The following is a 70,320-nucleotide window of genomic DNA, read 5'->3' on the forward strand; positions in this document are numbered from 1 at the left end:
TTGTCACTTTTCAATTTTTTTTTTGTAGGTTCAACTTTCCTAACCGATGCGAAACAATTCGGATAATTCAATTTGGATAATACAATTCGATTTCGATTTACAAATGCAATTGTAAAATACTACGGTTTAACGGTTCGGATACGGTTGTCTTCAATTATCAACCGAACCGACCCGAACAAATCGAATTTATATGCCACTAATGACTAATATGACTATGACTAATACTCTAATAGTCTAACTATATATATGCTTAATACTTAGTAGTGAAGTAATATTTATTTAACTTCAGAAGTGGAGCAAATGAATGTCTGCATGCACACCTTGCACTGGATATTCATGGCCTTCTTGTTGGCCTCTGCCTGGCTTCCCCTTTTGGTCTTTCATTTTTTTTCGTTCGCTCACCAGCCATCTTTGCCTTTTGGCCATTGCCTCCACCCATGGCTTTGTTTGTTCTTTGATCTTAGCTCGTACAAATTAGAAAGTTTTTTTTTTTTTTTTTTTTGAGGATGCAACCGAGTTATTATGCTTGTCCGTTTGCAAGTTGCAAGATTTGGATTATTAATTTAGTATATGTAATGTGGTGTTGGCGCATTTGTATGCTTGCACAAGTTGTCAAGCTCTTGTTTTGCAATTTATATGCTATTACGCTTGCAAGGTTATGGTTTTTTCTTGGTTAATGTCTTGGTTATAAGGCCGCAAATTTAGGATCTCATTATTTTTTGTTATGTTTACTCTAAAACTGATACGAAAATAGTTGTTTGTTTAAATTTCGAACAAACTGAGCAAATCGATTTATGTAACCGAACCGAAATAATAAAAAACGAATCGAATTGAACCTAGAATGGATCGAGTTTGGTTGAGAATTTTAGAAAGTTGAAATTCGAAATTTCAACTCGATGATGGCCAAAACCGAATCGAACCAATTCGTGCACAGGCCGTTCAAGTGCCTGCAGGGCATATTTACCAAAAAAAATGACGACCTTAATAATATATTGTCCTTTATTCTCCGAGGATTTAAGTCAACCAATCGAATCAAAAGAAAAAAATGTATCTTTGTCACAACACTACACTCCTATCTCATAACCAAATAAGATATCAAAATTCATAACAAAAATCCAAAGAGAGATTATGGATCAAAAACTATAAATTTCTCTATAAGCAACAAGTATTCAAGCATTTTTGTTTTAAGTACACGTGGAAGGTTAAGGCTTATTGGTACTAATAAAAACATATTTTAAGACTGAGTTGTCATTAAAAAAACGGATTTATGATTTTTCATCAGTAGGTTTAGATAGCAAAACGTAACTAGTTTTGAAGGACTAGAATTTTAATTTAAATTAGAAAAAATATAAAGGGTAAATATACAATATATATCCCTCAACTCGCGATATAAGATAATACCTCTCATTAAAAAAAATGGTATATATACTGCTGTTATACAAATGGTGCATATTTATCCTTTTGTTAACAGACTTTTATTTTATGAATTAAAAAAATTATTTGCCTTATTTTTTAATTTAAAAATTGCTAAAAAAAATATTTAAAAAATTGTCCATCATCTTCAATGTTAATCCAATTGTAAATCTCCACCAAAATCACTCAAAATCTTCACCAGATTATCCCAAATTTCAGATATGAACTTCTCAAGACATTCCCTATCTTTTGAAATAACACTCATTCGAAATATAGCCCGCTTGCACAAATCCGAAATTTTGAACTTGAGATGTTAATGCTCGGATAATGATGCGAGTTGTTGCTCTTGTTCTTGGCTATGACCCGTATTTGCAAACATTGCTTTCACACTGAAGTTTGATTTTCTAGGCCTTATTGGTGCTTTTACACACATCAAACGATCACCCAACACATTTCTTCCACTGGGTATGATGAGAAATACAGTAGAATTTGTTGATACATGGACTAAAGTCATTTCCAGCCATCATCTACTTTTCTTCTTTGTTGCCCCATCGTTTCCAAGTTATGCACTTTTCTTATTCCAAGAAATATTTTGGGTTTGCGCAAGCGTACTCCATTTCTAATGGATGTTATTCTAAAAGATTGGGAATGTATTGAAGAGTTCATATTTGAAATTTAGGATAATTTAGTGAAGGTTTTGGGTAATTTTGGTGAAAATTTACAATTGGTTAACATGAAAATGATGGACAATTTTTTGATTTTAGCAATTTTTAAATTAAAAAACAAGGCAAATAAATTTTTAATTCAGAAAATAAAAACCTGATTAATGAAAGGGTAATATGCACCATTTGTGAAAGGATACATATGCTATCACTTTTTTAAAGATATACTATTTGCCCCTTTTCCCTATAAAGTATGTGTCATTATATTGCAGGCTGAAAAATGGTCATAAAGGATATACATGCTATCACCTTTTTAAAGATATATGCTATTTGCCCCTTTTCCCTATAAAGTATGTGTCATTATATTGCAGGCTGAAAAATGGTCATACAAAAGTTACAAATTGGGGCATTCCGAGAATTGAACTCGGGACCTCTCGCACCCTAAGCGAGAATCATACCACTAGACCAAATGCCCGTGTTGCTTCGTTGATTTTACTTTATGGTATTCTTCGAATTACAATTTCAATAAAACTCCTAAATATTCTTATGTATCTACCCTTTTGGCTATAGATTTTTGCTCAACATTTTGAAATAATATTTGCAATTTATTTTAAATAAGTGTTTGTTTATTGAAATGTCTTAGACTCGATTCCTTATTATGTTCTTTATATCATAGACTGAAGATATATTCTGGTAGAAAAACTAATAACAATAAATGGGCATTCTTTAACTTTAATTAAAGCAAACAACATAACATGTTATGTGCTGGATTTTTTTTTCAATCTTGTGTATCTAAGTGCAAATCCAAAAGTGCAACACATGGTCCATGGAGGTAAAGCATACGCATGTTGGCATGTATTTTGTCTAGTTGTAGTAGTGTCATCATTTAGGTCATTAGTCTGAAACGCAAAATTATTACTCCATCCGACCCAATTTATTTGATACAATTTGGATTTTGAGAGTCAAACTTTTTATTTTGACTGTGAATTTGGACATACAATCTTTAAATTTTTTAAAAATAATTTACATATTTTAAAAATTACATAAAAAGTACTATTAGTCACATAATTAACAATTTAAAATATTTTAAGGGCATACAAATAAACCACGATTTTTCTTGTTTGGCTCGAAATCTCAACCGTATCGCATAAATTGGTACATAAGGAGTATTTGTTTGACGAATAAATCATTAGATACAAATTAAAGTATCAATGGACGCATTACTTATTCAAAAAAATTTGTCGGTCGTCCCATTTTAAGATAATTATTTAGTAAATACTAGTTCTTTTTCTTATTTGTCTTTTAAGGACCTTTAAAATCATGGTCTAATATGCTTTATAAATAAATTGATTTTTTTGAGAAAACATTAGTAGGCTTTTGGCCATAGAAATCAAAAACTTTTTCACTTTTTTTTTGAAATTTTGGAGTTGGAGTTGGAGTTGGAGTTGTGTTTGGCCATAGATTGAAATGTACTTTTTTGGTTGTGAAAAAAGTAAAAAAAATTGAAAAACAAGTTTTTATTGTTTTTCAAATTCCAAATCCAACTTCAAGTTGTATTTGGAATTTTCATCACCAAACACTAATATTTGGAAAAAGTGAAATAAAATTCCGGAAAAAAGTGAATAATTCTTATGGTCAAACGGGTCGACTACATTTTAAAATTTTAGATGGTTATATTACACGACTTTTAAAAATAAGAATAAAATTTAAATAGGGGCTAAAAGGATATTTGCTTAAATTAGTACTACTTCTTTGTGACAACATTATTCAATTTTGCATGCCCATGCAATTGGTCCATTTACATGAAAAAGTTGACTAGCCCACTCAACCCCTCCTTTCCAGCCCTATGTACACATAAATTTTTATATATACTAGTAGTAGTGTGAAAAAAATCACCACATTTCAATTGATTACAACAAATTATTTACTTTATTTTTAGGTTACCAAATTAAATTACTTATTATTGCAAGTCACTGTAACTTAATGGAATAGCGTAAAAAAAAAACTATTAATTATGTAAAAAATAAACTATTTTTTTAGGTGGTTAACTGATTGTAGAAAGATAAAACTGATCATTTCACGTTTGGTCTCTTCTCAACTTTTGCAAGATTTTTCTTGTTTTTTTTGTTTTCACCCAATTCAGGAACCCATTTTGAGATCCGACCAATTCGAATTCGTATTGAGAAGTCGCTTCTTAGTAAAACTATGGTTCCATTTTAAAGGCTTGAAACTTTTGATTGGAAATGATTGGGTATTTTGCCTTCTTCTCACATTTTTGGTGGTTGCAAAATGCATAATGAGTAAGCCATAAGAAAACAAAAATAGCATTTGAAAGCTTTATACGAGCCATTGAAATTGCATGCACCGAAAGACACATCCTTTAGCCATGAGCAATGAGTAAGAAAGAGGAACTTTATAAAGAGGCAAAAGTCATAATTGCCCCCTAAACTTTGACACATTTTCTTTTGGGCTACCTAAATCGAGGGTTGTACCTATTGCACTAAATCAGTCTAAATTGATCATATTGGGTACCTTTTGCTTATGTGGTGCCTACGTGGCGCAACAATTGATTTCACTTTTTGTTGGGCGCGTGTGGAGCCCTTTTCATCCTTAATTTTTTTTTTTTTTGGTTAAAATTTTACCCTCTTTTAAATAAAATTTAATAGATAAATTAATAAAAAACTAACCCACCTCCCCCCCGGCACCGCCCGTCCGTCCTCCCCGACCCCACCCCACCGTACGTTTCTTTTTTTTCCTCTTCTTCTTCACTGTAGTTCTCTTCTCTTCTCCTTCTTCTTCCTTTTTTTTTATCCACTGTACGTTTCTCTTCCTTTCTTCTTCTTCTTCCTTTTTTTTTTTCTCTCTTCTTCTTCTTCATTATAACACTTCATTTCTTTTAATTATTTATATAAAATTAATTTTTGAATTGGATGTTATTTTTTACCACCATTTTTTTTTTGTCCTTTTTAGATCTGAAAAGTAGCATTACCATCTTGTTCACTGGAAAAAATGGGGATTCACCATTACTATGACTCTTTTTTTTATCTCACCTTTCATTAAAGGTTGATAGACCTAAATAAGAGAAGAAAAGGGAAATAAATTATTGGTGGGGTGGGGAGACGGCGGTTGGGGGCGGTGGTGCGGCGGCCAGTTGTGGGGGGGGGGGGGGGGGGGGGGCGAAGGAGATGAAAATTGGGGGGGGGTGTATAATTTATTTTTTAATTATTATGATGGACCCCACCGCCACGTGTCACGTTTTCATTGGACAAAGTTGCCACGTCATGGAGAGTGTAATACACTCTCTTAATTTCTGGCCGATTATTGTGAAAAAGGTACCCAATAGGATCAAATTTAGATCGATTTAGGTACGATAGGTGTACAACTCTCGGTTTAGGTAGCCTAGAAAAAAATGTGGCAAAGTTTAGGGGGCTATCTATGACTTTTGCCTTATAAAGAAGTTATGTTCTTCAACTTCAAATGGGAATCAACATCCTTGCATTTCTCTTTTTATTTTTTCACTTGGTCTTTGGTACTTGCATTGAGGTCCGATTAAATTAGGATTAGTATGGAAAAGTCCCACATTGGAGAAAAAACACTTTCTAACTAAGACGACTCCATCTGGGTGTAGCTAGAAGACCCAATATATGTTCGACCGAACCCAATAACTTTTGCTCGAGTAATGTATTTGGGTTAAGAAATTTATTTTGAATGGATACAAATATAAAATTTGGAATCCAATTATTACCGCTTTGAGTGGTCAATCTAAAATTAAGAACCCATAAAGTTGAAATTTTGGCTCCGCCTTTGAATTCCATACACACATAGGCGGAGCCACATTGGCTCCAGGGGGTTCAATCGGTGAAAAATTACAGTGTATTTTCAAAGTTAAAATTATTTTATTATGTATATATAGTAGATGTTGAACCCCTTGACTTCTTCGTGTATTTACCTTTTAAAATTTTGAACCCCTGAAAGATTTAAAATCCCGCAAAACTCCGCTAATCGCATACGCAAGGCTTGAACCCGAGACCTTCAATTAAAAATGAAAAAAACATTTAACTGTCCCCTCCACCGTAATCCTTGTTGGTTCCACTTTGCACTTAATATCAATATTTTGCCTCATATTACTTCTAATTTCTTTCTTTTAGATCTTTGTGGTGTTCATATTAGAAAAAGTGATAATATTCCTCAAAGTAAAAATTGAAGAAAATAAAATAAAAGAACTATATATGTCAAGTCGAGATCACAAATTCCTCCCTTTTTGACCATAAAAAAATGGAAGACCAGCCATTTGAAAATACTTTTTTTTTTTTTTGGTTCCTTGACGTTTGACTATAAGTTAATATTTCATTATCTTAACTTTTAAGTTATCTTAACTCTTAAGTAATGAAGTTCATTTTTATTATATACTTTTTTTTTTTTTGTGAATATACGTTTGGCCATCATTATTTTGTAAATAATGAACTTTATTAGGAGTATTTAAATGCTGATGAAAGATTGAATTTATTGTTTATCCTTTTTTTTTTATAAATATATATGTGGAAGAGATGATGCCAAGATCTGACAATTAGGCCCGGTTTGTCCATGAATTTATTTTTTCCAAATCACTGTTTGTGTTATACATGGGATTGATTTTTTGGGTAGTTTTTTAAGATGATTTTTTCAAGTGAATATTTTTTCTACTCACAAAATTTCAACCTTTTTCAAGTGAAATACCTATTTAAACATAACTTTAACTTCCAAATAGATCTTTAGTGTTTTTTCTTCTTCCAAATTTCAACCAAATCTATATCAATTGCTTAATTAGTCTCTGACTGTGACCACAGTTTTTCCATACTATTTTCAAGAAGAAAGAAAAAGATGTCGCCATTAACGTACACGGAAAAAAAAATAGGCACGAACATTATAAATAATACCATCGACAATTTGTATCTTTCTACCATCTCACTGGTCACTGAAATGAATCGAAATATTAGGATACCTTTACGTGGACCCTCCTCAAGTTTGAAATAACATTCAATTGCCCAAATGAAAAAAGTGAAAGAAGACCCAAAAAAAAAAAAAAAAACACTCTCAAACAAACCGATCAAAATTCCCAAGCAAATCCAACTAGTAACATTTATCACAAATTCACTATGCTTTCAAGTTCAAAGGAGTCCTAAAACCAAATCTACCTAAGCTAAATTAGAATATTGTTATGTGAAGATTATTAGCAAGTTGATCTTCATTTTCATATAAGGGCGGATCTAAAATTTAAGCTCACTATTAATGTTTTGTAAACTTTTAAATGGAGTTTTATATGTACGAATAGTATTGGGGCCATATGATGAAAACTATCTGCACCAACAAACTCCATCTGGCCCTGTTTTCACATTATAATTAAGGTTAATTTAAGAAAGACTTAGGGCATTGAAATTTGAATTCGTAATACTATAATTCGAATTGTAATATCTTAACTACTGAACTACGGAGTAATTTATTGGGACTGAATAATTGTAGTTACGAATAAGCCACAATCATTATATTATTTATACTAATAATTAGAGTTTATTTTACTGCAATAATATACTATACTTCTCTTTTTTCCGTGAAAGGCAATATGAGGTGAAGGCTTATCACTAAACGGAAGAATTTCACTTCTCGACAAAAAAATAGGCACGAACATTATCCTTAATGGTCAAATATTTTTGTCGAGTGAAAGCTACATATGAAATGATGTGTCAGTGTGGCTAATATCTTGGGTCATCCCTTCCCTACTTTTTCTTTTTGTTTTTGTTGTTGTTGTTGTTGCTGCCTTTTTCTTAATAGTTTGTATTTTCCCTTTTAGGTTGCCTATTTGGTGCATGTTTTGTGTCGGTTTGGAGTTCGGATTAATTCGAATTCGGAATTGCTATCCATTAGAATTTTTTTCATTTTCAGAGCACGGATTCGAGGTTCCTAATTAAGAATGAAGACTCATATTTATCCTACCGTAATTATTGATGATTATTACGAAGACCGTTTGTTAGTTACTATTTTCCTTGTGTTGAAGTACAAGGACTTGTTGAAACCAGAACTGTTTTTAAGTTTAGTTTTGATTTAGCTTTTGAAAATCTTTTTTGAAACATTTCATCCAAACAAGTTTGTATTTGAATTAGATCTCACTTTGGAAATATTTAATTTGTTTTGTTTTTGGTATGAAAATAAGTTTGGGTTAGCTTTAGTTTTTGTAATAGGAAAGCCTAAAATATCCGATGGTTAATGCAATATTAATAAAATAATAAGTAATAGAGTATTATTTTAATTGATCATGATGAATTAAATGATAGAAGTTTATGTACAAGCACATATTATGCATTTATTAATTTAGTGCAAATACTGAGCGTAGCTAAATTTTTGCAGGGAGGCGTGAATTCAAGCAGTTGCGAAACCGGAAATTTTACAAGGAAATTTTAAAATGTAAAGAAGTAAGCACAAGAGAAAACTAAGAGAATCCAATATCTATTATATACAGTGTTTCAAATAACGTTTTTGAGGTGAAACCCGGGGACATGGCATAGTAGAAATGCACCGAGGCAACCTGGAACTGAAAGCATCACGAGGTGTAAATTCCATTGTTTTGAGTTGTACACTTACGCATTGGCCGAGTTTTTATTTAGGGTGTAAGATCAGAAAATCTCACCAAATTAGAATTAAAATTGCTAAACAAGTCCTTAATCTAGTACCAAAAAACACAAAAAATCAACTTGTTATTTTTTTTAATAATTGTGGTTTCGACGCCAGCTTATGCGCATCTCGACTAATTCCATGGGATACCTGTCAACCCCCACCAGCAACAGGTATGAAGTAACTCTATCCGCCAAGGTTAGGACAGATGAGAAGAAATCGCCTAGTATTTTTGTCTCTACTAGAATTTGAACCTGAGACCTTATGTTTCTTAACCTATCTCGTTGACTATTAGGCCACACCCATGAATGCAAAAATCAACTTATTATTATATTCTTAAATTTTAAAACATAAGTTAATTTTTTTTATTCTTAGCCTTAATTTTAATTCTTTCTATTCATATTCTAACGGGTAAAAGAAAAGATGATCAATTCGCAAATACAAAGTGAAAATGCAATGTCCTTCATAATTTGCTCGGATTTGACGCTTTTGAATGGAGGTTCCTATTTTGCTTTTATTCCTTTTCAAGTTATTCTGCTCTTTCAAGTTTAATTATAAATTTCTACCTATTTTTTTCAAAATGTAATTAATTTACGAGATAATTAATTTCAGAATTAATTTTATTCCTTAAAATTAATTTCAAATAGCGAGATAACTAGATATGATAATTCTGAGATATGGGACAAACGCATGAAGACCAACAATAAATGAAGATGTAAAATTCAGTTATGTATTTTTTTAAAACATGTTAAGTGATATTCACCTTCACGGTGTTTTCAAATAGTAACTATGTAATATCACGGCTTGTCATTTGAGTTATCTCAATCTTCTTATTTCTATAGATGAAAAACCTATTAAACATCATCCTTTTATTAAAGAATTATGAGGGTTAACAGTGTTAACAAATGGAATTTGACACATAATTTGTGTAAAAACTATTAAGCGAACCCGTTGGACGTTGGCGTGTTTAAGATGTACGATCAATTTTCTTAAAACGTAAGCCTCACATAAGTAAACCCCACACGTAAGTTTCGAGGCGTTTTACCATTATCTCGTCTAAAATTGTCTTTTAAAACACTATTTTTACCGCCCCTATACTTTGAATCTTTCCACAATCAGGTGTTGTATGACAGTATATCAGTCAGTTTTTAGGCTAAAAAAAGATGGGTCTTTACTCTTTTTTGACCCCCAGTATTTATATATACTGCACCGCCACTGTTTATATAAATTCCAAAACATAACATATAACATCCCTATAAATCTCTCTTTCTTTTCATCTTTTCATCTTTCCATCTCCTTCGTTACCCTAGAACCTTCTTGAGAGACACCCTTTTTATATATATTTTCATCAACTTTCTCTCTCTAGAAGAAAATAGCTCTTTCTCTCTCTGAAGTTGTATGGCTTCAGGTTCACCTTCACAAGCTAGTCTTCTCCTTCAGAAACAACTTAAAGGTACCATTTTTTTGGGGGGGTTATTTTTTGCAACTTTTTGCTGATTGGGGTTGTTTTTTAAATTCTTGATTTTTGGGTTATTTAAAGATCTGTCCTTTTTCTTTGCAGATCTCTGTAAAAACCCAGTTGATGGTTTTTCTGCTGGGTTAGTTGATGAAAGCAATTTGTTTGAATGGAGTGTTACTATTATTGGACCACAAGATACTCTATAGTGAGTCAATTGTATTTTCTTGATTTTGTATTTGGGCTTATGGTTCTTGTTTTCTTGAATTTTTTGTTGTTTGGTGTAAACTTTTTTCTTGAATGGCTATTTATTCAATTCAATTAATTGGGTTCTTAACTGTTGAGCAGTAATTCTATTGATTGGGTTTAGTCTAAGTTTGTAATTACTCCCTCTGTCCCAATTTATGTGATATAGTTCGACTAGGCATGGAATTTAAGAAAGAAATGAAACTTTTGAAACTTAGTGGTCTAAAACAAGCCATAGATTAAATTATGTATAAATATAGAAATGTATCAATTCTTTTTGGGACAGATTAAAAAGGAAAGTGTATCACATAATTTGGAACAGAGGGAGTATGTGTTTGCATTTTGTAGAGGTGGCTATAGTGTTCTGATTTGTCCCAATTGTAAAAGTAGTTTTTTTTTTTTTTTTTTTGTATTGGCTTATAGCTCTTTATTTCTAGAATTTGTTATATCTTGGTGTAAATTTGCCCTTGAATGTCTGTCCGGTCGATTCAAGTAATTGGGTTCTGAACTATTTCAGGATTGTATTGAGTAGTAATTCTATTGATAAGGTTTGGCCTGAGTTTGTAATTACGCGTCTGCATTTCTGATTTGACCCATTTGGGTTCTGGGTTTGGCCTATTTTTGCTGAAGCTTTGAACTAGAATATACTAATTTTATCTTGTAAAGGTTGTATCTTTGTATTGGAATTAAAGGGAATATAACAGAATATATAGCCGATTGCGTTGATTGGTTGAAAAGTAGGATCTTGTGTTCAATTTTTTTCTAAAGGATGAACTCCCTATCGATTGCCCCTTTTCCAACCCATGGAAATTTGAGAACTATAGATTCGTTAGTACCGTTTTTGGGGATACTAAGGGGGTGGGTGGTAGGGTGGGGTGGGGTGTAGTATAATGGGGAAATGAAATACTTAACCACGCAAAAACCACCAAATCCGTTATGGTTATATAACCACGGAATTACAACGGGTTTACAACACCATACAACATAATTTTAAAAACAATGGAAACAAATATGGTTTCATTGAAAACAATACAATAATGAACCACGGGATACAACCATCCAAACAGGGGGTAAGAGGTATGCCAATTCATTGGATAGGTAGGTCTTCTAATTCCAATTGAGTATCTCCACCATCTCAATAGATTCAAGAAATTGCGGTTTAAATATAGGCATCTTGCCCAGGGGAAAGGCTACGCGTACGAACAAATAAAGAATTTGTTTTGACATGAAATTGATAGTTTCTTTTCCGAGACAAAAAAACAAAAAACGCAGCCCGTTGCACAAAGCATCCCGCAGTAGCGGGGTCCAGGGAAGGACCGCACTCCAAGGGGTGTGATGTAGACAGCCCACCCTAATGCAAGTATTAGTGGCTGCTTCCACGGCTCGAATCCAGTATACAATTTATGAAAAAGCAACTGTTTTCAGTCAACTCTGTGCTCTTGCGTTCATGGTTATGAGAACCAATATTGTCATTCTTCATTTTCAAGAGTTCTATTCCTCGTTTATCAATTCTTTTTTATTTGTCATTCTGTTGTTATTAACTCTTCCTCTGCTTTATGGATCCTATGACATTGGTCATGTCCGATGTTAATGTGTACAGATAAGTTTGTATGAGGGATGCCTAACATTGTGTAATTGTTATAATTGCAGTGAAGGGGGTTTCTTTAATGCCATCATGAGCTTTCCTCCAAACTATCCCAACAGTCCTCCAACCGTAAGATTTACCACAGAGATCTGGCATCCTAATGGTTTGTAGCTACATATCTATTTAGAGGCTTAATAAGTCGATTGTTCTTCATTACCTTCATCATCATCATTGATTTTGGTTTTTGCTCGGTATTCTGGTATGCCATACAGTTTACTCTGATGGAAAGGTTTGCATCTCAATCCTTCACCCCCCGGGTGATGATCCAAACGGCTATGAGCTTGCTAGTGAACGTTGGTCTCCTGTCCACACGGTATGACTATCTAAGACCTTTGATGAAATGTGTATGCAGTAACTTCATTCCTTATTATCCTTTTCAATCTGCTTGTTGCAAAAAATCTTCCCTACAGCGGCTAACCTTTTGGTGCAATTATCAGGATGTATATGAAAAATCCTTTCTTTTGTTTTTCTTGCGTTGTGGACCGCTCACTCACCATCTTGTCGTCTGGTTATATTATATCTTGTTTACTGATAAAAAAGTTACCTATGTTGTACTTAAGGGGGTTAATGTCTGTCAAAGATTTGCTTATTTCACATTTTTGTTTCAACTCAAAATCTTCCAACTTGTCAAAGAAATAAAAAGAAAAACCAAAAGAAACTCTGAAGATCTTCTGTTATACTAATCTTAAATGCTGCCAAATATTTTTAACGACCTTTTAATTAATTGCGTTGCACTTCTTTGTAAATGCAATGTAAGGGCAAAATCACCTCAAGAACCTGGGATCGGGAATATATGTTGTAACATCTCATGATTGCTAGCGTTCTTTCGATGATACTTCTTTTAATGCTTGAATTATCCTGGTACTTTGTGATTGAGTAGGTCGGTTCTTGAGCTTCAGCAGACTGATAAACTTGTCTCATAGTTAACTCAGCTGATGAAAATGAAGGGGTTTTCTAACACTACGGGTATTCGTATACAAGCATCTCCAAAGGCAATTCTGCAATGCAAAAAGAAAAGAAATACCTGTTGTGTATGCCCTTTTAGTATAACTGGACAATAATAGTAGTGGTCTGGCCTTTTGTCTCCAAACTGAAGTAACTCTTGGTTATGCTTTGAGTCGCCACAAGTGTCCATCCAGAATTGGAGAAAAAGAGGAGACTGTTATCAGCAGGTTTTACCTGACCTGACTATTCAAACAATTTGAAAAATGTGCTATATAAATTATAAAGTGACGCCGTTGCTATTAATTTGTTGAATTTCTAATTTATTAAGTAGGATTTTTTATATAGGGGGCTAAAAACTGCTTTAAAAAAATTTAAAAAAAAAAACTGCTGACACTAATTGCTCGGTATAAGCATTGGCATTGGATTCTTACATATTCTAATTTCGCTAGAATTCTTTGTTCGAAACTCAAGTTCACCAACTTGAAGATGCATGTCAAATGTGAGAACGCCAGCTGTCCTTCACTGACTTCAGTGCTTCTTTATTGCTTTTTGACTTCTTATGCAATAGTTGAGATCTAGTGTTGCTTAATTCTTTGGGTATGGAAGTGGTTGGTGAGCATTAGCATTACTGATGATTTAAGATAAACCGAATAGTAGTACAAAGCCGGTATTGTTTTTAATAGTTCGTGTACTTATTTATTTATTCATGTTTTTGTTGGGATTAGGTGAGAGATTCTTTCCCCATTGGTACAGGGGCGGAAATCCTTTTTCTGAGAGTAAAGTACCACTTTTTGGCCGGACTAGTTCTAAGACATGTAAAATTTAAAGATATTATGCATAGTGCAATAAAACAAGACGTGTTTACCCCCCTTTGTTATGAATAGTGTATGCTGCTTCTTTCATTGTGAATCAAAGAGGAAATGTGACCAACACAATTGAGAAAACAGTTAACTTGTTACACATCCAGCAAGTGTGCCACTTTAGGTGTTCTTTCTTTTGTGATTGTTACTCCTGATTGTTTGGTTTAAGAGGGTTTTCTGTATGCTGTTTTAACAATAAAGAGTATAACTTCTATCGAACCAAAACTTGATTCAGAGTTTCCTTTGCAGGTGGAGAGTATAGTTCTAAGCATCATATCCATGCTTTCAAGCCCTAATGATGAATCTCCTGCTAATGTGGAAGCTGCTGTAAGTACTTTTTTTAATCCTTCGCTCATGCATTAGGGTTTCTTTTAGCTTTCCGCTTAGTAATATCCCTGCACCTCTCTATATAAACAAAATGTCCGTAGATATCTCGACTTGTGGGAGTTAGCCTTAAATGCAGTTAAGCCTGTGTCATGATAATGATCAATCAGCCATTGAAAGTTATTTTCGTTTGATAGAATGAACCACCTAAAAGTTTTTAGATTTAACATGTGTTTGCTGGATGGAAGGTACTGACAAAATAGAACTCACACAATGTTATGTAAATTACTGTTATTGTACAGTAAGGATGAACTATAGACGCATTTCCGAAATCCTCTTTGTTTCTTTTACACATTTTAACCTTTCCCTTTGTCGTCCCTCTCCTCATTTCTTTGAGACTTCTGACTGTTTCATTTGTTGCACCTTTCAACTCGTGGACAGATGTCTTGTTTCTTCAATAACTTGCTCTTCCCAGTTCCCTGAAGCGCAATATCTCTAATGTCTCCGTTTATTGTCTTTTGCAGAAGGAATGGAGGGAAAAAAGAGATGAGTTCAAGAAAAGGGTCAGTCGTTGTGTAAGACGATCACAGGAAATGGACTAAACACAGAATGCTCCTACCCATTTTATGATAAAGCCGAGGAAGTGGCGTCGTTCTTTTGGCTGGCTGTTCATTGCTACAAAATGTAGAATTTGTTGACCGTTGGACATTATGTATCGTGCCTTTCTGGTCTTGGGGGTTTTGTCATTTTGGCATTCGTGTTATCTTACTTTGAAGGTTAATTGCCTTTTATATTCAGTGGAAGTACTTTATAGGTAGCTGAACTTTGTGATCTTTGGCTTTTGTCTTTTTTTTTGTCCCTTTCATTTTTTTGGTGGGACGTTTGGCGGACTTTAAGCCAACTGCATTGAACATGTACTGGTGTTATATCTACTTTACGTCCATTTCAACCTTGTCCCAACCCAGAAATAGTAAAACCAACAAAGTCTAATTAATGAAAGGGAAAGGAGGATGGTGGGAAGGACTGTTATTTGATGTATATAAAGCTACATTTTTCTCATTATATGACCCACCTTAAACAGACCCTGTAAAGGATATCCTCCCCTTCGTAGATTTCTGTTGTTTGTATAGTGATGGTAGTTGGAACAATTTTCCTATAGGAACTTGGGTACAGAATCATTCTGAAGAAGTGTTTCTAACTTGTTGCCAATCTTTTGTAGCAAGGACTTGAAATGAATTAATTCATCAGGAGCGTAATCTTTCAAACAATAATGATTCATGTTAAGGTGGCATTTGTTTCAAAAACAAATAATTTGTGTACCTGATGGACATAGAACTACAGGGGTATAGAATTATCAGAGTTAACTTTACGTCCCTCGTTGATAGATATTTGGTTATAATAGTTGCTATTGTTGTCAGGAAGCAAAATAATTTGTGGCAATAGTTTTGGCTCAGGATGTTTGCTTTAAAGCGACAGTGCCGTCCAGGTTCATGTGCTTTAAATCTCGTAATTACGAAGGAATGTTGGAGGATAGTCTTTACTATAGTGGTGATGTGTGTGTTTGGGGTGTGGGGGGTTGGTGATTCATGTTAGGGAGTTAGAGGAAAATGAATAAAGAGATGGGAGTTAACTTAGAGGGAACCTAGAGCCTCTCTGTTGGTTTCAACTTTTACCTGCATTATTTAATTTTTTTACAATTAAATAAAAAATGGTGTGTACAAGACATATGTTTAATGTTTTCTTCGAGGCTTATTCAATCGAAGACAAAAAGATGTTCTACAAAGAGCAATATGAGTCCACCAGTTGCGGCTAAGTGATTAAAAGGACAACAGCAAAATTCAAATTCCGATAGTCCGATATAAATACCAAACATCAGGAAAGGAACTTGCAACGACTTCACTATGGACATGCTGATTAACCGCACAACACTATCAAAAGTTGTTATAGGATGGTATCTTTTAATTTATAATAAAATATTTCAAATTCGAGTCCTGAAAATATAATCGCTTTCAGTAGGGAGTGGTTTACACCCACTATATGAATTTTTAACGTGAATCTGAATTAGTTGGATTCAAGCGAATATCACACACTGAGTGAGAAACTCAAAAATAAAAAAGTACTATTGGAAATATTACTCCCTCTTTCTTGCACGAATTTCTTTGATATGCCCCAAAAATGATACATTTTATATTTTTAAAACTAATGTAATTCTTAATTTTTTATTTTAATCTTAGTAAGATAATTTAATTACATGAATATGTATAGTTTGTTCTATGACTATGACTGAAGTTTTCTCTCTCTTAAATTGTGCGCCCAATTAAGTAAAGTCACATAAATGAGACTGAAGGAATAAACAAAAGCTACTTGCTATATAGCACGTGTAGAAAGCAGCGTACGTACTTTGAACACTTTCAAACTAACTGCGTGTGAAAAGTGTAAACGAAGAAACAAAGAAAGTACCACATACAGAAGTACTCTATGAACTATCATTATATTAAATTAATTTATAATTCTAAATATATTTAACAAAAACAGATTAAAATATCTGACTAAATTGAATTTATAGTGTAAAAATTCATTTCACTGATAGTATGTAACTTAAATTTCAATCAGATTTAAGTTATACTACATAAGATCTTTTACATTAAAAGCGTAGTTTAACCCCCGATAATAAGTCGCTTGTCAGTAGTAAGTTCTGCGTACACTCTACCCTCCCCAGATCCCACTTAGTGGGAATATACTGGGTATGTTGTTGTCATTTTTATTAATTATCCGATTAATCTTAACCATAAAATGGGGTTACCGTACTTACAAATACTCTCTAAGTGTTTCCCCCATCAGCTAGGTAAAGGTTAACAAGATTTTGACGTGGTTTCCCCTTCGTTAATCCCGTGGTGCTTGTGTAGCTCGTCTCTTTTGCTTGGTTGCTCGATTAGAGCTTTCTTCAGCATGAAGTTAGGTGTAAAATGGTAGCTCTTGACATCTAAGGTAAGGACTCTTCTCTTTTCTATGTGTACGAGCTCGTGTGAGGAGATCGTGGTATTGCTTTGTTTTTCTCTCCTTTCCTATCAGTAAGTTCCAACCCTTTTGCTCGAAATTTCTTCATTGTACTGAACCGCTTGCAGAATCAAATCATATTCCATTAAATTTCAAGATTAGCAATACTCTAATTGTTTATACCACGATTATGTTATTATTATTATTTTTATACCGCACTCTATGTGGAATAACACTCTTGGATTAGTAATTCCGGAATAAAAATTACGAAATTTACATTTATTCAACGTTTCTCCAAAGTCTTTTAAGAAAAATAAGATTAAAATTATAAACAAAAATTTATCAAAGTTCATCTAATGTAAACCAAATATTTTTTAAAAAAATTATTATAATCTTATCTTGTATAGCTAATTTCAGGTTTATTGAACCAAACAATCGTTTATTTAATCCTTGTATTATAATCCCACGTTTAGTCTAGCTACAAACCAGACCACCAATCCCAAAATTAAGCACGATAATCAAATACTTAATAAAATAATCTACAATTGAAGTCTATTAGAAATAACCTTTCTATCATCACATAATAGAGATAAGGCTGCATAGACATCACTTTTCCTAAAGCTCACTTATCGAATTACATTGGATATGTTGTTGTTAATAAAATAATCCCACATTTTCTGGATTCATCCCAAACGACCCCTTATTGGTGTGACTCTGTGAATACTCCTTTGCTCTGTCAGTTATTCCTTTTGTCACCTTCTTGCCCTTTTCCTCTCTCTTATCTTTATAGACATATTCTCTCTTTTTCTCTCTCTCTCTATCCTTTCTCTCTCTCTCTCTCTCTCTCTCTCTATCCTTTGTAATTGAATTGGTGTAATTACTAGGATAAGTAATTACATAGCTTTAGTAATTCTGTGTATCGTAATTACAACGATTTATTTGTTTTATAACGTAATTAGTGTAATTATAAGCGTGATGTTTGGTTAAAGTGTAATTACAGGTCAGTTTAATTTAAAAATAAAATTTAATTATAAAAAATTTAAAATTAATATTTAAAAAATATTGCCTTTATAAATGATATTAAATTAGTTATTTAATAACACATTGTTTCTTGAAAATATATTAATAAATAATCATATATTTGTAACTAATATTGTAACAAAAATAATTGATATATATTTTTTAAATTAATATTTAATTTTAATTAATTATAAAACTTAAAAAGAAGACTTTTTTTATGAGAACGTCATGGATTGGATGTTTGACAAAAAAATAATATTAATAAATATATCATAACATTATTCAAATGTTTGACACAAAAAATCCATCAAAATGTAAGTGAAAAATAAACAACGTATGCAATGTGAAAGCAAATAACTTAAAATTGAAAATATAACCTAAATTCAAAATCCAAAAGAAAAAGTTCAACATAATACTCTTATGTCAAATTCCAACATTACACAATATAACGTAACTTAAGTAAATAATTCAAAAGAAAGAAAAAATATAAGTCTATAACCCCATTCACTTTTAAATTCTACTTTAATAACGTCACCCGTTATATGTCAAGTTTGTTAATAACTCATTCTTTCCAATATTAAGAAGTGTAGTTTCAAATATTAGAATAATAACACGGTTATGCTAAATGAATAAAATAAAAAAATACGACGATTACGTAATCACAAGTAAAGGTTGGGAATGAAAAAAAGAAAATGAAAACTAAATAATATAAAAAGAAAAATACATTTTAAAAAATAAAAATAATTAAAAAGTAAAAATAAAAAAGAAATTAAAATAATAGAAATAAAAAAATATTAAAAATCAAAAAAATTAAAATAATAGAAATAAAATAAATTAAAAATAAAAATAAATTAAAGTAAAAAAATAAACAAACTAAACATAATCCCGTAATTACGGTGTAATTACACCCATTCTAACATCGGGAGAGTGTAATTTGTATTCCACCTAATCGCGTAATTATTTCGATCAAACAAAAAACACCGCGTAATTACACCCATAATTACCTGTTTCCAAATAGGCTTTAACTTTAAATTCTTAAAGGAAACACAATTCGACTTACATAGCATATATGGTGAGTTTTATTTTTTTAACTCAAGTATGGTCGGCACAAGACCTTACAAATCACAATAACTGAAATTAAAACTAAAAATAACTGAAAATCAAAACATATTTTACAAAGAAAATCAAGAATTCACATATGAATACATCATCTTACAGGCATAGCATTATCTTTATCAACGTAGTCAAATTCCATATATATATTAGCTTATCTTTCAAGGATACATCACGTGAGATCCTGCGTAATTTTTGAAGTTCAAAGCACAATTAATTAGTTTTTCTCCATATATTCTTAGTAGAATTTTGTCAGGTTACACATAAATAGTAGAGTAAACATTTAATGGAGAGAAATTATAACTCAGATATAAATAAGGGTAAAATAGGTCAAATACCCCTCCTAATTAATTTTTCTTAGGGCGTGTAAACCAAAAAAAAAACGATAAATAATTTGAGACGGATTAAGTATTATAATTTCACATTTTCTATATCCTTCCCAAACAACCCCTTATTAGTGTGAATACTCCTTTACTCACTACCCTTTTCCTCTCTCTATCTTTACAGACATATATTCTCTCTCTTTCGCTCTCTATCCTTTCAGGAGACCCAAAAACAGTAACCAAAACATTCTTATCTATCAATGCACAGCTAATTTTCTATAGAGAAAAGAGTCAGAAAGAGATGATGAGATCACCTCAGGTACGAAACGGCGTCGTTGAGACACCTTCACCATCACACTTCCATTCCAGTGTGTCAGTACACAAGCTCAGGCGTTTCAACATTTTGGTTATCGTTTTTCGATTTGCTTGTTTTTGCTTCTCACTTGCTTCAGCTATTTTCATGTTCACTAATTCTCGACGTGGCGATGATTTGCCTCAGTGGCACCACTTCGATGCCTTCAGGTAATAATAATAGCCTTTGATGTTTAACGGCGTCGTTTTAGTACTTCCGAGTTGAAATTTAATGAATTTAATTCGCTCGTAAGCAGCGAAGGAGTCAAATTTGCGCTTAAACGATGCAAATGGTTCAAAATTTACCCTCCATTTTAAAAAAATTAATCTTGAATTGAGTAACACGTGAATCATCGGGTGCTAGCTTTCACAGCTTAAAAAATAACGGCAAATTTCTTTCATTTCACACAGTTGGCAAATTTGACTCTGACTAGTAACAGCGAGTGCATATTTGACCTCAATTATTAACGGATGGTCAATCTGTTTCGTTCCGTATACTTCAGACAAATTTAATCTTTTATCCTATTTTTAATTTAATGAACCAAATATCTATGAATAAGAAATATATTCACTAAAAATAATCCAATCATTATTTTATAATTCCACTTTTTGTATATCCCTGCCAAACGACCCCTTATTAGTGTGACTGAATACTCCTTTGCTCTGTTATTCCTTCTGTCACCTTCTACCCCTTTTCCTCTCTCTATCTTTACATATTCTCTCTTTTTTATCCCTTTATCAGTAAACCTTTGAAACGGCATCGTTACCTTTTAATTGTTACCTATCAAAATGCACCGTTATTAATTTTTGTTAAGAGAAAAAGATGATGAGATCACCTCAGGTTCGAAACGGCGTCGTTGATACACCTTCGCCGTCGCACTTCCATTCAAGCGTGTCTGTACATAAGCTACGGCGTTTCAACATTTTGGTTATCGTTTTTCGATTCGCTTGTTTTTGCTTCTCACTTGCTTCAGCTCTATTCATGTTCACTAATTCTCGACGTGACGATGATTTGGATCAGTGGCATCACTTCGATGCCTTCAGGTAATAGCAGCCTTTTGATGAAACGGTGAAATTTCATGGGTTTTTTGCTCATTAATTGGCAACAAAAAATTGGAATACTGATCAAGTGACATCGTTTTAGTACTCCGGAGTTCAAATTTGCCGAATTTTTTGCTTTTTTTTTTTTTACTGATAAATTGGACGATTTTAAATCTCCGAGTTCAAATTTGATGGATAAAAATTGGAATACTTATAACAAATGACGTCGTTTTAGTACTTTTACTGAGATTTTAATTCTCCAGAGTTGAAATTTGATGGATGTTTTGCTCATTAGCAAAAAAAAAATGGAATACTGATAAAATGACGTCAATTTAGTACTCTGGAGTTCATTGCTCATTAGTAAAACTTGGAATACTGATAAATTGACGTCATTTTAGTACTCTGGAGTTCAAATTTTGCTGAGTTTTTTGCTCATTAGCAAAAACAATTGGAATACTGAAAAAATGTCGTCGTTTCTATACTCTGGAGTTCAAATTTGCTGGGTTTTTTGTTGCTTTAACTGATAAACACGCGATGATTTCTATACTCGACTTGAGATTTAATGGAAAACACGCTTTTATAATGGAGGATGATTTCTATACTCGACTTGACATTTATGTGATGTTGGATAAACCTTAGTTTTTGTTCTCATGTCATAAAGAAAAAATTAATGGAGTTTTTGCTCATTAGCCAAAAAAAAAAAACGGAATACTGTTAAAATGACGCCGTTTTAGTACGCGGAGTTCAAATTTGCTGATTTTTTTTGTTTTTGTTTTTAGTAAAACTTTTTGTTTTTGCTTTGTAGGTTTGTGGCTGTTGCTGGTGCAATTGTTGCATTATATTCACTCTTCGAAGTAGGAGCATCCGTTTGGGAGATTTCTAGAGGCGCCACTGTTTTCCCTGAAGTTGCACAAGTTTGGTTTGATTTCGGCCACGATCAGGTTCGTAAGTACTTTCTTTGTTCATTTTTATTGTTCAGTATATTAAAAATAGATATTCAGTTTTCCCTGTCCAGTTTAGAAATCAAGTAATAATTTACCATTTCGTAACTATTTATTATTATTGAGGTAGAAACTTCAAGAAATTATTAGTAGTTGCACAACTTTTAGTGAGCAATTGGCCATATATAAAATATTTTTCACTTTATTTGGAATTTTTGAAGTTGGAGTTGAAAATGAAGTTGTATTTAGTTATAGTTTTTGCAAAATTGGTTTTTGAATGTACTGAAAGTGAAAAAAGAGAACAATTTTCATATCCAAATGCTAATTTTCAAATTAAAAAAAATTCGGAAAAAATGAATAATTTTCATGCCCACACGGGTATCTGAGTGATTTCAATTATTTAAATGATAATTATGAGTGATATGATAAAATTATCGGTTCATAATTAGTAGTTATATGTAAAATTGTCACTTTATAATTAGGAGTGATATAATAAAAATGAATAATTCTCATAGCCAAACGGGTACTTAAAATATATTTGATAGATTTTAATTATTTAAAATATTAGTAATAATTTTAAGTAATATCGTATTAGGAGTATTTCACTTCATAATGTTCAGTCTCGTTTTTGCGGAAATTTGTGAAACGCGAAGCTAATTTTGCATTATTTTGTGTGTGTAGGTTTTTGCGTACCTGTTATTGTCAGCGGAATCGGCGGGAACGTCGTTAGCTCGGTCGTTGAAGGAGATAGACACGTGTACGGTTAACAATGCGTTCTGTGTACAATCGGATATCTCAATAGCCCTTGGATTTGCCGGGTTCATGTTCCTCGGCTTTTCCTCACTCTTGTCGGGTTTCCGCGTCGTAAGTTTTATTATCAATGGCTCTCGATTTCATGTGTAATTATTTTGATAGGATACAATTTCTCATAAGGGCCTGTTTGTCCATAGATATAAAAAAAAATTACTTTTTTTGGAATTTTGGAGTTGGAGTTGTGTTGGGCCGTAGTTTTTGAAATTGTAATTTTTGTTGAAATGTAATTCTAAAAAAGTGAAATTTTTTGAAAAACAAGTTTTTTTTCGTTTTTGGAATTCCGGAAGTTGTATTCGGAATTTTTATGACTAAATGCTGAAAAGTGAAAAAAGTGAAAAAAAATTTCGGAATAAAGTGAATAATTCTTATGGCCAAGCCTCCAAGTTTTATTGTCAATGGCTCTCGATTTCATTTGTAAAATTAAAATGTAAAATAAATTAATATTTTAAAATTATGTTTTCCCTTCACATCAATTAGAGAAATGTATACTTATTCTTTTTTTATCACCTCATTAGCAACAAGTACTATCTCATTTAATTATTGTGTCAGGATACCATTTTTAAATTTCTGTACACAGTTGATAATAATTCCTAAAAATTGACTAAAGATGCGTAATCAAAAGTCAAATGGTGGGGGTCTAGTATATATTGCTAATATTCTTCTTTCTTTAAGTTCGTTCATGGCAGAAATGCAATTTAATTCATTTCAATCCTCGAGGTCCGATTTTGGGAATTTGAAGCTTGAACTTTGTAATTGCATTTTTCATCTGTGAACTTGAACATATAGTGTATGTACCAAACCCATTATTGGTCACATATTAAGAGTTCAAAACTGGAATCGAATTTCTACCCAATTTTTGTGCCTTCGCCACTTGCTAACATAAGTTCTAGCTCTTGGTTGGTTTTAGGTAAAAATATAGCAGTCTCGACCTCCCTCTTTCACATGCAAAAATGGGCGTAGAAAAAGCTCGATTTGTCCAGCGGATGACTGGAAAACTGAAGTGTAGATTGATGAAACGAAATTGATTTGCTTGTATTATTTTGCAGAGATTTTTGTTCTTCTACAGCAATTTTTTATCTCAAATAGTAACAAAATGTATACGGACGGGAAAAGCTGGTTTAAAGAGCATCCCGTCTCAAAATATTACAAAACCAATGATGGAAGTATTGATATTCAGATATATAAAGGATTGGAAAAGCTGCTCAAAAGATTATGATTTACCTCTCAAGATAGAAATTAAATCTCCAGGAACAAAAATAAAATCTGAGTGTTACCAATGATTTTGCATATTCCAGCGTTAACGCTCTACGTCCAGACACAAATACCAGCACATTTTCCTCAGAATGTTTGCATTAGATTAAGTACTACCAGGTTCACAAATTGGAAGATATCAAGTAATTAAAGCTCGACTCTATGAGACCAGAAAGGAACTGCTTGGCATCAGTTAGTTGCCTGAGTACTTGGGATCAGCCATTACGTAATGATAAGCAATAACAGATACGAAAATAAAGATGCCAAGAAAGTTAGTAAAGAATCCTAGATCTTGGTCATCCATTATCTGCAATTGAAAAATGAAGAGCCAACAGTTAGAACAAAATGAACATAAAAGTAGGTCTACAACAACTTTGCAATGATCTTGGCTTCCAAAAACTAGATCAGAAATAAAACAAGGGACAGATTCATTCCAAAATCACAAGAACAAAAGATACTAATCGTGTAACGGATACTAATTGAATTAAGAAGTCCATATAAGAAAACTAGTACACTAAACACAAAGGTTCACTTCCTGAAATAACCTTTTATTTTTCACCAGTCACTGCTTTCATGGTAACCAGGTAAAGTGACTAAACTATTCATGAAACAAGAGAACGTTCGATTCTTTTTGGAGCCAGAATATTGGTATAGCACAAAAGTAATAAGAATTTGAACATATGCCATTGCACACTAGACTATTTTTTATTTCTCTTTTGAGGACAAGCTCTCAGGGAAGAATATCCTTCTTATTATTTACCACAAAACATAAGAATATGCAAGGATCCTTCCTTTCTTATTCCTACGATATACTCAACATTCTGATGAGAGCACAAGTTACCAGACTATCACAGAGGATACAAAGCCAAATTATTTATAAGCAACAAGTGAATAATTTACACATCAATGAGAATGATGATAACTTTTGAGTTATCCAATTCCAAACGGACCTATCATCCTCCTCTTTACCGAACAGAAAAGCCTCATTGTCCAAGTTAAGTGCCTACTATATGCATAACATTCACTTAAAATCAAGAGCCACTTCAATAGCTTTAAAATTCTTGATGTCAATGTACCTAATGCATCTAGCACGGTCAGCCTAATGCTTAAAGCAAATTCACAAACACAATATCATGGTGAACAACACACATATCTATACTTACTAAAAATGTTAAAGGTGAAGTTGTTCCTAGTCCTTTAATTGCTCAAGTAACACCCTTGAGACTTTCGTGTACTTTCCCTCGATAAGGTAAAGAAAGACTTTTGCAGCACATGACACAAACAAACTCCTAAACTAATAAAACGAAAAAAGGAAAATTTAACCTTTTATTTCACTCCACAAACATATGTCATGCCGAGGCAATGATTATAGGAACAAAAACCCTCAATCAAGTGAAAACCAACCTGCATTTCCAATAGAAATATCTTGGTGGCATAATTTACCCATATCATTTAGTAAAATGCGCAATCAAAATGAAAATTACAAGCAGTCGCACCAAGTTCATAACTATTTTGCACATATGCAGTGGAAGCAGCTAGTAACAGTCTCTCAAATCAATCACCTCAAGCTTATATCCCAGCAGAAAGAAGTAAAATTTCCAAGATAATTTTACATTAGGAAAAAAAAAACATTTCATTAAGCAGCTTCCAAGACCAAACACAAAACATGAAACCAAGGAAAAAAAAAAAAAAGGTGAAAAAAAGGCATGTAGCGATGGCATTTGGATTCGAACCCACAAGCTTAGATCCGGAGTCTAACGTGATATCCACTCCACTATGCTATCACCTCTTACTATCTTCTCCATTCACTTATACATTTCAGTACTACATTTCCACCACCATTGAAAACGAATAACAGAAGAGAAATTGGATTAAAACCTCATTCATGTAAGAAGCAAACAAATCAAAATGAATAGGAAAGCCGACACACAAAAGAACAGACGACAAAAGCAAGGTTTCTGCAAGAATCTAACTATGTCCATGTAAATTCAAATCATTATGCAATTTCCAAACCCAAAGACAAAACATGTAAGTCCACTTAAGAAAACAAAACAGGTGCGAAGAAAAGGCACATAGTGATCACAGTGGGATTCGAACCCACGACCTTTAGATTAGGAATCTAACGCGATATCCACTATGCTATGTGACCACTTCTTACCATCATCTCCATTCCCTTATATATTCAATATGAATTCCCACCAACATCAAAAGGGACAAAAGAACAGAAATTGGTAACGCTTCACCGATCAAAACCCCATTCATGTAAGAACCAAACAAATTCAAAATGATTGATCACGATACACAAAATCAAAAGAACAGACAACAAAAGCAAGGTTTCTGCAAAAGTTTAACTAAGTCCATGTAAATTCAAAATATGAAACAACAACAACATACGCAATGTAATCCCACAGGTGAGATCTAGGGAGGGTAAGATGTACGAGAACCATACACCCGTGTGGAGAGAAAGAAATTTATTTAGATAGGCCTGCAGAAGCTCGATTCAAAATATGAAACCAAGAAAAATAAAACAGGTGCTAAAAAAGGCATGTTAGTGATCACAGTGGGATTCGAACCCACGACCTTTAGATTCGGAATCTAACGCGATATCCACTATGCTATGTGATCACTTTGTTACTATCTTCTCCATTTCTTCATATATATATGACTAAATAATTTTTACACTAACATTGGAAGGGACAAAAGAACATCAGAAATGGGTACCACTTTCACCGATCAAAACCCCATTCATGCACGAAGCAAACAAAAAATCAAAATGAATGGCAAAACGACACACAGAAGAACAGACAAAAAAAACCCAATCTTTTTTCAAGAATCTGAGATACATGTAAATTCAGATCTATATATATATTCACATGAATATACACAACTATCAAACATCAAACATAGATATATGTGTGTATAAATTTAACAGATCGAGATTTGTACCTTTGTTTGAATAAGACGTCGAATGAGATTGAATTTGCTGGAAATTTTAGTAACCTTCTGATCGGTCCCCTGCTCTGTCAAAACTGATTTATGGGACATAGAAAATATATATATATAATATAAGGGCTTGTTTGGTATGAGTGATGAAGGGATAAATAATTTTGAAATTAAATTTGAGATGAGTTTATTTCATGTTTGATTGGAATAAAATTGCAGTATAACTGATTTGGAATTAGCTATCCCTAGATTTTACTGTTATTTTATCTCTATGGGGTGGTGGGATAACAAATTTCGGGACAAGTAATCTTAGGATAAATACTCTGAGATAACTTGTTTGCCAACCAAACAACCCCTAAGTGTTCACTTATTAGGCTTTAGCACATGCTAAATAAAATACTATTTCTATCAACTTGATATATTGAGATTTGAAAAAAAAGGCTAAATAAACACTTATTAAAAGGAGTATTTGTTTTAAACAGCTAAATCAAATCTAATTGAAGGCTTAAGTTAAATACGAAATACAAAACTGAAAGCGACGGCGGCCTAAAAGAACCAAAAAAAGGATGCAAGTGTGGCTGCTGGGATTCGAGCCCAGGTCTCCACGGCCACAACGTGGAATTCTCACCACTAAACTACAGCCACTTGATGCTATGAAATAAACAAACTATAATCCTACAGTAAACGAAAATGAGATAAAAGGCATAGACTTTTTATATATAATAATCTTTAAAATAATCATCTGACATTCAAAATTCTTTAACCTTTAATATTTCGAATTCACCCTACAAAATATAGTAGGGTGGTTTAAGCGTTTTCTATATATAAAAAAAAATTATTTGAGAACTCATATTCAAAAGTTTTTATTACTTTTGAATATCTTAACCTAATGTGAGAAATACGAAGTCGGTCAAAAGAAAGTTGTTGCACACTTTGAAGAATGATTTGCGTATTCGAATTAGAAATAGTGTTTCTTTATTTGCATATGTTAGTTTCTTGCAGATTAGAAGTATGGTCCTATTAGGCTAACTGGAAAGTTGTTACTTTTGAATTAGTGTATACACTCTGAGAGGGGCTGACTAAGTGTTTTCTCCCCTGATTTTGTAATTCTCAGTCGGGTAATTAATAAAGCTCTTTAATTCCAAAAAAAGTAAAAAAGTTTTTACTACTATTACAGATGAAGGAATCTTTGTAAAATGACAAAACATTTTCAACCAGGCTTAAGCAAACACAATTATTAGTGATAATATCCCTTAAAAACAACATAATTGTGTTTGTATGTGAATGAGATGTGTGATGTGCCGCAGTAGAGGGGATCTGCACCAACGTCAAATAACTAGGAAGACGCGTCAACATATATGGACCTAGTGCTCAATTTTAAATACACATAAATAAATTGTTTAGTTCCCCAATTAATTGTGGATAGGGACTTGATTTTCTTTATATGAGTTTGGCAACTCACATTGCATGAACGAATTGATGGGATTGAGTTAAATTTAATATCCAATTTTCTTAACACAAATTTAAAATTTTCTCAAAATAAAGAAAAATATACTCTTTCCGTCCACTTTTATTTGGTATGTATATTAAAAATAGATATTCATTTTCACTTGTCTAATTTGAAAAATTAATAAATAATTTCTCATTTCATACATATTTTACCCTTATCATTGATTATTAATTTGAAGAATTCAAGAAATTCTTACTTGCTGCACAACTTTCAGAATATATTTTATGATCTCAATCATTAAATTATTTAACAATAATTAAGGGTGAAGTAGAAATAGATGGAGGGAGTAGTTTATGTTAAACATCTTTAGGACAGCTTGTCTTGGGTAAAGACAAAAAAGTACTACGTAAACTATGTTGTTTCTTTGTGATTGGAAAGATAACGTGAAAGTTCAGTTCAGTTTAGTTTACGCTTCTGACATGTAACCAACGTGGCAAGATAAATCATAAACTAAATATAGTAATCACAACATTTATTATTATTATTATTTTCCAACCAGAAAACTTACAGATTTTTATTACCAGCAATTATTTACAGCTCCTCCACCATCTACCCAATTTTTTGTGGGTTTATATACCTCTGAATTTTACATTAGCATCATCATTTTCCTCATATTCACCAGGTAATGTATAATTATTATATTTTGTTGGCCAATTTTCTTTTTGATTGTGTTGATTAAATTAGATGCAGATCTGTTGTGGGGTCTTTTTAGAGTTGCTAAAAAGCTTTGAATTTTAACTTTTATGTTCAAAGGTCACTTTTTTATTTCTCCCATCATTGTCTGGCTAGTATGTTTGGTGTGATTTAGGATCTTGATTTACGTGTTTTTCACGTTAATTGCTCTGAATCTATATTGTTTTCATCTATAAATTCATGCATTGAGCCCTGGACTTGTTATTCTTTCTGTTTCCATTAGCTTTTAAAGAAGATCAGGTGATCAGAAATTGTGTTTTTTTTGCTGATATGTAATCAAGTTGTTAGCTTTTTTATCTTCTGTTGATGAAATTTGATTAGTGTGTGTTCATTCCTTGAAAATTTGCTCCTTTTAATTTCTTCTGTTGTTGAAAATTGAAATTTGATTTGTCTTTGTTGTTAATTCTCTTTTTTTTTTGTTTTTTTTTTTTTTTGGGGGGGGTGGGGGGTGGGGGTGGGGTTTGAAAAATACATATTCTTGCTATTATAAATTGTGATTGATTTATAAAGAGGATCCACCTCCTTTGGTGAAGGGTGTGGTGGAATGTTAAAGGTTTATCCTTTTTAACGAGAGATCACGGGTTTTGAGCCTTGAAATGGAGTCGTCTTAGGTAGGGAACCTTAATAACCCTTCTCGGGTTTTTAATGGCACTAATCCGGATTACTCGGACTAGGGGATCTTGAAGAGGGATAAAAAAAGAATAAAGAGGATTCATATAACTGACACCGATTAATTTGTGAAGCGATGCATTGGCGGAGCTAGGGGATGGAAGGGGTTCATCCAAAACCCCCTTTGCCGTAAAATTACAATGTGTAATAAAGTTAACCTTTTTTATGTATACATGTTAGATGTATCAGTGCAAAATAAATGTATACATGCTTTGATTTTTCACTTTTATATTCAAACATCACCTTTTTCATTTCTTCCATCATTGTCTAGCTGGTATGTTTGGTGTGATTAGGGATCTTGATTTACGTGCTTTTCACGTTATTTATATGATTTTCGTTCTATAAATTCATGCATTGAGCCTTGGACTTGTTATTCTTTCTGTTTACATTAGCATTTAGAGGTGATCAGATGATCGAAAATTGTTTTTTTTTTTTTTTTTTTTTTTTTTGGCTGAATACGGAATCAAGTTGTTTGCTTTGTATCTTCTGTTGATGAAATTTGATTTGGGTGTGTTAATTCTCTGGAAAGACAAAGCCTTTTTATCCGCAGTTGTTGATATTTGATTTGGGGTTGTTAATTTTCTGGGATAAAAGACCTCTTGCCTTTGTAGATATTGTGTTGATTTAGGTAGGGCATTATGGCTATTAGCATAAAGAGGATTCATATAGCCGATCCCAATTAATTTTGAAGTGAGGTTTAGCTGATTGATTGATGCATATGTATATGTCGGCTTTTGGGGAAAATGGTGGCTTTTATCTGTTTAATTTATTTCCTATTTTTTTTCTTTATGCATCTGTGTTACTCTGTAAGTAATGGTTATGTAGTAATCATGGTTTCTCTTTCGTAAAATTGGAACATTTTGCAGAGTGTTTATATGGTTTTGAACTTTTGAGATCTTGGGTGCAGAAATCGAAGTGATCTAGAAATGGCTTCCAATGGAGACAACAATGCATCTGCAAAACCACCACCAGAACCATCGCCATTACGAAAAGCAAAATTTTTCCAGGTATAGTAGACATGGCTCCTCATGTAGTATCTCGATGTTGAATCTTTTTTTTTTTTTTTTTTTTTTGGTCATTTTTATCTTGATATATCTTGTGTTTTTATTGTTTGTATCTTCCAAATTTCTAATCACAGGCCAACATGAGAATTTTGGTGACTGGTGGTGCTGGATTCATCGGCTCTCACCTCGTTGACAGACTAATGCAAAATGAAAAGAATGAGGTTTGTACTTTACCACTGGCTTCACATCATATGTTTGCAACCGCTGAATCAGATAAAAGTAGAAATACAATCGCATTTACCTAAACTTGTTGCATCATGCTTAGGTGATTGTTGTGGATAACTACTTCACTGGATCAAAGGATAACCTAAAGCAATGGTTTGGCCATCCAAGATTTGAGTTAATTCGTCACGGTAAAGCACACTTGTTGGTTCTACTTTCTGCACATGTTGAAATTTTGATGTATTACAATTGTCTTGCGAGTATCTCTGAGCAGTTTCTACGATTACTAGCTCCATTCGCTAATTATTTTCTGAGTTTTTCTATGTTTCCTCCTAAAGAGTTTTCTTTAATCATCTGTCTTTATATTCATGTGATATGCAGACGTGACGGAGCCATTATTGATTGAAGTTGACCAAATTTATCATCTTGCTTGCCCTGCTTCCCCAATCTTTTACAAATACAATCCTGTTAAGGTCAGTTATGAAGATCCCTGTATTGCAAAGTTTTCATCAATATTATCACTATGTTCCTTTGGATCTACATAACCTAAAAGATGAAGCCTGGGGTTTTTCTGTTGATTTTTGACTTGCTCTATGGTATTTGCAGACGATTAAGACGAATGTCATTGGCACATTGAATATGTTGGGACTTGCCAAGAGAGTTGGTGCAAGGTATGAATCTGCTTCTATCGTCAATTATTCTTGTGATAATAGATCTTCATCTAACTATCATTATTCAAGCAGGATTTTACTGACATCAACTTCCGAGGTTTACGGAGACCCACTTATTCACCCTCAAGATGAAAGCTATTGGGGAAACGTCAACCCAATTGGTATGCATATTCTGCTTTTTGAAATTGCACTATCTGATTATTTGACATTAAACAAATCGTTGATCATTTGCCCAAGAATGCATCTAATGATAGACTTGTTTATTTCGTTAAAAACTTTTCTGTTGGACTCACTCTAGCATAAGTTTGCTTATAATAATGTTGCTTGTGAATTTCAGGAGTTAGGAGTTGTTACGATGAGGGAAAAAGAGTGGCTGAGACTTTGATGTTTGATTATCACAGGCAGCATGGAATTGGTATATAGCACTTCCTCCATATATATGTTTGAGAATGGTTTTCTTTCAAATCTATTGGATTTCATTTCGTAAAGTTCTACATTCTGAAGCATTGTTTTACATCTTTGAAATGATGGCCTGTATCAGAAATACGAATTGCTAGAATCTTCAACACTTACGGTCCGCGAATGAATATAGATGATGGTCGTGTCGTCAGCAATTTCATTGCCCAGGCAATTCGGTAATATTCTGAACCTCGCCATAACTCTTACCGTTCCATAGTTAATCACATTATGAGAATTAACAATGGCCAACCCTATCTCTTGTGCAATTCTGTAGTGATGAAGCCTTGACTGTTCAGCTTCCTGGAACACAAACCCGCAGCTTTTGTTATGTTTCCGACATGGTATAATGCAGTCTATGAGCCACGTGATTTGAAGTTCATATAATTTCTTTATCTTTTTTCTTACCTTCCTTTCCAAATGATGAAGGTTGATGGTCTTATTCGGCTGATGGAGGGAGATAATACTGGACCAATTAACATCGGGAATCCAGGTTAGCTTCTGTTTATTTGGTGCATATCTGATCATAACCCCTTCTTTTCCAATTTTATCACTTAATTAAAACAACTCATCTTCTTGCAATCAGGTGAATTCACAATGCTTGAACTTGCTGAGAACGTGAAGGAGGTAATCTGCTGAACCTGCACTCGTCTATGTATTTGCATAACACATTTACATTTGTTGCCACAAACTATTGTTAGGGGCAGATCTAGCCCTTCGGTAACTGGTTCATCATAATCCATTATCTTTCAATAAATACGCAGTATATATGAACTCATAAATTTAAATATACAAGAAGTCCACTTCTAAGAACCTTATAAGGTCGAACGTATCAAGTTAAAATCTTGGATATGCCTCTAACTATTGTTGTTGTTGTTTTGCAGCTTATCAATCCAGAAGTGCAAATTATCACAGTGGAAAATACACCGGACGATCCTCGCCAGAGAAAGCCGGACATCACAAAGGCAAAAGAACTACTTGGATGGGAACCAACGATCAAACTACGGGATGGTATTCCCCTTATGGAGGACGATTTCCGTGGCAGGCTTGGTATCTCCAGAAAGAATTGAAGCTATTACTGGTCTTATCGACACAATTGTTAAAAGAGATGCTTTTATGTTTTCATTATATGATAAGGATGTTTACCTGGTCTGAGTTGTCTCTCGCTGTCTTATCGCATGGCCAGTATGTCTTAGTGCTATATACCTGCATGTATGCCAGTTTTAAATCATGAGTATCGAATATCTTCTTGCCTCTTTGAATTTTCATTAAGTTTTTATGCATCTCTTTTTTTATTTATCGGTCGATACATAATAATTTTGGACAACTTCTGATACTAGAGAAACTAATATAATTCTGGATGTAGACGGGCTTAATTAGAGTGACATGGCAACTTAGGACGACAATATATGAAACACAGGTGAAGCAACTATGGCACTAGGCACTATAGCTAGTTTAGCGAACCAATTAATTTTTGTATTGGACTGCATATAGCGATACATAGTGGATGGAAAAGAGCAAGATGACTTTTAAGGTGCCTCGACTAATTCAGTGATTTTGTGAGCTAAAAGAATCAAAGCCCGTCTAGCTCAGTTGGTAGAGCGCAAGGCTCTTAACCTTGTGGTCGTGGGTTCGAGCCCCACGGTGGGCGTCTTTTTATCCTATATTTTCTTTTTTGTCATTATGGACAAGGATATTTCTAAATGGGGCTTTTGTCCAATTCAGGCCCGTCTTTCGGTTGGTAAAGCGCAAGGCTCTTAACTTGTGGTCGTGGGTTCGAGCCCGCGGTGGGCGTCTTTTTATCCTATATTTTCTTTTTTGTCATTATGGACAAGGATATTTCTAAATGGGGCTTTTGTCCAATTCAGGCCCGTCTAGCTCAGTTGGTAAAGCGCAAGGCTCTTAACCTTGTGGTCGTGGGTTCGAGCCCCACGGTGGGCGTCTTTTTATCCTATATTTTCTTTTTTGTAGAGCGCAAGGCTCTTAACCTTGTGGTCGTGGGTTCGAGCCCCACGGTGGGCGTCTTTTTATCCTATATTTTCTTTTTTGTCATTATGGACAAGGATATTTCTAAATGGGGCTTTTGTCCAATTCGAGCCCGTCTAGCTCGGTTGGTGAGCGCGAGGCTCTTAACCTTGTGGTCGTGGGTTCGAGCCCACGGTGGGCGTCTTTTTATCCTATATTTTCTTTTTTTGTCATTATGGACAAGGATATTTCTAAATGGGGCTTTTTGTCCAATTCGGGCCGTCTAGGCTCGGTTGGTAGAGCGCAAGGCTCTTAACCTTGTGGTCGTGGGTTCGAGCCCCACGGTGGGCGTCTTTTTATTCTATATTTTCTTGGGAAAATTTCATAAATGACTACATTTTAAGGGTTAAAAATCTGGCATAGCAACATTTTGCTTATTTACGGCTTGTAGCTACTTTTTTGTTTGCTGTATTCATTTTTTTTTGCTGTATTCAATTTTTATTTTCCTTTGTATTCATGACTAAAATAATTTTTTCTCACCGTATTCATGAAATAATTATCTGTATTCATAAATTGGCTTATTTTATTCATGAATACAACAAGTAAAAAACTGAATACATACACACCAATAATTACACAAAAACATCGTATTTTTCGATATGTATACAACAGATACAGGCGAAAAAAACTGAATACAATATAGATACACCAAAAAATTAATAAATACAAGTGAAAAACATTGTATACACGGTAAATATCGACAAATATGCGAAAAATTAATGAATACAATGAATTGTATGCTAAAAAAATTAATGAATACAGAAAAAGAAACTTGATTTTCGGATCCGGTCTAGAATTTGACCGAAAAGCCACCGTCGGCCAAACTCCGACAAATTACACTTGTCGACGATGAAGATCAACATGTATATGGAGTGCCCCCTAACTTTTTTGCGATAATAATCCGATTTTCAACGACGATGTACACTTTTCGACGACGATGAACACTTTTCAATATTTCTCAACGACTTTTCCGGATCAAATCGATTCAATATTTCTTCGAAATTTAAAGCAACAACCCTTATGGCGGCGTCAATGTTCGGTTGGGAAATTTTGTTTGATTTTGTATGTGGAGTGCCCGTTTGTTGCTTTCTACGAAAACATTCATTACAAAGTACGATAATAAGGGTGCGTTTTTATGAATTATCCCAACTACGGCAAGAGTAATAACTTCCTCAATTTGAATTTATGTGTCTTTGATGTTATTTGAAGAGCTCCCGACAAGATCCTTGTAAAAGTTCGCCGGAGAAGGACGAGAGGCCAATCGGTGAAGATCCGATGTATATCACGGTCGATCCATTAGACAAGATCGGTCCGGATAAATTAATTTATCGTAAAAGTTTGCGGAAAAAGGTCGCCGGCGACGAGCATGGGTGGGGGGAGAGGGGGAGAGAGAGGGGAGGATTTGGTTGGAAGTGAATAATGTGATGATGGGGTATTTTATTTTATATATATATATATAGCTATAAGTTGTATTTATCATATAATTATTAGCTATGGAATGTATTTATTTTTTAAACTATAGCTACTAAATATAAATATGTACTAATGTTAGTTATGCTATGTAGTTATCCCTATTTTCTTTTTTGTCATTATGGCCAATAGATATTTCTAAATGGGGCTTTTGTCCAATTCAGGCCCATCAGTATCTTGTCAAAGGTTTAGCTGCACAGTCGCAACCTACTTAGCTTCTTTGTTCTACTTCAGTAAACAAACCATCGGGGCAACTGGGTTTTGATCATCCGTCCTGGTGCAAACAAAACCTTTAGTTCAGTTAAATGAAATAAAAAAGCTCTAAAAATGTCAAAGGCTATAATTGTAAGCTAAATGTTGCACAATTATATAATTGTAAGCTAAATGTTGCACAATTATAAATCAATCACAAGTTCTACACTGTATATTTAACTTTTAACATTATGAACCAACACACGATGAAAGATAATTTGTAGTCTTTAGATTTTTAGGAGGGGAAAACGTAATCTTTGTTTGATAATCGGGAGAATAGAGCGTCCACCCTAGTTACTCCAATTTATTCTTCGATTGGTTCGGTGCCTAATCGATTGGTCGGCTAATAAGATTGTTTGTAGAAATCCAGCAAATTACATTTATTTTGAAAAGTGTTTATTTTTAGAAGTACTTTTGGCGAAAAGCAATTTGTGTTTGGCTAATTAATTTTAAAAGCACTTTTGAGCAATAATTAGTGTTTGACCAAGCTTTTAAAAAGTGTTTTTAAGTGTATTTTTCTCAAAAGTACTTTCGGGCAAAGGCTATTTTAAACTTGAAAAGTGTCTCTATTTATACTCCTAACAAAATCTTATTTTCTCCCAAAAGTTTGACCAAACAACTCACTTTTTTTTTAAATAAGCACTTATTGAAAAGAAAAAAAAAAGTACTTTTCGGAAAAATAAGGTTGGCCAAACAGGCTATAAGTTGCAATTGAGATTGCCGAAAGGTATATCTTGGTAAGAAATGGGTAGCTAGGCTAAAAGATGCAAAATAGATGCCATAATGGACAGCCAACTTAATTTTCTCTAATTTATACACTATAAACGTTGCATTATTAAGAGAAAAGACATCATTTCCCCCTGGAACTTGGCGAAGAAACTCACTTTAGCAACTAAACAGCTGTAATTATTTACCCCTAAACAACAGCGATAATTATTTACCCCGAATTCAACGGATGGAATTGAGTGTATTACGCTCGCGCCACGTCGTTGCCACGTCATTGCTGGGTCGTTCCGCGTCAAAAATTACCAACTTTCATTTTTATTTTTCTTTTATTATTTTTTTCTCTTTATTCTACTTTCTCCTCATTCTCACCAACACGCCGCCCGAAGTAACCACCGCGCGCCCCGCTTCTTCCGCGCCCTCCACCCCCCCGTATTTGCAATTGTGATTTCTTCGTTATTGAAATTTACACCATACCATACTTATCGAAGTCCTTGTATTTATCAACAACAAATTGTCTCAAACGTTAAATTGATTAGGTTGAAATCATATACATGCCCATTTCATTAGGATATTAGGCAAGTACATTAATCGTTTTCTTTAGCAATGCCATAAATTTTGAAAGATACTTAATACAACTATCCTTGTGGTGAAAGCTACGTTTCATTTTAGACTTCCATTACATTTGTTCTTTAGGAAGTATAGGGAGTGAGTAGATTTTTCTCCTCCACCAATGAGCTAATCTAATAAATAATTAACTTTCGGTAGAAGGAGCCCAAACAATAAGCATTCAAGGATATACGGCTAACTCCTGCATTTTCATATTTTCTTTTGTTATTTCCTCTATCGATTGATGCTTTCCTTTCCAAAATACTCAACTTTCACTCTTGAACATGAAAATCACCACACGTATCAATGTATTAAGTTTTCCTAATACTAATAACATACAAACTTGCAATATAAGAAACGATATGAGAGCATTGCATAACTAAACATAGTCTAAAAAATTTTTGACTTTTAGTTAAACACAACTAAAAGTCACGACCCGCATAATAAACATAACTAAAAAGTGGCCCTCACACTTTTAGTTAAACTAATAAAATCAGTTGATCCGGCATAACTAAATATAACTAAGTCGCCCTGGATATTCAGCACTTGCATTTCTAAGAAAGTATGCCTCGAGATCAGCTTGCATTTTAATCTTCACTCGAGATAATGTTCCAACTCACATGCTTAATCTCAGCTTTTACAAATTAACAACAATTAACATAAGTATGAATTGACTTGAGACAATGCAACCCATAATTCCAAATCCGCGTTTGAATAACAATAACAATTGTCATTGTTATTGTTAACACAAATACGATATTAAAGTGCCCCGTCCTATTGTTTTAAAGGTGGTGCATTCAATTGATAACAATAATATTTTTTTGGAAGACAAGAATTGTAATTTGATTGAAGATTGTTCCTTGAATATGTAATAAGAAATTAAAGTAACTAGAGCTTAATAACAAAACCCGAACAATAGAGAGAAACCAACACAAGACAATAGCAAATGTCAATTTTATGCAAATGTCAACTTTATGCATTTGAATGAATTTCACGGTGGGCTGAATTTTGGTTTGTTAACTCAACAAATTTAATCTCTTTATTTGTGTCAAATCAAACCCATAAATTAAATCTATATACAAAGAAACAAAGCGCGAAGAAAAAATATAATTTAGTAGAAAGAAAAAGAAGGAAAAGAATAAGAAAGAAAAGGAAAAAGTTAATTTAAAATAGAAAATAAAATATTAAGAAAATATTAATATATCATCCAATTAGAAGATGACATAAATACGGTTGGGATCACTTTTAGTGTTTATTTTTTCCTCCCACGCGCTTTTAAGATTGAGTACACTTTCTTGCCACGTCACCGTTAAGGGGGTAAATAATTATAATTAAGTTGTTTAGGGGGGTAAATAATTACCGGTTAAGTTTAGTTGCTAAAGTGAGTTTTGCTGCCAAGTTTCAGGGGGAAATGATGTCTTTTCTCCATTATTAATCTTTATATTATTAATCGATGTAGTATACCCCCTAAAAATTATATGTGCTCAAAAGACTATACCCTCCTTTGTCATTTTATGTAACGCTACGGGTTATGTGACTGAAACTAAAAGTGTTAGAAAACATCTGAGTATTGAAACTAATACTATAAAGAGAAAAGACATCATTTCCTAAAGTTGGCACGAAAACTCACTTTAGCAACTAAACTTAACTTCTAATTATATACCCCCTAAAGAATATAGGTTTCAATTATTTTTCACCCGAAAAATAATACCACTCTCAAATGCGTGTAGGTGTATTACACTTTCGCGCCACGTCATTCCACATAATTGCCACGACTCATTGTCATGTCAAAAATTACCAACCTTCATTTTTTTGTTTTTCTTTTATTATTTTTCTCTTTCTTCTTCTTTCTCCCTTTTCTCTTTCTTCTTCTTTCTCCTCATCCTCCCCACACTTGTAGCAACCGCCACCACTGCCGCCGCCGCCACGACCTCCACCACCACCATAACCACCGCCTCCTTAAATCAACCCAACTGAAAAATCCCATCTTTGTCATCTTCATCTTCCTCCTTATCCTTGTCATTCAAACCTCCATTATCATCAACAAAAAATCCCATCTTCAATTTTTTTGTTGATACCAATCGCAATTTCAGTCAAAAATTAGCAAAATATCAACACTGCCTCTTTAAAAAGATGGAATCAAAATTTGAACGGAGGTGCGGAAGGTTTGTGGGTTGTCCAGAACAAGATGAAGCAAACCAATATTTGTGGGTTTTCTTATTTTGGTGATTTGAATGAGAAGTAGAAGCAAAATTGGAAGAAGATGGTCTGTTGGAAATTATTGTTGCTTCGGTGGTGGAGAAGGTTGGCCGCGGCGATGGTGGTGGTTATGGAGGTGGGGTGAGTATGGTAGTGGTCGAGATTAAAATGGGTATAGTGGTGGTGGTGGCGGCGGCGGGGGGGGGTTCGGTTGGGTTTATTTAAGTGGGGTGGGGGAAGAGGAGGGGGGTGGGGGGTTTCAGTTAGGTTGATTTAAGTGGGTGGGGGAAGAGGAGTGGGTGGAGGGGGGTGCATTTTTATTTTTATTTTATTTTAAATTTTATATTATTTTTATTTTATTTTTTAATTGTATAATAATTTATATCAACGGGTCCACCTTTTTGTGTTCTTTACTCTCTTAATTTTTTTTTTTTTTGTCACGTCAGCATTTGGGATTGTATTTAATTAAGAAGAAAGTTGTTTATGGGGTTATTTAAACGCTCATAAAGTTTAGTTGCTAAAGTGAGTTTTAGTCAAGTTTAGAAGTGAAATAATTGTTTACCTCGAAAATGGGTAATAAGTTAAATTTGTAAATGAGGCAAAGGATATGTGGTATTTTAATCTACACTTTAAGGAATCAAAGAAAGTCAAATCTATTCGGTTTGTTAAGGGCTTGGGCAAATAGTGAACTGATATGCTGAAGGCTAGGACGTTTATATCTGTGTATAAGAGACAAGTTTTATATATCTATATATGTTAGATGCAATGTTGAATAAGGAGATTTAATGAACAGTTCCCGTTATAACCGGACCAAAAATCTGAAGAACACTAAGCAAGAGAAATTTTATAATATATTTGAAGTACAAAGTTTGTGGATCGAAAAGCCAACCCCTAAAAGTGAGGGAATGACCCTATTTATAGTTTTTCTCATGGGCCTTCTATACATCACGGGCCCTTTTAGATAAAGAAAACCTAATATGGATAAGATTAGGTCGTACGGTCCGACACCCGTACGACTCTCGAACGGGCGGCGATTCCCACACGTGGCGGGCGAATAACCGATTATTCGGACCAACGGCCACGATCGAATGGTCACGAAAAACCGGCCAACGCCACGACTGATCTCGCTATATTCGAACCGGGCAAACGGCTACAACCAACTCGGCCATATAAGGATCGGACAGGACCTAACCACGCTAAGGAATTGTCTCCGGACACAACGAATTCATGCAAAGCTTCTTCGGATCAGACACTACCGTTCGTTCTCTTCCTTTTACCAATCCCAAGTTTCACCGGACAAACTTTATCCGGTTTTTACCGTATACAATAATGTCTTTTACCTTCTATAAATAAAGAGTTATGCGTCTAAATACAAATATTGAGATTTAGGTATAATAATAGTCAAGAACATAATTCTGGGTTTTTGGCAGCCCCACAACTCTAAACTTTTATTTTGAAGAGCTACAAGTAGGGGTGTATATGGATCGGGTTGGTTCGGATTTTTTAAACACCAAACCAAACCAATTGCGTCGAGTTTTAAAATTTAAACACCAAACCAAACCAATAAAATTCGAGTTTTTCAACCTCGGGTTTTCTCGGATTGTTCGGGTTGTTCAGTTTTCTCGGATTTTTCGGGTTTTTTTTCGGAATAGTCTTGATACAAAACATATAACTTTTACTTTAAATATGTCTTTTGTCCTAGTAAGATACAATTATATAATTAAGGTGTTTCTTAAGAAAATAACACAAAATGTGAGAAGAGTGATGACATTGTATTAAAATATTCAACAAAAGCTAATATAATCGGTTAACATAAATATTGCTAATTAACAAGCCATAAAAGAAAATGAGCATAATCTAAAAATACTAAGTCATGCTAAAATAAGTATTAATTATATGACAAAGAAAAAAAACTTAAGTTGTGTATTTTTACTCTCTAAATCAATTATGCAAAACTAAAGAATAGATATCCAACATTATTGTTATTTCTAGTGGTAAATTGAATTTCTTTTGTTAGGATTAGTGTTGAGTTAATTTGGTTTGGACTTTATTTGAGTTACTAACATCCATAGGATATAAAATTTATTGATATTCAAAATTCTAAGTTCAAGCTTGAATAATATGATAATAGATAAAAAATTTAAGAAATATTTATAAATTACTTTACAAATAAATATTTTTATGTATAAAATATTTTAAAAATTGAATACATGTAATGTCGGGTTGGTTTGGTTCGGTTTGACTTTTTTAGTTAAAACCAAACCAAAACCAGCTATTGGTTTTTTTTTCCCAACACCAAACCAAGTCAAACCAAACCACTAGTCAGATTTTTTTCTCGGTTTATCGATTTGGTGCGGTTTGTCGATTTACTTTGTACACCCCTAGCAACAAGGATCTTTGCATCGGGTGACAAACAAAAGATGCCCAAATTACCATGGAAAAGATTCAACATTTAACACCCCTAACTTTTCTCAGATAACTAATACAAAATCCAATTCAATATTTCTCAAATCAGCTAAAAAGAAATCCATTTCAATATTTCTCAAATCAGCTAAAATGAAATCCATTGCAATATTTCTTAAATCAGCTAAAATGAAACACAATACAATATCGGTTGACACTCAAGTTTTTTAGTCTTCGTCACTCTGTTTTTGTTTATCAGCCATTGTGTCTCTAAAAAAGATACAGATTCAAGAACGGAATCAAATGCATTAATAACACAAACAATCGTTCAAAAATTATTCCTGAAAATGCTTTGTTCACTTCACGCCTTGAATGTTGTCAGGCAGCACCTTATAAAGTCGTTTTAATAATCACATACAATTCTTATCATAGATACAGAAAAATATCAACCTTCAATCCATTAGAACGCATAAACAAGTCCATAAATTAATTTGTCATAATTTTTCCTCAAAATTTTCAAAGATCTACGAAAAATGAAACAATTCTGCAAAATATAGTCATACATGATAAAATCAAACTGAAACAAAAAATTCATTGTTTAAGGAAATGGTCCAACTACATTAACACAAGCGAATGATTCAAAAACTACAAAAATTATTCACTGAAAATGCTGAATTCTTTTCTAGACCACTAATTAGACAATTTCTCAACAATTATACCGAAAAGCAAATACTTTCGACCCATAGAAATACATAAATACAAGTGCATAAATTACTTGAATCACTAAAAATTCCACAATATGAAACCATTCTTCACATTCATAGCCATAAATAACCAAATTAGAAACTGCAATAAGATATTTCATAGATTCAGAAACATAGTGAACATAATTTTCATAAGTAAGATACACAAAAATAGTTCTCTGAAACTGCTTTGTACATTTTTTGGCCACTAATTAGACAATTTCTCATCAATTATACTCCCTCCCTGCACTTTTACCTATAAACTATATTAAAAATAGATCATTCACTTTTACTTGTCCAATTAAAAATAACTTACCCTTATTATTAGATCCTAGAATTATTTCCCTATATTTACTAATTAGTTCTTAAAAATTGCATCAAGTCAAATACAGACAAAAACATGCACATAAACAAAAAATGCATAAATTACTTGAATCATAAATGCAATTCCACAAAATGAACCATTCTTCACATTCATATTCATAAATGACCAAATCCAATACAGAAATAAGATATTTCATAGATCCAGCAATATTACATTAACATATCATAAGATGTAATACTAAAAAAAAAAATTAACCACCAAATCCATAAAGAGTTCTTCCTTGTCTTTTCAAAGCATAAACAACATCCATAGCTGTAACAGTCTTTCTCCTAGCATGTTCAGTGTAAGTCACAGCATCACGAATCACATTCTCCAAGAAGATCTTAAGAACCCCACGTGTCTCTTCATAAATCAATCCAGAAATACGCTTCACACCACCTCTACGAGCCAAACGCCTAATAGCAGGCTTAGTAATTCCCTGAATGTTGTCACGAAGCACCTTACGATGTCGTTTTGCTCCTCCCTTTCCTAATCCCTTGCCACCCTTACCACGACCCGACATTTTTCAAAAACTTGAAAGAGATAAATAAACGGAAAATCGGGTTGAGTTGAATTGATAATGGGAATTGAAGTGTGTTAGGGTTTATATAAAGGGGGAAATATTTTGGAGGGGTTTTGAATTTTAGAGCGGAAGATATTGGCGGTTGATTGAACTTTTGGTGAATTTTGAAATGGACGGCTAGAGATTGAGATTCGTGTGTTTGTTTGTGGCTTATTGTGGACCGTTGATTAAGTGGAATTCAACGGATGGTAATTGTTTTGTTCTCACATGGATCGATGAAGTGGACTGTGAAAAATAATATTACCGAAGGCTACTATACAAAATTTAAATTGTGTTTGACTAATTTGGTCATTCGCTTATGTCATCATTTGTCATCCCTTCACAAGCCACAATGCCGTTTAGGTGCTACGTGGCCTGAAATTGGCAGAATTTCTTCTTTGCGCTCTACCTTTCCTGTCCAGCTGTTACATTCTCATTTCACTAACCAGGTTTTATTTTACTTTTTTTCTTTTTGATAATCACAAACAAGGTTTCAGAGTGGATCCATTAAGTACGTGTTCTCACCTTTTGGTTCTTTGTTTCTTTTCTTCTACTTTAAATCACCAATTACTCCATATTACCGAAAAGAAAGTTTACTTTCCTAAACTAACATTTATATAACTGAACTGATATATCTTTGGAAGCAATTGGATGTTTGTTTGGTTATTATTATTTATGTTTTGATAATTCTTTTGTTACTTATGTTACCTATAGCCATTAGCAACGTTAATTAGTCTGCTGTATTTCTAATTTTGAATTTATCATTGAATTTTCGGTTGTGAATTAAAAAGTCCCTTATTTATAGTGCATATTAGTTTATAGAATTGTTAGAAAAATTAGCACGATGTATTTTTTAAAATAAAAACATTCAAACAACATTTAGTTGAGGTTAAAAATGTTTAAAGCTGAAGCTGAAAAAAGAGTGTTCGGAAGTTATTAACTATGTTTGGACATGAACTTAACTGAAAAAGAAAGGTTGAAAATTGTGAATAGTAGCCTTATTGTTAAAATTCTACCATATTTCATACTTTATGCGTTCAATTTGTTTGTCTAAGTTTAACTCGGCACGAAATAAAATAAAATAAAATAAAGAGGACTTTTGAATCTTTTGATCTTAAATTAAACACGTGTGTAACATACCAAAATGCCCTCTGAATCTTGTGATCTTAAATATGTCATGTAGGATATTGGTGGTCATTTGTTACTGGGTGAAAATCATTTTCACCGCCCAACTTTGCTTTAAAACTCAAACTCCCTCCTCAACTTTGAACAATAGATGTTCTCCCCACTTTATCCTATGCAATGACTATTTCACCCTTGTTTTTTTCAATCCTCCATATATGTAATACATTGTCACGAGATAAATGGTGAAAAAAGCACCCGATACCCCGCCGAGCACCACTAAACATACATATACCTCATAGTCATATCTGAGTGGGCCACATTGCTAACTCATAGATATCGCAAGCTGTATGAGACACAAGCCCAAAGATAATATACATCGTCAAGCTGAAACCAAGTATACAAGCTGGACCAGACCGTCACATATGTACTGAGTATATAAGGCAAGAAAAAAACATCATAATGGAGACATGAGAGTAACATGAAACATGAGAGAGAAAATAAACCCGTACATTTGAATTTCTAAATGTTAACCGGTTTGATCGGAATGAGTATTGTGTAACCTGCTATAAAACCGGCCGATTTTTCGGTCTAAAAACAGGAACCGGACCGGTCCAAAACGTTAGAAAACCCTTTTTTGTTTTTATTTTTTGTATAGTATATATATATATATATATATTATAGTATTTATTAGTATATTGTAGGTATATTTACATATGTTATATAAGTTTATAAGTAAAGTTTATATATTTACTGACTAACAGCATATACGTATATATATATATTAAGTTATATGCTTAAGTTATACTATACATACTTAAAATATACTAAGAATATACTTGTATATATCAATATACTTAGGTTATATAACTTATATATATATATATATATATATATATATATATATATATGTGTGTGTTTAAGTTATATGTATACTATATATAGTTATAAGTTATATATATATGTTTAAGTTATGTCTATACTATATATACTTATAACATATATATATATATATAAGTTATATGTATACTATATATACTTATATATGTTTAAGTTATATGTATTATAACTTAAGTTATTTATAGCTTAAGTTTTTTCTAAGTTTATAAATTAAGTATATTTATATTATAAGTATATTCTTAGTATATTTTAGTTATTTTTCAAGTATATAACTTTCTAGTTTTTAATTTAAGTAGATGTATATTTAAGTATATTCTTAGTATATTTTAGGTATATTCCTAACTTAATATAAGTAAAAATATGAACACAAGTAAATAGAAGAAAGCTCAATGAGCCATATATTTTATTCATTCATGGATAACATTTATTTGCAAGTTGTAGTTTTTTTTAACTTGCAAATAATACATGAGTTGCAAAGAAATAGTAGAATGATATGATAAAAAAGTGTCAATCATTTGGCTAATATCCGCCATATCATATTCGGTCATGGAGATATAAATGTTTCCATTTGGTCCACTCCACTTGTTATCAAATCTTCAATCTCTTCCTCTTCGCCTTCCACCGCTTCTAAGTTTTGGTTGCGTCGCTCCGATCTAATCCAATCGCGAATGCACACTAGTACTTGCAAGCTAAATCCGGATAATAAGTTTTTATGGTCTTCAATTTGTTGTCTTCCTTGGCTAAATGCACTCTCCGAAGCCACGGTTAATATTTGAACCGTAAAGATATCTCGAGCCATTCTTGAAAGTATCGGATGACTTGCCTTGTATCTCTTCCACCATGCTAAGACGTTCAAATCATCTAGTTCCTTGATATCCACATTTCTTTGCATCAAATAAAGGTGATATTCATTAAAGTTTGCATTATAAGAAGGAGTTGGATGTGAATATAAAACTTTTAAATGCGACAAACCCGACAATATATTTTGCTACTTTGAGAAGTAGGGGGCGTGAGAACGGTGTAGCATTTTCTTTCAAATTAGAATAATGACTAAAAACTTTTAAACTCGACATCAATAGCGAGCTCTAATGCTTAAAGATGGTTCAACTTCCTCTTCAACTTCTAAAAAGGTATAAATTTGATTAACCAATGCTCTAGTATAAGACATTTTTAAACAAGGATTTAAAAGAGAACCCAATATAAATAAAGTTGGGATGGAAAAAAATACTTTTTTAAATTTTGTTGTCATATTAAAAAATCGCTTGATAACCGGATTTATTTTTATACCCTTGTAAAACTCTAGCTATTTCCGCTAAGTAAGCTAAAATTTGTTAGACCGTGGGATAGAATTGTTCTAGAAAAAGCAAGAGTTGCATTATAATTTTTTTGTAAAAGTTCAACACATTCCTTAACATCTTCCCAATCGGTAATATTTAACCAATCATCACTATTCGTATTAAAATGGTTGTGAACTTGTTGGGAATCCTATAATCATATGCTTGTTGTAACATAATGTAAGTGTAGTTCCACCTAATGTCAACTTCTACTTGAATTTTCCTAGATCTAAGGCCATTTTCCACATAAGAATTCTTAAAATTTCTCAGTTTTTCCCTATTAGCATTACAAAAAAGAAACGCAACCGCATTTCTAACTTTTTGAATAGAATCTTCAAAACACTCAAGACCATCTTTAACAATCAAGTTTTAAAATGTGACAACTAAATCTCACATGAAAAATATTTTTTAGCGGAGGTTTAATTTCCTTTTTAAAAGACCAATCGCCTTTGTATTATTAGAAGCATTATCTAAAGCAATACAAAGTGTTTTTTTATAAATGTTAAAAAGTCTCATAATAGTAGACATTGAATCCGCTAAAAAATTTTCATCGTGACGACCTTTCCCTTCATCGTATAAAAAAGCTATACTTCTTTTTTGCATCACCCAATTATCATCAACCCAATGACATGTAATAGCAAAAAAATTTAACTTGTTAAGACTAAGACCCAAATCGGCGGTAAGAGAAACACTGCAATTTAAAGAATTAAATACATGGCGCAAATAAAATTTATATTTTTTATACAAATCTATAACACCCGCTCTACAAGTACTTCTAGGAATACCCTCAAATAACGAATTATAACAATGTTGAATATAAGTAACAAACCCCAAACCCGAAGGAAAGAAAAATGGTAGAGCATCAAAAGCAACCATTTTAGCTATTTCTACACGCTCTTTTTTCTTGTCATAGGCAAAATTTTTACCGATTCGTGGGTCTATCGTCATTTGAATACCCCCACATTTGAACCTGTTTGCTCTCCCCAAACATTCATATGTTTAGCTTTCATATGATTATTTAGTGTACCTGTTCCATCATCCTTATTAGTTTGTTGCCTAAAAGCAAATACTTGTCCACATATGGTACATTTTAGGCGTTTGGCTTTCCTTATTCTACTATACCATAAATTTTCAAATTTTAGCGGTTGGCTTACGAGTTCTTGGCGGTTTGTCTTGTGTGTGTGATTGTGCAGGACCTGTATCTCTTATGGGATTTTCGGGGGCTTGTGTTTCATCATTATTAATTTCATTAAAAGTGTCAGAATAATGTTGTTGCATTACCTCATGATCTAAAAGTGGATTATTTCCCCAACATCAATACCTAAATTAGGTGTTTCGTTCTGAGAAATGTTTCCTCATTAAACCCACCCCCTAACAATACCACTACTACCGTGAACACGTCTAAATCTCTTCGCCATTATTAAATAAAATTAATTTAAATCACAAGAAAATAAATTGCAACAAATTAAATTGCTAGAATTAAATTGCGTAAATTAAATAGCGAAAAATAAAGATAGACATGGAACGAAGGTACCAAATTGCCGGACTAATTTTCAACAAAGTGAGAGCTAGAATTGCAAATCCACCAAAGCTACTTCGGATTGTTACAAAATCACCAACTCCACCAACAATATTATAATTGCAAAATTAATAATTGAAACTAGAATAAAACTTTATAATATTTAATTGAGAGAAATTTAAAGTGGCTAATTGTTGCAAAGTAGTTATAATTGAGAGAAATTGAGAGAAAGAGAAGAGTGAATTAGTGTGGATTAAAATTGAAAATGAAGGGGGATTTATATCGGGGTGGGGGATGGGTTAAAGTGTAAAAAAAAAAAAAAAAGTTTGGGGGTGTTGGGGACCAAAAGGGGCGTTTGGAGTCGTTACCGTTTTTTGCAAAATGGAAAAAAACTTTTTAACGGCTACATTTTAAATTTTTTTTTTGATCGGTTTAACGGGTCCATATCGTTTAACTTTCTTCCCAAAAAAATCAAAACCGGATCGGGTAGGTTTTAAACGTAGCCGTGCCCGGCTCGAGTTTTATGTTTCGATCCCAAAAAATCAAAAAACGGACGGTAGGTTTTAACGGTTAACCGTAATTTTGATGTTTCCAAATTCCGGTTCGATTTTATCATCTACGATTTGAATCGGTAAAACTGAACGGTTGCCACATAGGCTTACGTTTCTATAGATCAATGATATGCATAAATACCGTGCATCTGAACTGCCTTTGAGGGTTAATGATATACGTAAATACTGTGCATATATGTATGAGGTCATATATATATATATATATATATATATATATATATATATGCGTATATAAGGCCTGTCTAGCCACTTTGTGCAGAAGAAGTTCTCCAAGATCAACAATAAAAAGATGAAGAATTACTTCTTGCAAGTTTAATACCATGACATTTGAGGCGTTAAGAATTACTTCACTCAATGTGACGATTTTGTTAAGAGAGAAACATGAAGTTGGATTTTGATTTACGTTATAAAAGAAAATATTCAATTTCATGGTTAGACTTATAACTAGGATTCTAATTTTAAAATATTTTCCTAAATTTTAGATTTAAGTTACTATGGTAATCATTTAATATCTGCTCTGACAGTATATAAAATTGAATGGACGAGTGTCAAGGATCAAAATTAAGCATACTTTCAAATTCGGGTGTAATTGCATTTTAGTTCCTCAAGTATAGCTATATTTTTATTTTGGTCCTATTAATATATAATAAAGTATATTAATTCATTAATATCTATGTTTTTATCTCATTATATAGAAAATATACCATTTTATCTAAAATTATATTAACATCAAATTTGCATTATCATTGCAAATTTAATCTAAGACATTAATAATAAAATAGTTTAACAATTAATTGTTTGTTTAAATTAGAAAAGATACAATTCAATTGAATGAATGAATATGTCTAACAAAATATCACAGGGACCAAAAATAACAATTTTTTGACATTTCAGAGACTAAGGGCCCGTTTGGCCATAACAATTATTCACTTTTTTCAAGAATTTTTTTTACTTTTTTCTGAAATCAGCTTTTGGCCATAAGAATTCCAAATACAACTTAAAGTTGTATTCCGGAATTTCAAAAATAAGAAAAACTTGTTTTTCAAAATTTTTACTTTTTTCATAATCAAAACAACTACTTTCAACAAAAAAATATAATGTCAAAAACTATGGCCAAACACAACTCCAAGAGCCCGTTTGGATTGGCTTATAAGTTTTTTTTTAAATGTTTGGATGGCCAGCTTAAAGCCATTTTATTTTTAAAATAAGTCCAGAAAAATAATTAAGTCCGTTTAGCTTAACTTATCTAAAGCAACTTATAAGCTGAAAACAGCTTATAAGCTACTTTTTTTTAAGCCCATCCAAACAGGCTCCAACTCCAACTCCAAAATTCTAAAAAAAAGTGATTTTTTTTATTTTTTGATTTCTATGGCCAAACGCCTACTAAATAGTCGAGACTTTTAGCACCTAAAATTCGTACACCCTGCAATTTCGTCAGCCAGTACAACAGAAGAGAGAGAGAGAGAGATTGGGGTAAAATGGAGGACCAAAGGGAGCTCGTAATAAATAATCGCATGAAAAACCCTAGTGATGAACGAGAACGAAGAGGAGATAACAATAATAATAATAATAATTCATCAGGAAGCAAAGAAGAAGGAGAACTTTCTGCATCTGATAATGATGTAAAAACCCCTATCATTTACCTCTTATTTTATTATATGCTTTACTATTTATTTACATTTACTAGAATAACGCAGCTCTAATTTGCTAGCTCTATGTTTAAGTAGACATTTGGCCATAGAAACCAAATATTTTTTCTCACTTTATTTTGGAATTTTTGTGAATTTGGAGTTGAAGATGGAGGTGTGTTTGGTCGTACTTTTTGCAAATAATATTTGGTTGTTTGAATGTACTGAAACGGAAAAAAAGTGAAAACAGGGCTTTAAGTGTTTTTCAAATTTCAAATACAGCTTCAAGTTGTAGTAAAACCCTCTCATTTACCTCTGTTTTTTACGTTTTCTATTGATTTACTCCATTTTGCTCGAAAACGCAGCTCATTTTGCTAGCTCTATGTTTAAATTCATTATTTGTAAAGGTATACTTGCTTAGTTTCATTTATTACTGTTCTTTATTTGCGGGGGAAGAATATAGCTATTTTGAGCCAAGGATATATTGGAAACAGCCTTTCTACCTCACAAAGGTAGAGGTAAGGTCTGCGTACATCCTACCCTCCCCAGACCCCACTTGTGCGTTGTTGTTGCCATAGAAAATATATGGCTATTTTGAGCCAAGGGTCTATCGGAAACAACCTCTTTACCCTACAAAGGTAGGCGTAAGGTCTTCATATTTCGTACCCTCTCCAGATCCTACTTGTGGGATTACACTGATTACACTGAGTATGTTGTTGTTGTAGAAAATATATGGCTATATACAACAACGAAACCTCAATCTCAATTTACTAATCCTCAACATCCATTCCGTTACATTTGGATGCCTTAATTCTAATGCTTAATTATTTGTCTTTAAAGATTAATTAGGGTTTAGAGATTTTTAATTCTAAAAAAAATATGAAATGATTCTTAATGTGAAGTTCAAAAACAACTAAGCCCTAGATGTGAAGGTTTTCCCCCTATATCCTGTATTTCACAGTTTGTGTTGCTTTATTGTCCTCCTGAATTTAGTTGTCATTGCGTAGATGTGAAGTAAAACTTCTTTCCGTATATCCTTCCTTTATTTACCTCTGTTTCTATGCTTGATTATTTGATTTACTCCTTTTGCTCGAAAACGCAGCTCATTTTGCTAGCTGTATGTTTAAATTCATTATTTGCAGACGTATACTTGCTTTGTTTCATTTACTACTGTTTTATTTGCTTTCTAAGTTAAATTCATTATTTGCAGACGTATACTTGCTTTGTTTCATTTACTACTGTTTTATTTGCTTTCTAAGTTAAATTCATTATTTGCAGATGTATACTTGCTTTGTTTCATTTACTACTGTTTTATTTGCTTTCTAAGTCTTCCTAGAAGGGTAAATGCTGAGAAAATATACCTCAATTTCCAATTTATTAGTCCGAATATCCATTCCCTTATGTTTGGACCCTTTCATTCTAATATCGAATTAGTAGGTGCGCATAAGCTGGCCTGGATACCACAGTTATAAAGAAAAAAAGATTAATTATGGTTTAGAGATTTTATACATTTTCTATAAACTTCTAAACAAAATGGAAGGATTCTAGACAAGCATCAATTTAATGTGAAGTTCAAACCAACTAAGCCTCTGTTTCTATTCATGACTATTGCTTTACTCCATTTGCTCGAAAACACAGCTCATTTTGCTAGCTGTATGTTTAAATTCATTATTTGTGCTAACGTATACTTGCATAGTTTCAATTACTACTGTTTTTTTAGAAAGGTGACAACACTACTTTTTTTTTTGCTGAGAAAATATATGGCTATATACCACAACGACACCTCAATCCCAATTTATTAATTTACAATATCCATTCTCTTAGGTTTGGAACTAATTTGGGCTTAGAGATTTTGTCCATTTAAATTTCTAAACAAAATGAAAAGATTCTAGACTTAAGACGTGTTTGGTACAAAGGACTATAGTTTCCATGATTTCCTAGATTTTTTTTTTGGAAAACAAGTGGTTTTCTTACTTACTTGCTAGTGGTTGGTAAGTAAGCAAAAAAATATTATTCCAAGCAGGGATGGACGCACCTTGGGCTAAGGGGTGTCATCCGACACCGTTTCGTTGGAAAGTTTTAATATATATATATATTATCTGAAAAACAGAATATATCATATATTATATAATATAAATGACACTTCTGTGAAAAAGGATATTGTAGCTCACTGGTTAAGTCCTTGCTATTTCGGCAATTACTGCAGGTGGGTTCGAAACTGCGTAACGTAATTGATCTAGTTTTTTTTTTTTTTTTTTTTTTAATAAATAATTTGTAAGTGCTAAAAAAGAGCTCCTTGAGTTGAGTTCGAAACGTCACAACAATTCTCATAGTGGCCATGATACAAAACCAGTCAACTACATTCGTTTCAGGATAAGCCCTGCACATTAAGTTCCTTAAAAGCAATCTGGAACTGAATTATAACTCTAGGGGTGAAAAAATGATTTATTATTCTCTCCATTTTGTTTGTATGTTTTCCTCTTTAAATGTCGACACTGCTTACGGAAAATCCTGCGTACGCCACTGATTCCAAGAGCATTTATAGTGTTTGGTAAGTAGGCAAAAAAAAAAAAAAAAATTACCCCAAGAGCATTTATATGTAATCTAGCAAAAAATTATGAGGGTTTGGGGGGTGTCGAGGGGTGGCGGTTGGGATTGGGGGCGTTGGTGGGTGTGAATGAGACAACAAAACTTGGAATGTCACTTATTGAACTTGTCTTTTGTCTCATTAACCTCTATTTCTATTCACGACCATTGATTTACTCCATTTGCTCGAAAACGCAGCTCATTTTTGCTAGCTATATGCTTAAATTCATTATTTGCGCAGACGTATACTTGCATAGTTTCTTTTGCTACAGTGTTTTATTGCTTTTTTAAGTCTTGCACAAAAGGGTAAATGCCGAGAAAATGAACCTCAGTCCCAATTTATTAATCCTCAATATCCATTCCCTTACATTTGGACCCTTTCATTTTAATATTCAATAGTTTGTCTTCTAAGATTAATTAGGGTTTTTATCTGGTACATGTGCTAGTGGGAGGTAGCTGGTAACCCGTGGAATTAGTAGCTGCGTGCAAGCTGGCCCGGACACCACGGTGATGAAAAAAATAAATTAAGTAGGGTTTAGGGATTTTCTATAAATTTCTAAACAAAATGAGAGGATTCTAGACAAGCATCAGACCAAATGTGAAGTGCAAAAAAAAAAAAAAAAAAAAAAAAAAAAAATGGCCAAGCCCTAGATTTGAAGGTTTCCCCCCTATATATTCTGTTCTTTCACCTTTGTGTTGCTTTAAAATCCTCCCGAATTTAGTCGTCACTGCTTAGATACGAAGTAAACTTCTTTCTGTGTCTCCCTTCTTTCATTTACCTCTGTTTCTATGCTTGACTATTGATTTACTCCATTTGCTCTTGCAGCTCATTTTTTGTTTAGATTCATAATTTATAGACGTATACTTTGCATAATTTTGTTTACTACTGTTCTTATTTGCCTTTTTAGGTCATCCCGGAAGGGTAATTGCTGAGAAAATACCTCAATCCCAATTTATTAATCCTTAATAACCATTCCCTTACATTTGAACCTTTGATTCTAATACTCAACATTCTGTCTTCTAAGATTAATAATAATTAGGGGTTTGATGTGGTACATGTGCTGGTGGGAGGTCGTCGAATTAGTAGGTGAGCGCAATTGGCCCGGACACCAGGGTTATCAAAAAAAGATTATTAGGGTTTAGAGATTTTCTACATTTTCTATAAATTTCTAAACAAAATGTAAAAGATTCTAGACAAGCAATAGACTACAAAAGCAACTCAGCCTTAGATGAAGGTTTTCCCCCTATATTCTGTCTTTCACCTTTGTGTTGCTTTAAAATCCTCCTGAATTTAGTTTTTATCGCCTAGATGCGAAGTAAAACTTCTTTCCATTTCGTGTTGCTCTGAGTGCCTCCTGTGATGTATCTGTTATTGAGTTTCTACTGTGGTGAATTCCTATGAAATTGTATGGGGCAAATATATAAGTTATGCTGGGTTAGTAGGCTACGATGCTATTGAGCGATTCTAAATTGTTTGCCACAGGATCAAAATGTTTGTTCCACTGATCATCTTACGAGCAGTGATGCTGCTCCACTGGAGCAGCAGGTTCACATTGACACAGTGAATGAGAATTCTCCGAATACCCAGGCAGGTATGTCGTAAAGTTCGAGTATTAAAACATTTATTTGTATTATGAACCCTCAGTTTCATATACCTACTAGAAATGACTGGTCACATTGTTTTGACCAAACTATCTCATCAGTATATGTGCACATTGTTGTTAAGTTCACTTTCCATGCATAGCTATTAACTGGTTGACTTACTCTGGTAGTTTTTCGTTCTTTTGGTAAAACTCTTCTCCTTCCCTGATTCATAGTCTTTTTTTTTTTCCTGTATGCATTAAGGACAAGTAACTAGATAAGAGGTTATAACACATATTCTTCTAGTTCTATGTTCTTTTTAATTTGTGGATCTTACTATTTATTCTGTTAGGTCTTTAATTACATTTTTTGCTTATCTGACTGTCCGGCAACGTATTTGCTAAATATTTTTTTCCTGCATACTTTGCAGAAAAATGTACGTCCAGCAAAATGAGTTGCTCGATTGATGTGCCTTCTAGAACTCCTCAAGAATCAGCTCATCTGAAGAGTTCTAAAAAGAATCAGGGGAATTTTGTACCATTTTTGATAAGCTTCTCAGATGACAGTGGCAGTGACTGTGAAAATTCTGGACAGAAGAAGATTTCAGTAAGTAAAAACAAAACATTGGCTGCGGGTAAATGTTTTAAACCACCAGCACCTGCTCCTCGAAGACCTCAGAAATTGCAAAAGATTACTAGAAATGAGGCAAAGTTGATGCCAAACAAAGGGGCTGTAAGTCACAAAGTTTCTTCTTTAGTGACCAAAACTAATGGAGGCACTTATGGAAATGCTAGGCCCTTGCATAGTATGAGAAACTTTAACAACTTAAATAAGGTAGCGACCCTTGACCACGGGAAAAGAGAAACTGTACATCTGAATTCTAGTAAACTGCATGATTTGCGCCAATTGATCGCAATTCGCGAGAATCAATTGAATCTTGAGAAGTTACAGAATACCAAAAAGTCAACTTCAGCTTCATCTAGGGATAGAAATCTCGTCAATAAAAGGAATTTCATGGTGAGGGCATCCAGAGAAACTACTTGTGATAATTTGCAAGAACTAAAAGAACCAGATAAGAAACGCCAAAAAATTGTTTCACCAAATCCAAGTTGGGGTATCTCAAACTCCCAAGAAATTATGTCTATGGTCATAGAATCAGAGAAGTGTGCATTAAAGGATTCCGATCAACTAAAACGAGCTGATCACAGCAGTCATGGGGGAAAATACCCATCTTGCTCAGTCCTTCCTGGACAGTTGAAACAAAAAGAGTATCAGGGCTCTTCTTCGTCAACAAATCCATCTCTCACTCTGCAAGATGGTACGCATACTCTAATTTGTGTATACGAGCAGCTTGCTTTAAGTGACTTTATTGGATGTCTAATTCAAATGAGCTTATTGCCACAGGTATAAATGCCGTAACGAATCACAATCAGAGTTCCAGCAATTCGTCAAAAGAAATTGCAAGTAAAGCTGCCAATAACTTGGTAAGTTCTCTGAGTATATCACCATATCTCCCTCTGGTTGTCTATGTTTTAACATCAGCCTTGAGAATGGGCATTGAATGGCTTGTTGAGTATTGTTTTGGTGCATGGAGCCTTTGTGTGGATATTGGAACTTAGTTTCACCAGGCCAAAAGTTCTTCATTTAATAAAAGTTCTCTCCCTCCGTTACTGCACTTGCTGCACTTAGAAGCCGGTATTCTTCAGAGGTAAGATAGTGAAGAAAAAATTTCTGTTCCAAGTGGATTGAAATAATTGTCTTGGCCTTTTGTCAAGAGATGCTTAATCTAAGTGTCATGCAGATATTATAAAGAATAGGGTGTATGGGTTTAATAAAACATTGATAGAGTCTGATAAAAGCCTTAGAATAAGTATTAGTCGTCAGTTTAATTTTTGGTTTGGCCCATCAAGCAATAATGTTTCCTCTTGGCAATCAAAGACACGAATTGTAAACACTAAAAATAGAGGTGTTACTTTCTCTGTCTTGTTCTCCATGATCAGATTCTCCTAATTACTTTTTCTATTCTTGTTCTTCATTATCATATCTGAATCTGGTTGTATATGAACTACCTTTGTTTCTTGTGATAAGGGGTCGATGGGTTAGAATGGGAAGGAAAGAAATAGTGATGGAATGGTGAATAAGGTACTGTCTTGACTTTGAGTGCAGTCTCATTCTTGTCCATTCCTTTCTGTTTCTTCCTATTTATTCAAAGCAATTATTCCTAGGAGTCAATCATGAGAAGTTTTGATATTGTTGACATTCCTTCTTCGCTTATAATTGATGGATGTCGCCCCATCCAGGACTATATTGCCTCATCCATGGTTTATTCCTACGTATATTGTCTGTAGTCATGACTTCAATTTTTATGGTTAAGCTGCTCCGTTGCCTTATTAGGAGAGAGAAACTTTTTTCAAAGGGAGCCTACGCAAATGATCTACCTAAGTCATTTGGAGTGGATAACTTTTAGCATAGTTAAAGGTCCAATTCTTTGGAAATAGGATGGATTGACAAGCTAAAATGAAGGGTCCTACCAATCAGCTTTTTATTTACCATGTAATTCCTAAATGAACGAGGTATATAGTTTCGTCCCATACTCCCATTAGCTTTTATTTCCTTCTTCCCGACCTCTAGTACAATTTCCTTAGTAAGGGCCATTTCGAGAATGAAGGATTATGACGAGATTTGATGCTTTCCATTCCAAATTTGTAATTCTAAGTTGAGTTTTTTGTATTATTCATGGTTAAAGTTATTTCCTAGATTTCCTCATCCCGGACCTAGCATGCTTGTATATATGCAACATTCAGATATATAGGATATGATGTCACTTTCACTGTAACGATTCTGGTCAGGCATTAATCAAATCTTTCTTTTGCTCTTGATTTTGTTTCTAACTTGTGAACTTGACATTTAAGCAATGATGAAGTTGAGTATTATGGGGGGAAATTATCTGATAACTCTGACTTCCTCTTGGATGCTGAAAGGGGACGTATGCAATTTCTTTTTTTTTTTTTGGTTGTTGAGAGGAAGTAGATATATGAAATTTCATTTGTTTCATCATATTTTCCACTGATGGTAGACGATTACGAGGTGCAAACTTGTCGAAATAAATAAAGCTGTCTGTTCTCTTCTCACAGGAAAGATCACACAGTAGGCTTGACTTTCTTAGTCATTGTATTGTTTAAGCTGTATATTCTGGTGATAGTGTAGGGGCTTCTATGTGTGTGTGTGTGTTGGGGGGGGGGGGGTTAGTCAATACAAGCTTTCTTAATGCATATATATATATATATATATATGTTGATATAGCGGATATTCTGTTGTCTCTTGTCAACTCATGTTAGCTACATGTATATTTAATTGTGATATTGTACTTTTTCATGGATAGTTGTTATCTTTTCCCTTTTTTTCATTCTAAGGACAAGGCAAAGCGTGCCTCTGAGCTTTGTAGTCAGTTCAATCAGCCTCTTTTGCAGAAGAAAGTGGGTTCTGGGCTTGCTGGTGTTAATGTAACTGAAAAAAGTGACAGCAATCCAGTCAGATCTAATGAAAACACACAGAAGCCCGCTCCAGGTGGTAACATTATTGCAGCCTCTACCCATGGTGCAGGCAGCAATGCTGGGGCCAATGTTGTACGTTCCTGTCTTTTTATGTCTTCCTTTGCATGTGTTTTTCTTTCCCTCTTCTTTTTCTAGAACCAAAGCTTAGGCATATTTCTGATAAGTTCTTTTTCCTCTTGTGAAAGGAATCTCTGAACTTCCCGAGCTTTTGGAACTTCTGTGACAAGCTAAATATTAATGGAAGTAGCAGCATAGACTTACAATCATTGTTGAATTTAGAAGAACTTCAAGATAAGGAACTGGAAGAAGCACAGGAATATCGCCGCAAGTGCGAGATTGAAGAAAGAAATGCTCTGAAATCTTACCGAAAGGCTCAAAGGGCCTTGCTTGAAGCTAATGCTAGATGCTTACACCTATACAGTAGAAGAGAACAATATTCAGCCCAGCTTCGAGATCTTATGATGGGAAATCCAAATCTGTTACTGTCTTCTGCGTCTCCTGACAAAACTGGAATTGGGTTGGACACCTTACCTGCAATTTCTGATGTTAATTTGCATTTAATTCCCAATTCAAGTTGTGCAGTGCAGCCTATGGTTGACTTTAACAATCAACATAGATCCAATTTAGTTGTCCATCCAAATAATGTCGCTCTTGAAAATGTCCCCAGTGTTCAAGAGCATTACGCTTTGGCATCTGATCCCTGTAGTGAGCCTGATTGTATCACATTCAAGCCTCATAAGGAAGACAATGATATAAATGACATGTGTTCCCCTTCTGAGGATGTCAATATGTCTCAAAATGAGGATGAAGGGACATTTCTGTTTGAAGATAAATCTGCAGAAAACCATTTGGACTATCGAGGAAAGGAAAAATCCAGAGTTGACATGGACAAGAATGCGACCAATGCATCAGAGGGGCAATCAGCAATGGATAGTTCTCAGGATTCTTTACTCCTTGAAGCATCTTTGCGCTCTCAGCTATTTGAAAGACTAAGGATGAAAACTTTGTGCCAGAAGGCGAGCCCACAAGAGAGCCTGGAAGCTGTAGCTGAAGGAAGAGCAGAAAATAATGAGCTTGTGGGAAGGGTGGTAATAGACGATAGATTATGCTCCGATTCAGAGCGAGAGAATGAGCCACAGCAAGGTTCTGACTTGCAAGGTAGTGTTCCTTTATGGATGTCTTTCCCTGCAGTAGCTTATCTCTGTTGATTGCAATTTGACCTATGCGGGCATATGATATTCGTGAATCAAAAATTAAAAACAACCGAAATACCTTCTCGGCTATTTGGTAATGCGATGCTTTTAGATAAACAACAAATACTTCTAAAAGAATGTAATAAATGGATTTAGCAAGATGCACATCATTCTCTGTACAAAGGGCACATACAACTTACAAGTACTACCTGATAGTTAATTGGATGTTGTAGCTGAAAGATGTCAAGTGCAGCCTCAATGCCAAACTAGTTGCATTCAGCTATGTGAATCCTTTGTATTTATCGCGCTCTATTTGGGTCCATTTCATTTCAATAAGTACTTTGTTTTCCTAAAACAAATTAAGGGTTTTCTAAAGCTAGAGGTTCTCTACATCCTCACACTTTTTCTTTTTTGATAAGGGCATCCTTACACTTATTCTGACACTGACATACAAACTTCTAAAAGGACTCTTGGCAAACACCAGACCTAATGTAAGCTTAATAATAACCAAGTCTTTATCGTAAACTAGCTTGTATTGCCTATATGGATTCTTTATTTCCATTGCGTTATGGTCTTCGCTAAGTCTGCATTATTTACAAGAGATTGTACATATTTTGTGACAACATCCTTTCATGTTGATTTTAGATCTACTTCATTCATTTTCCCCTTTGATCATCAGTGTCACACCCATGATTAGTCAATATGGAAATCCACATATGATATAGCCAGCCATATAAGGCAACTTTCTCACATGTATGATGATATTGCACATTTGAGTATTCGTTAAATTATGCCTCAATCCCGAACTAGTTGGTAGTTGGGGGACGACCATATGAATCCCAAAGCTAGTTGGGTTTCGACTATATGATTCTCGAGCTGCATCATATTGCATATTTCAAGATTTAAAATTAAAAAATATACTTCCTTTGTCCAATTTATGTGGCATTTTTCGCTTGACAAGAATCAATTTGACTGACCTTTGAAGCTAAATTAGATTAGATCAACTCAATATTTTAAAATTTAAATTTAGATATTTAAAAACTATATTAAAAGTACTTTAAGTTGCAATTCTTCTCATGTCAATATGATGAAAAATACATCTTAAAATGTTGGTGAAAGTTTACATCGTTTGAATCTCGAAATAGGAAAAGTGCCACATAAATTGGGATAGAGGGAGTACTAAAAATCAAATCTAATTGCTTAAGAACTTGGCTTGTCGTGTCTCAGCCATTATTGAGTAAATCATTGACTGCATTCGAAGAAATTATATGCTGAAAGAAGAGATGCAATTTTATTCTGTGTATAGTATGATATTTGTTCAGGTAAAAAATTTGTTAAATCCTTTGCATTTGGATTCTCCATATTTCTGTGATGTACTATGTAACTTTTTTGTGGTAAGCTTAGCTGGTTTGGTTTTTCTTAACCGTATCTGCTAACGATTTGATGTAGTTTTCTGGAAAAGCAAAATTCATTCTGTTGCATCACTTGTACAGTTATACCAGTTAACATGAGTGATTATCTTCTTTCTTATATTTGTATTCTTCTGGTTTCAATTGTCCAAAATAGTTATCATGAAGTTGTATTTTTGGAACGTCATGATATCCATGATCATTTGGAGGTCATATAACATCGAGAAGTCATAAATTATCATTCAGAGGTTGACACTCTTTATTCTGTTTGAGCCAACTTTTGATATCTCTTTCCTTTTTAACTTTTTATTAGGTCGTGACATGATGAGTACGATGTTTAAGATGCCCGCTGAGGTGGATCATCAGTGCAACAATGAGAAACTTGGTTCTAATTTTGCATCCCCTTCATCTTATATTTGTTTAGATAGTTGTATCACCAGAGGCGATGACAAATCTCAGTTCGCGAGCTGGGTCACCTTTTCATATCCTATTTTGAAGAGTGCTATCTTAGAGTTTAAGGTTTCAGATTCCATGAATTTACTCAAATTACAGATTAGAAATTCCATTGTACAAATTTCTCATGATCAGGGGGAAGACAATTCTGGTAGCAGCACCATTCCAAGCATTTCAAGTTCAGTCTCAGTTGAAGCGGCTTCAATGGATTTAATTGGCAGTAAGAGTGGGTCTTATTCTTGCGATTTTGCCATTGACCCGCTTTGGCCACTTTGTATCTTTGAACTTAGGGGAAAATGCAATAATCCCGAGTGTTCCTCTCAACATGTTAGAGACTATTCTTCTGGCAGTAGAATGGACATGACATTGGATAAAGATGGTATGGATCTTCTGTTTGAAATGCGTAAGACATCCTTACAGTTCCTTCTTGTCCGACATCTGGTGTAAAATTTTCATAACTTCTTTTCTTCTGTAGACAAAGTTGGATTACCAACTCAAGGACAGATATCCTCGGCTAAAAGAACTCTTACCAAGTCGCTTGACTGCCTTAGTTTGGCTCCGCCAACTTATTTGGTTGGCTTGGATGTTCTGAAAGCTGATCTGCAGTCATGTAAATCCATTCTAAGTCACGAGTACAGTCAACTGTGGGTGAAGTGCTTCAGTCTTTCCGTTGTTCTCTCAAGTCATCTGCCCACTGATCTGCCATTTGATGAGCCGTTATTTCATGGCGCTAATGCTCGTGTTGAGGTCCAGGGTTGTTGGAATAAGCGATCACTTTATTTTCAGAGCAGAATTGGATCATTGGTTTGTCGAATCATCCTTTTCTTTTCTAATAAAGCATGGGGGTGGGGTAGGAAAAGAGGGAAGGAAAAGGGATGATTTTTAGCTACTTAGATAACGCTTTTGGAAAAGCTGAATTTTTATTTTTAGCTTCAACTATTTTAGATGACTTGCCTCTGAAATACTAGCAAAGCTGTGGAAGTATTAAGGGGCAGCCCGTTGCACAAAGCATCCCGCATTAGCAGGGTCCGGGGAAGGGCCGCACCCCAAGGGTGTGATGTAGACAGCCTACCTTAATGCAAGCATTAGTGGCTGCTTCCATGGCTCGAACCCGTTGAAGTATTAATTTTAATTTTCAATTCATGAATCAAGAAAAATTATCTTGCATCTCCTTGCTGGTTACTAAAACAGTCTTTGTCCGTGAGAAGAATGCAGTCATTGTACGAACTCTGAAACTTAAAACATACTTTAATTTCTCTGGGTAATATTTTGTCTTTTTATTTTTACAATGCTTTTATTTTTCTTTGGAACTTTTATTAGTCGAGGCATCTGAATCTATCTAACCATGCAAATGATGTTTTATTGGTTATGCCCTTTTATATCATACTACTAGGTCTTTTCCAGTGGCTCTTCTAGCTTCCCAATTCACTAGAATGCTCCTTACCTTCTTCTACCATAGGAGTTTCATCTTCTGGTTTCTCAGTCATATATTGTGGAATATCCCTTTTTGTTTCCTGTCCTTGTATAGGCTCGATTTTGCTATGCAGCAAGCAAAGCTTTCCCAACCTTCTGTTGAAGGCAGATAAATAGTTGCTGCCCTTCTTTGGCACATGCTGTCAGTGCTGTAACTTATCTTCTAATAACTTACCAGGGTCCATGCAAGGAACTATCTGCTGATTATGACCAGATTGTAGAGATGGCTCTTCTTAATCTCAGCCAGGAGGCTAATAAAATGAAGGGAAGGTTACAGGTATGTTTCTTGGTGGTGATTATGGTTTAGATATATGGAGGGTCAGTAATCTCATCCTTCTAATTTTTGCTAAAACATGTAGGCTCTTAAACTCCTTGCTCGAGCTTTGGAAGCCAACCCTATGTCAGCAGTTGTCTGGATCGTTTACCTGTTACTTTACTATAGCAGTCAGAAGTCTATTGGAAAGGATGACATGTTCAAAATTGCGGTATGCAGTATTTCTACATGGAACTCTGCTGTTAAAATGGAATATTTTAGTTGGTTCAAGGTGTTTATATCATTAGGGAGTCTGAGCTGAAAAACATGTGTACATTATAGGGATAGGAATATATTTTAATTGCATCAGAGAACACCAATTTGGTTTATTTTGTTTAGGCCCCTTCTCCAAGTTATGTACGAGCCCTTCATTCTAATAGTTGGGGCTTCCTGAAAACTTGTCATAAATCACCTTCAGCAATGGTTTTACTTTGACTTGTGAGTTTGTCTATGATTCACTTCATTATCTACATAGGTACTGATTAATCTTATTCTGCAATCCAGGTTGAGCACGCTGAAGGCTCTTACGAACTCTGGCTTTTATTTATAAATAGTCGAACACAGCTGGATGAGAGGTTGGCTGCGTATGATGCTGCACTCGTGGCCCTGTGTCGCCATGCATCTGCATCTGATAGAAAAGCTCTTTTTGCCAGTGATGGCATATTAGATATATTTTTGCAGATGATGAATTGTCTCTGCATGTCTGGGAATATTGCTACAGCCATTGATAAAATTAATGAGCTGTATCCCACAGAAGAGAAATCTGATAGCCCACTCAGACCATCTCTCCCTGATATCATTACATGCTTAACCATTTCTGATAAATGTATTTTCTGGGTCTGTTGCGTCTACATGGTTGTGTACAGGAGGCTTCCTATTACTGTTCTGCAGCGGTTTGAATATCAGAAAGAACTTTCTTCCATAGATTGGCCATCTGCTGACTTGACCTTTGATGAGAAGCAGCGTGGTGTCTCTTTGATGGAATTAGCAGTAGATTCTCTAGCATTATACATCGATAGAGAGTCTCTCGAAGATGAAGCAAATCTCAGGGCAGCACACCTGTTTTCGGTCAATCACGTTAGATGTGTAGCGGTGCTTAAGGGTTTAGAATGTAGTAGGAGTTTGTTAGAGAACTATGTCACGTTGTATCCATCATGTCTAGAACTTGTTTTGATGTTAGCTCGGGCAGAGCATGATTTTGTAGATGGAACTTTTGAAGGTTTTGAAGATGCTATAGATAACTGGTTTGAGGAAGTTCCTGGAGTGCAATGTATTTGGAACCAGTATGTCCAATGTGCACTTCAAGATAAGAAAAGAGATTTTGTTGAGGGATTAATGACTCGATGGCTCCAGTATTCATGGAAACACAAATACTCTCAAAATAGCTGTCTGGACACAGTAGATAGTGACAACTCCCAGTCTTTACCACAGACTGCTTCAGTATCTGATATTGCTGTTCTCTTTTCCAATTCTAGCCAGAATGATATTGTATTTGGGATGCTGAATTGTTCCATCTATAGGCTATTACAAAATGATTACACTGAAGCTCAATTAGCTATTGATAAGGCATTGGAGGCTGCTTCTGCTGAGAATTACAGTCACTGTGTGAGAGAACGTCTCTTGTTCCTGACTGCAGATAGTTTGCACAAAGATGGGCAAGCATTGAGACTTCTGTCTGGTTATTTGGCTAATAAGCGTGCTTCGATCATGTCTGAGCCATTGTCCAGACAATTCATCCAAAGAATTAATAAGCCTAGAGTCCGGCAGCTAGTTAGCAAATTGTTATGTCCGGTGTCATTGGAGCCTTCCGTGGTGAACACAGTTCTGGAAGCATGGTATGGTCCATCTCTCTTACCTGAAAAGAAAGACGAACTCACTAACTTTGTTGACACGGTTGAGAGCTTAATGGAGATACTACCTTCCAACTATCATCTGGCAATTTGCGTATGCAAGCAGTTAACCAGAACCTCAAGTGCAGATATTGCTTCTGACGGCGTCTCTTTTTGGGGAAGTGCTCTCTTGATAAGTGCATTATTTCAGGCGGTTCCTGTGGCACCAGAATATGCATGGGTAGAAGCTGCAGATATTTTGCATGATCTTACAGGTTGCCGGTCCCTATCTATCAGTTTCCTGAAGAGAGCTTTGTCTATACATCCATTCTCTATAATGCTTTGGAAATCTTATCTCAGTTTGTCAGAGGCTGAAGGAAATTCAGAATCTGTAAAAGAAGCAGCAATAGCAAAAGGCATTAAACTCCGGTGACTAATATAATCTTGGGCAGCTTTTTGATAGGGTAGTGAATTATGTAAATGTGAAGATGCACAAAAGGCAGATCAATAGTTATGTAGAGAACGAGAGAATGTACATGTACAGGAAAATCATATCGGTCCATGCTGCCAAAGATATTTGTCTGAGTAAAACCTTTTTATTGTATGAAGATATAAGCTTTGTCATGTTTTCTATGGTATTTTGCTGTGGCTTCTTCATTTCCGTTATTTCCTTTTTCGATCTGCTTTGAACTCTTTTCCTCGGGCCGAGGGTCTATCGGGAACAGCCTCTCTACCTCCAAGGTAGGGGTGAGGTTCGTGTACACTCTGCTCTCCGTGGATTCCACTGGGTATGTTGTTGTGGTGTTGTAGCCTATGAAGACTTAGGGTAAAGTTACTGTCTTTTGGGTTGATGCAATGGTACAGCAACAAATTATACATTTCTTGAACTATTAACTTTTGCTTATTAGTCTACTAAACGCTTGTAGTTTTTAATTTTTTTTTTTCACTCATCGAATTCTGAAATTGGTTTTGTTGCAAGTCATACGTATACTGTTTTCATTTTGTGGCTACCTTTGAATGACACCCCATTTAAAGTTTTTAACATCATCAACCACCTCACCGAGGAAAATTTGCACATCAATGTATGCTTCGATTAATAAGTAAATTGATTACATAAATATTAGTAATGTTTAAATGCAATCAACGATTAAAGAGTGTAGCAATTCTTTTTCGATATTAAGAAAGTGCTACCTCCCCCATTTTTCATATGAAACAGGGTCTTTCTTTTAGACAAAGACATGAAATGAAAATCGAATCCATTAGTAAACATCCAACAACAACAACTACAAACCTAGTGTGATCCCACGAAATAGTGAAATGAAATGTGGATAAGAGATGACGCAGACCTTAACTTATCATTGTTAGGTTAGTAAACTATAAACATCCTTCATTTTTTTCAAAACAAAGATTATTTAAAAAGTTAATTTACTGTTTGAATTATGTTGCACAACTAAAGAAAAAATAATGAATATATCCTAAATAGAAAATAAGAAAACAGCTGCAGAAATCGATTCATAGAAATAAACAAATAACTTTAAAAAAAAAAAAAAAAGAGTCGAAGGGCCCACCCGGGTTCGAACCGGGGACCTCTTGATCTGCAGTCAAATGCTCTACCACTGAGCTATGGACCCTTTGCTGTTCACAACAATCAGAAATACTATTTGTACGATTTCTAGAAGTTTTATACAGCCATCTTTATTGGGTACATAATTTTTAGAAGCTATTATGTACACCCTCTGTCCCATATTAGTTGTCCTGTTGCACTTTTCGAGAGTCAAATTGACCAATATTCGGAGTTAAATTGGATTAAATCAATTCAATATTTTAAAGTATAATTTAGATATTCAAAAGCTACACGAAAAGTACTACAATTCTTCTCATATTAATATGGTGAAAAAATATATCCCATAATGTTGATTAAAGTTTTGTAGAGTTTGACTTTTAAAAAAGGAAGGTGGACAAGTAATATGGGACGGAGGTAGTATATATAAACATGGAATCATTAATATCATTCTTTCTTATTGCTTTAAAATTGTTATTATTATTGGAAGAATAATAATAACAACTAAGGCAGAGGTATCTTAGCCCCCATGAGAACTGATTTACGTATAATCGAATCTAATTACGCGTCAATTTTCTTTTTGTTAATTAAAATAAATAATACACTACTCAGGTACTGTCTTCGGCTCAATTCATATATTTATGTATGATTGAAATTTTATTTACAAATTATAGACATTTGTGTAAGTTTGCGAAAAAGAACAGTGATGCAATGACATTCACTTGCAGACTTACAAATTAGATGGCGCTTAACAAAGTGAAATTCTCAAAACATTACTTAGATAAGATCATCATATCAGTAATCTTATTTTATTGTTATTGAATAGCCGGTTAACAAATTTGGAGGTCTTAAGAGTAATCCAAAATTATTACCTGAAACGTCAAATACTAATCTTCAGAAAAGACAATAGGAGAGTTGGATCAAATATTTGAGACAAAATTACATCTATTTGGCACAGACAATTCATGTCAGCAGAGTTGCTTCTACTAAATGCACTTCCATTTATGTACCAAACATCACATTAAGTTATACATCTGTTCAAAAAGAAGCAAGCCTAGTGGCTGAAGCAGTATTGCACTAAAGACGACGACGACAACAACAACATACCCAGTGTAGTCCCACAAGTGGGGTCTGGGGAGGGTATACAAACCTTATCCCTATGTTGGGAGATAGAGAGGTTTCCGATAGACCTTCGGCTCAGAATAAAGCAATAATAAAGCAAGCTAATAAGAAAAATGGACAATAACTGCAACAAAATAATATGCTAAGCGAGGAAGAAGAGACGGTAAAAGTATTGCACTAAGCACTCTGCAAAATCATGGAGATTATACCATTTCATATTCTCAACCATGTAACTGCTCAGAAAGGAGAAAGTCTTTGTTGATGTAGCCTCAAAAAAGAAACTTTTATTTGTTTGCTCCTTATTCATTATTTTTGTTCTACAACAACTACTACTACAACCATCTGAAGCTAGTTGAGTCCGTCATATGAATCCTCACTGTCCAGTCGCTCAAACTCATGTCCTCCTCCTTCACCTCAACCCAGGTACAACCAATTTTCATTCATCTGTATAACTTGTATTTTCTTCACCAGACCCACTTAGGGGATCACACTAGGTATGTTGTTGTATAACTTTGTATTTTCTGCATCATCTAACCTATTAGACTGAGAATATAAGCTTTGACAATACCACTAAATGTACTGCATTTCCTTGCTCTATGTTGAGGAGATGCTTCAGACACTCTCTAACTCAATTAGAATCTATTCTTAGATGCATAGTCCCCTGCACTGATTGAAATGATGAACACACAACGTATACAATTAAGGACATCACAATTTAACGGAATGAGTTCAAAAGGTAATCCAAGTTGAAAGACCACCTATATAAGAATAGAACATGTATTAAAAGATTATTGAAGTTCTCTGAGCAGATGAGACTTGAAAGAGTAAGATGAACTAAAAGAAAACAACGATGCTCAAAATAACAAGATAGCTCCTTGATTTCATGAACAATATAACATAGAGTGAAGAGTATTGAAGTTCTCTGATAAGAAGAGACTTAAAAGAGTAAAATGAACGGGAACGACAAGCCGGTAGTATAACTAACCAAGTTCTACTTCCCCCACAAACTATAATCACTTTAGCATAAGCAAGACACTCAAGCACTCAACATTCAATTCCGCCAGCTCGACTTCTGAAAACATCGAGCCCCATCTCTGTAGGATCAGTTGCTTGCAGCTCTACCTGGAATCCATCAAGCTCTCTCTTGAACCTGTCTTTGGAGCTTGCATAAATCATCTTGCTTCTCACCCTTGCCGTGTCAGGTGACCTTCAACAAGATACAGAACAAAAGGTCAAGCTAGATAACCAAGAGTATAAACGAACCGGCAAGATGAAAGTTTATATCACTAAATTAAGTACTCCCTCCGTCCCAATTTATGTGACACTCTTTCCATTTTAGTCAATCCCAAAAAGAATGATAACTTTCTATATTTAGTAACAATTTAACTTTACAGTACCCATTTTACCCTCAATGAGATGATTTATAGCCACACAAATATCTAAGGCTTATTTTAGACCGCAAGTTCCAAAAGTCTTCCTTTATTTCTGAAACTCCACGCCCGATTAAACACCATCACATAAATTGGACGGAGGGAGTATACTTACCAAGCAATGAAGAATATTCTGCTCTTCTGGCAGTTTTCTGCTGTCATGAAATCAAAGTCATAGACAGCATACCGACACTCATCAGCAGGGAGGCCAGCAGTGAAATTCTCATAGCTTTCAGTTGGTTCACCAAGCTTTTCCACAACAACTTGCTTTGACTTCTCTTCAATCTTATAGATGATGAAGCGGTAGGTTCTTTTTGCCTTCAAGTCTAGAAACTTCAGCTTGCAATCATCATGCACAGCCATCCCAGACGCAGCGTTAGCCTATAATTTTTTCACGACATACAACATTAGCCCAAACCCACTACAAGGCAACACGCTGAACAGAAATACAGGGGAACAATAATGGGATAAATACCCTATCAAGATCAACAACTTTGTCTTACACCTATAACTCATTAGGTTAAAATTATCCAACCAGTCTAACCACACTTCCAGATACTCCTCCTTCCCTAAAGAGAAAAGAATCAACAAACAGAAGAACAAAGAAAAGAACCAAAGCCTCCAGTAATTGAGATTTCCAAGTCTTATTCATTTTGTCTAGAATTTACAATTCCCACTTAAAAGACCTCCACCAAATAATTGCGAGAAAAACACGTGAAGAGAAAAATAACAATTGCATTTCTTCTGTCTCAGAAGAGAAGAATACATTATTTTCAGAAGTCACTAAGAAGACCAGAATACATAAGAAGTCGAAAAGATGATTTCCTTTCCTTGTTTTTACTTTTCTTGATGACAAAAAATGAAGATGGTGGAACAAGCACTCTCACCAGTAGATTTTGAAATTGCGATACAAGCTGAGGATAATCCGGAATGAGGCTCTCATTACCACCCAGAGGGAAGAAAAAATAAAAAATAAAGGGGACAGTGGCATCACCCTGTGAGACCTTTACTATCGCATAATGGAATTAATACAAACTCCAAACGTAACTTCCAATGTATGCGTTTTCCAGCACCCAAAAGTTCGAATAATCAAGGCTAACATCATTCCATAACTTTCAAGTCAACTTAAAAATAAATATCTTTTTTGGTGTTCGAACCTCAATAAAAGTCTTAGGAA

The 70,320-nt window shown here is 34.0% G+C and overlaps 6 protein-coding genes and 8 non-coding genes across 17 annotated transcripts in view; 7 read left to right on the plus strand and 7 right to left on the minus strand.

Moving 5' to 3' along the window:
* Nucleotides 1-2,478: 2,478 nt before the first annotated feature.
* On the minus strand, nt 2,479-2,550 carry TRNAP-AGG (transfer RNA proline (anticodon AGG)). The gene has a single exon. It is a non-coding gene; the product is annotated as a tRNA-Pro (tRNA).
* A 7,430-nt stretch (nt 2,551-9,980) lies between these two features.
* On the plus strand, nt 9,981-15,019 carry LOC132060165 (ubiquitin-conjugating enzyme E2 7-like). 2 transcript variants are annotated; one of them, XM_059453065.1, is made up of 6 exons: nt 9,981-10,173; nt 10,282-10,384; nt 12,073-12,170; nt 12,280-12,380; nt 14,122-14,203; nt 14,724-15,019. In XM_059453065.1, the coding sequence occupies exons 1-6, from the start codon at nt 10,119-10,121 to the stop codon at nt 14,744-14,746; spliced, it is 462 nt and encodes a 153-aa protein (XP_059309048.1). In that variant the 5' UTR covers nt 9,981-10,118; the 3' UTR covers nt 14,747-15,019. The 2 variants fall into 2 exon arrangements, with proteins under 2 accessions (XP_059309048.1, XP_059309047.1); XM_059453064.1 differs by having other exon boundaries at nt 9,985-10,173; nt 14,122-14,199; nt 14,721-15,019.
* A 4,803-nt stretch (nt 15,020-19,822) lies between these two features.
* Nucleotides 19,823-22,885, plus strand: LOC132060949 (CASP-like protein 4C2). 2 transcript variants are annotated; one of them, XM_059453841.1, is made up of 3 exons: nt 19,823-20,171; nt 21,847-21,982; nt 22,664-22,885. In XM_059453841.1, the coding sequence occupies exons 1-3, from the start codon at nt 19,951-19,953 to the stop codon at nt 22,883-22,885; spliced, it is 579 nt and encodes a 192-aa protein (XP_059309824.1). In that variant the 5' UTR covers nt 19,823-19,950. The 2 variants fall into 2 exon arrangements, with proteins under 2 accessions (XP_059309824.1, XP_059309823.1); XM_059453840.1 differs by lacking the exon at nt 19,823-20,171 and adding an exon at nt 20,818-21,044.
* Nucleotides 22,886-26,122: 3,237 nt separating this feature from the next.
* On the minus strand, nt 26,123-26,195 carry TRNAR-CCU (transfer RNA arginine (anticodon CCU)). Its single transcript has one exon. It is a non-coding gene; the product is annotated as a tRNA-Arg (tRNA).
* A 403-nt stretch (nt 26,196-26,598) lies between these two features.
* Nucleotides 26,599-26,671, minus strand: TRNAR-CCG (transfer RNA arginine (anticodon CCG)). The gene has a single exon. It is a non-coding gene; the product is annotated as a tRNA-Arg (tRNA).
* Nucleotides 26,672-27,562: 891 nt separating this feature from the next.
* Nucleotides 27,563-27,634, minus strand: TRNAH-GUG (transfer RNA histidin (anticodon GUG)). Its single transcript has one exon. It is a non-coding gene; the product is annotated as a tRNA-His (tRNA).
* Nucleotides 27,635-28,966: 1,332 nt separating this feature from the next.
* Nucleotides 28,967-33,497, plus strand: LOC132060166 (UDP-glucuronic acid decarboxylase 5-like). The gene is made up of 13 exons (XM_059453066.1): nt 28,967-29,121; nt 30,769-30,868; nt 31,000-31,086; nt 31,191-31,278; nt 31,469-31,560; nt 31,694-31,758; nt 31,831-31,919; nt 32,096-32,173; nt 32,300-32,393; nt 32,492-32,558; nt 32,644-32,707; nt 32,801-32,841; nt 33,099-33,497. Exons 2-13 carry the CDS (start codon nt 30,788-30,790, stop codon nt 33,282-33,284), a joined length of 1,032 nt encoding a protein of 343 aa, XP_059309049.1. The 5' UTR covers nt 28,967-29,121; nt 30,769-30,787; the 3' UTR covers nt 33,285-33,497.
* Nucleotides 33,498-33,792: 295 nt separating this feature from the next.
* TRNAK-CUU (transfer RNA lysine (anticodon CUU)) lies at nt 33,793-33,865 on the plus strand. Its single transcript has one exon. It is a non-coding gene; the product is annotated as a tRNA-Lys (tRNA).
* A 217-nt stretch (nt 33,866-34,082) lies between these two features.
* TRNAK-CUU (transfer RNA lysine (anticodon CUU)) lies at nt 34,083-34,155 on the plus strand. The gene has a single exon. It is a non-coding gene; the product is annotated as a tRNA-Lys (tRNA).
* Nucleotides 34,156-34,456: 301 nt separating this feature from the next.
* TRNAK-CUU (transfer RNA lysine (anticodon CUU)) lies at nt 34,457-34,530 on the plus strand. Its single transcript has one exon. It is a non-coding gene; the product is annotated as a tRNA-Lys (tRNA).
* Nucleotides 34,531-43,205: 8,675 nt separating this feature from the next.
* On the minus strand, nt 43,206-43,590 carry LOC132060950 (histone H4). The gene has a single exon (XM_059453842.1). The coding sequence runs from the start codon at nt 43,523-43,525 to the stop codon at nt 43,214-43,216; it is 312 nt and encodes a 103-aa protein (XP_059309825.1). The 5' UTR covers nt 43,526-43,590; the 3' UTR covers nt 43,206-43,213.
* Nucleotides 43,591-50,436: 6,846 nt separating this feature from the next.
* On the plus strand, nt 50,437-65,687 carry LOC132060167 (uncharacterized). 2 transcript variants are annotated; one of them, XM_059453068.1, is made up of 11 exons: nt 50,437-50,633; nt 54,709-54,817; nt 55,237-56,124; nt 56,211-56,290; nt 58,220-58,432; nt 58,546-59,518; nt 61,276-61,794; nt 61,891-62,219; nt 63,067-63,165; nt 63,248-63,373; nt 63,706-65,687. In XM_059453068.1, exons 1-11 carry the CDS (start codon nt 50,490-50,492, stop codon nt 65,461-65,463), a joined length of 5,238 nt encoding a protein of 1,745 aa, XP_059309051.1. In that variant the 5' UTR covers nt 50,437-50,489; the 3' UTR covers nt 65,464-65,687. The 2 variants fall into 2 exon arrangements, with proteins under 2 accessions (XP_059309051.1, XP_059309052.1); XM_059453069.1 differs by having other exon boundaries at nt 58,277-58,432.
* A 902-nt stretch (nt 65,688-66,589) lies between these two features.
* TRNAC-GCA (transfer RNA cysteine (anticodon GCA)) lies at nt 66,590-66,661 on the minus strand. The gene has a single exon. It is a non-coding gene; the product is annotated as a tRNA-Cys (tRNA).
* Nucleotides 66,662-68,567: 1,906 nt separating this feature from the next.
* The window catches only part of LOC132060168 (actin-depolymerizing factor 2), a 4,210-nt gene continuing 2,457 nt past the window's right edge, over nt 68,568-70,320 (minus strand). The window contains exons 2-3 of the mRNA XM_059453070.1: nt 69,259-69,524; nt 68,568-68,920 (exon numbers count right to left, since the gene is read on the minus strand). Of these exons, the coding sequence (XP_059309053.1) occupies nt 68,758-68,920; nt 69,259-69,524 (429 nt within the window). The 3' untranslated portion in view covers nt 68,568-68,757. The remainder of the gene's footprint in view (nt 68,921-69,258; nt 69,525-70,320) is intronic.

The sequence above is a fragment of the Lycium ferocissimum genome, chromosome 6, assembly GCF_029784015.1.
Source record: "Lycium ferocissimum isolate CSIRO_LF1 chromosome 6, AGI_CSIRO_Lferr_CH_V1, whole genome shotgun sequence".
NCBI classification, from domain to species: Eukaryota; Viridiplantae; Streptophyta; class Magnoliopsida; order Solanales; family Solanaceae; genus Lycium; species Lycium ferocissimum.

Bases quoted from the DNA above. Each gene is read 5' to 3' on its own strand.
- LOC132060165 (XM_059453064.1), top strand. From the start codon at position 10,119: ATGGCTTCAGGTTCACCTTCACAAGCTAGTCTTCTCCTTCAGAAACAA. The intron at 12,171-12,279 runs GTTTGTAGCTAC...TATGCCATACAG, and splicing joins AGAGATCTGGCATCCTAATG to TTTACTCTGATGGAAAGGTT. The intron at 14,200-14,720 runs GTAAGTACTTTT...TGTCTTTTGCAG, and splicing joins CTGCTAATGTGGAAGCTGCT to AAGGAATGGAGGGAAAAAAG.
- LOC132060166 (XM_059453066.1), top strand. From the start codon at position 30,788: ATGGCTTCCAATGGAGACAACAATGCATCTGCAAAACCACCACCAGAA. The intron at 30,869-30,999 runs GTATAGTAGACA...TTCTAATCACAG, and splicing joins GAAAAGCAAAATTTTTCCAG to GCCAACATGAGAATTTTGGT. The intron at 31,087-31,190 runs GTTTGTACTTTA...CATCATGCTTAG, and splicing joins TGCAAAATGAAAAGAATGAG to GTGATTGTTGTGGATAACTA.
- LOC132060950 (XM_059453842.1), bottom strand. From the start codon at position 43,525: ATGTCGGGTCGTGGTAAGGGTGGCAAGGGATTAGGAAAGGGAGGAGCA.
- LOC132060949 (XM_059453841.1), top strand. From the start codon at position 19,951: ATGATGAGATCACCTCAGGTACGAAACGGCGTCGTTGAGACACCTTCA. The intron at 20,172-21,846 runs GTAATAATAATA...TTTGCTTTGTAG, and splicing joins CACCACTTCGATGCCTTCAG to GTTTGTGGCTGTTGCTGGTG. The intron at 21,983-22,663 runs GTTCGTAAGTAC...TTGTGTGTGTAG, and splicing joins TTGATTTCGGCCACGATCAG to GTTTTTGCGTACCTGTTATT.
- LOC132060167 (XM_059453068.1), top strand. From the start codon at position 50,490: ATGGAGGACCAAAGGGAGCTCGTAATAAATAATCGCATGAAAAACCCT. The intron at 61,795-61,890 runs GTATGGATCTTC...TTTCTTCTGTAG, and splicing joins CATGACATTGGATAAAGATG to ACAAAGTTGGATTACCAACT. The intron at 63,374-63,705 runs GTATGCAGTATT...TCTGCAATCCAG, and splicing joins ATGACATGTTCAAAATTGCG to GTTGAGCACGCTGAAGGCTC.